Here is a 65506-nt window from a genome sequence, read left to right as displayed (position 1 = left end):
ACAAATTGTGCACATGTTTTAAATTTAGAGTAAGTTTTTTTGTACAATGTCTGTATACAATATTTATTTTACATTAGCAGGTTTAGATCATGACACATAATATAAATTCAAATTTAAAATTCAAATCATACATATGTGTCGTGCATCTATAGTTGCTAGTGTAAAAAAAAAATCACTATACTATCAGTGTATAAAAATTTAATCTATAAATTTATGGATAACTTTTTAATACACTATCAGTGTACAATTTTCTTTACACTAGCAAGTTTAGATCATGCCGCATAATGTAAATTCAAATTTGAAATTCAAATCATGCATGTGTGCCATACAACCATAGCTATTCGTGTAAAAAAAAATTACTGTACTATCAGTGTACAAAAAATTAATCCTAAATTTATAGTCAAAATCATAAAAGTGAACCTTATATACACTGACAGTGTATACACTATCACCGCTAGATCCATGATACGTATATAAAAATTAAATTTTAAATTTAAATTTTGCATAGTTGTCTTTCATCCAGGACTGATAATAAAAATTAATCTAAATAATAAACTGTGCACATTTTACTCTAACAATAACGCAAAGAATGTGCACTACATCTCTTTTCATCTCTTTTAGAGAATAGAGAACAAATTTGTTCCTGCTAACTGGTCTAACCGGTAAATTTGTTGTGTATTAATTGAAGAAGGCCCAAATTGTTCCTAGCCAAGATGAATCACGCATTTAGCGCGGTCCGCTTTGAATTTGAAGGCAGATATGAAAATTCTATTGAATTTATAATAAATTTGTTCATTTTATTTAAAATTTTATGATATCTAACAGTTAAAAGAAAATGAAAATTCTGCTGTAGACCAGTGCTCTAGGAAACCTTGATACATATAATTATGGATCCCATATATGGAAGAAGTGAAGGAGGAATTGAGATAAAAAAGTTTAATAGCTAGTTTGGAAGTTGTGATTTAATGAGAAAAGAAAAGAAGGTGATAGAAGAGACATTATTTCCAGCGTATGGGGATTTTTGAGGGGTAGAAAAGGAAAGCGTATAATTTTGACGGATGGGCTCCTACTGTTGTGGTTATCAAAGTTTTCCACCCAAATGTGGGCGAAAAGTATCGGAAAAGCTGAGAATACCTAATAAAATTTTTCTAAATGCCAATTTTGTCTTCAAATGTGTATTGAACAAATTTTTATTGACACACACACATACACACACACACACACACATATATATATATATATATATATCCAAAATCATCCATTTTCCTACATTAACTCCCAAACAACATTAAAATCTCTTCTCTTCCTTTCTTTTCTTTTCTTTTCTTTCATAACTTAACATTTCCCATCTTTTCTTTTCTAACCTAAACATCCAAACAAACTATAAATTTTAGAGCGCCAACCATTGCTTAAAAAACAAATATATGAGAATGTCAATCAATCATAGACCATATTCTTTGTTCACCAATTTTAGTTGAGGAACTCTTCACAATTTTGTGGCTTGCAAATATGTTTTGGAGTATAAATTGGATCTCCTGATCTCATCTCCTTTTTTATCCAAAATATAGAATTATATTGGATTAAGGAGGTAGGTTTAAGGTTTTCTAGAGCACAAGACTTAGGAAATCCTTTTTTACACATTCGATGGTTTTCGTAATTTATTAATTACCTTTAAAACATATATAGTTTGGACATTCTTTAACTGAAAAACTTAAAAGTATTAGGACTAAATAGGATACTTTCATGACTTCTAAAAGATTTTACACTTTGCGTAGTTGTTTACAACTTCAACAGGAGCAAAGAAGGGGGAAAAATGAAAGCAAAGTGTAGAATTTATCCCTTAAAAAAATATAATAGTTTTGTGTTTTCATTAGTTTTCTTCGTCGAATTTACTAATGAACATTTCTAATTTCTTATAAAAATAAATTAAAAAAAAATAAAGAGTGAAGTTTCACCATTTTATTTTTAATAGTATAAGTGGGAGGGCTCAAACTCGGATGCTCTCACTTACACTCTCTGTTCACATAGATTTAGCATTTTTAATAAGGGAGAATTACACTAATCGCCCTTACATATCGTTGATGTGAAAATTTAATCTCTCAGATTGAAAATAAGCAATTTTAGTCCCCAAGAAAAAAAATGATTACTTTTCGTCCATTTTCACTTTTCCGCGACAAATCTTGGCAGAATAAGTAGCAAGCAGATAGGTGACTATTTTTAAGGTGTAAAATTGACAAATTTTAATGTTAACAAAAAATGTAGGGGACCATAATCCTTAATCTTTTTAATTCTTCTAAACACCTAACAGTTCAACACAGGTAGAACACCACAGGGTGATTGAATTTGTTTGCATGTTCAGAGTAAGAGGACGCGCCTGCTAAGGTATCAAATTATAAACAGTTAAAAAGATTGGTGAATAAAGGAGGGTAGATAAGTTTCCAACCCATTGATGATGAGATTTGGAGAAGCAACGTTTGGCAGAAGCAAAAGGAGGTCCATTCAGGTCCTATGTTTATTATGCGACAAAATGAGTATTGCGCGGCGATTAATGATGCTCAACAAGAACCTTTTCGTAAAGCACTTGCTATGGCCCAAGTCGACCAGAGCACCAGATAAAGAATCTTCCCTTCTTGCTTGCAGCTAGCTTTTATCGTTCAAGTTGTTTTCCGTTTAACACTGCCAACATTCACACAGCCGGATCATTTTGCAGGCTTTTTGCAAGTTGGTACTGTTTTTCAGGTTTGGATATTGCAAGAAATTGATATTAGGGATGATTGTTTTTTCTTCTTCTTCTTCAATGGTTGTGGTGTCTACTAATTTAGAGGTCAAAATCATGTCAATTTTGCCAACAACAATAGTGGTACTGGTGACATTGAAGATAACGATGCAAATGGAGGAGAAGCCAAGGAATATTTTCTTTAATCTTCTACAACTTCTCCACCAAAAAAAGCATTATTGACTAGGTGCAGATCTGCTCCTTATAGATCTTCATTACCGGCCAACAGGTTTTGGGGCTCTCCTCTAGAGACATCTGATAATAGTAATACAGAAACAAATAAGAACCCAAGAATAAGCTTCTGCAAATGCCCAAGGCCCCTAATAACCATGGAGATGAGGTGGTGGAATCAAGTAGTAGTAGCTGTCACGGTGAGAGTGGGAGTGAGGATTGGATAGTTCCAACAATGGTGGGGGAAGCAATGAAGCTACTAACACCGAAGAAATGGGACAAGAAATTCGTCCTTTGCTACTGACTAGGTGCAAATTAAACCACAAGAACAGGGGAAAGGCATAATCAGTAGCTAAATTAGTGTAGCAAAGAAGGGTTTGGAAGAATTGAAAGCGATTGAGGGATGATGGTCCCTTACATTTTTGGTGAAGTGAGTTGTCATTTTTACCTTTTAAAAATTGGTTACCTGATATGCTTGCAACTTATTCCGACCAAGAATTGCACGGAAAAGTGAAAATGGACTAAAAGTGATCATTTTTTGTTTCCCAGGAACTAAAATTATTCATTTTTATTTTAAGAGACTAAATTTTCACATCAGAAATATGTGAGGGATGACTGGCACAATTCTCTCTTTCAATAACTTTTTGCTGGTGCTCATTCTTTATAGTTATTAACTAAACATGCCAATGGGTAGGGTTTGGGTTGGATCCCTTTAATCCAGATCTAGACCCATTAAATTTAGTTAAACCTAAACCTCGACCCAGGCTTTTATGGGTTGGAAAAAATAGTCCAAACCCAGACCCTTTTGGATTTGGGTATCCATTATATTTTTATAAACACACCAAAGTAAAATATATTAAAAAAATACATAGATTTCAAAAAAAAATAAACACCGTCCAATTTTTATTTTTAAATAATAAAATTAATATTCAAGAAGTTAAATGCAATATTATGAACAATAACTACTATTGATTGCTTCTATTTATTTTTAAACCTTCAACTGTATCTAAGTCAAATCTTTCATTTATTTACCTTTACTTTTTCTCCTTTTTCTGAAAAAGTTTGTACTAATTACAATGACAACTAGAATTAGATTGAAAAAAGAAAATAATCATGAAATCTTACTGTATTCAATCAAATAACTATAGAATATTAGCATATTTTATAAATTTATTTATATATAAATTTAATTATATATGCATGGATCTGGATAAGATCTGGTATGGCTTCAGATTTAAATATGGATTATAGATAATCAGATCCTATCCTGACTCATAACTCTTTTATAAGATCTGAGTCTGGGTAGAGTTTGGATTTGAAAAATTAAATCCAAACCTACCCAAGACATCGGGTCTGGGTTGGATATGGATAAATCCATTGACATGCCTATTATTAACCCAGACAGCTATAATTGCCCTATTTTTTTCTATATTTGACTACTTTTTTTCTTTAATGAGAATAGATTAGGATCCTTAGTTCACGACCAATAATCCTTTATTGGGGACACAGTGCAGATTTCCTCTTAACTGAGAAAATATCTCATTCAACTAAACCTTGATTATAGGATTATTCATTCGATTTGCTTAACGAGTGCCTACTATTTTCATTTCGCCTTTCCATTTGGGCATATAGATGGAGAGATTATGGAGTCATTGTATCTCTCCCTCTGTCTCTCTTTTTGAAAAACACTGGACTATACCAAATGAAAAATTAAAGAAAGCTTAAAGTCTAGAAATTAGGTTTAATTATCTTTTGTTGCATACAGTCCGGACACAATGTTTAGAACAATAAAAAAAAATTTTGATAGAATTTTAATGACAACACATATATTGCGAGATTGATGAACTCGGAATTGCCAGGAAACTAAATACTAGATATCAAAATCTGCAGAATGATTAACAATGCGAATTTGGATATTATTATTAACTTCCTACCAATGATGGAGCCGGAGCAACTATTTCTTATGCCAAGTAAATCTAATTTGAATTTCCACCTCTGCATCATAGGTATAACATTTATTATTTTCATCCAATTCTAAGGGCCCCGTTTGGGGTTGCGATAACTTATTGAAAAGTACTTTTCTAATAGAGTTTTTAATAAAAGTACTTATTGAAATGCTTAAGTGTTTTTAAGTATACTGTTTGGAAATATAGTTCAACAAATACTTATTGTATTGGATAATGTGTGATTTAAAAATTTTTAAATGAATTTATCTCTTTATTTAGTTTATAACATAGGATAAAATGATTAAATTCAATATTTTATTTTTTAAATCACAAAAGCTACTCTAAAAGCATCAAATTTGAACTTTTGTTAAAACTGCTTTTAACATAAAAAATTTTACTCCTAATTTTATGGGATGATGTTCACCAAACGCTTTAAAAGTACTTTTAACACCTAAAAGTAATTTTTTTTTATAAAAAACACTGCAACCCCAAACAGAGCCATGGTCATTCAATATTGACTGGATATCTATTAATATAGCAACCAATAAAGTGCCATTAATTTGTTTTATGCTCCTCACGTCTATAAATTGCTAGCTGACAAGTTAATGGGAACCATATCAGTAATTAAAAGTTCATCTTCAAAATGAATGACACATGAATTAAAAGTAGTTATCTTCTTGCTCTGTTTGCAACATTTTACTATCTCCAGAGCTTCCATGTTTCTGCACTTTTTCCGATACCATTTGAAGTTTTTATAGTTAGCCAGCTTCCAGCAAATAGTAGTTTACTGCATATCCATTGTGCATCCAAAGATAATGACCTTGGAGATCACGATTTACATCGAGATGGGCAATTTAGGTGGCAATTTCGGATGAATTTCTGGGGTACAACTGAATTTTGGTGTCACTTTTGGTGGAACTCCAAAGATACAAGGTTTACTGTTATGAGTTGGTCATTTGCCAAGAATCACTGTGGCCATGATCTATTAATAAGAAACACATGTTTTTGGATGGTAAGAGAAGATGGATTCTATTTTTCAAATAGGGGTATCTCCTATGAGATAACAGAAAAATTGCGAGATTGGCCGCAATAGTTGGTGTATCTTGATGTAATTCAAACATACATAATTCCATCCAATAAACAATTTTCTTTCTTGATTATAGTTTTCCTTCAAATCTATACCCAGTTCGTCGGTCTCTTTTAGCCATGAAACTGTTATTACGGATGGTGTGATTGTCTATTATTCATGAAACTCTTATTACGGATGGCGTGTAGGTGAAATATACGGATATGAAACTCTGGAGAATGATTAATAAAGCAAACTTTTATCTTTAATCTAATTTAGATGTCTACCTGAGCATCATAGCTTTAACTTTTATGATGTTTTGTCCAATTCTTGGTCATTCAATATCGACTCGATAGCTGTTAATGTAGCCACTAGTTAGAGTTGTGCATCTAACGTCTATAAATTGCTAGTTCAGAAGCTAATAGGAAGTATATTGTTCATTTGAGTTTCAAAATGAATGACAAAACAATGAGTTTAGGCAATAAATGGTTATAGTTGCAGATGATTCAAAGAAACTAGAAAGATCACTGGAGTCGGTCAAATGGCCAAGGAAAGGTCATGAGTGTCTACCCAACTATTAGGTTCAGGGTTTGTACGTGGCAATTGAGGATGAGAGGGCGAAGTAAAAAACATCCAAACAGATAATCCTTTGTCATCGAGAATTATATTTGCTTTAATGAAAGTTTGAAATATAATTGGCTAGATTTAACCTTTTTCCTAGAGCACAATATTTAGAATAAAAACTCTTTACGCATCTCGAGCCTACAATAATGCTGGAACAATACTTTTCCTGGCGGAGAAAATCTAGTTTTATCAATTAAAAGTTCGCCTCAACATCATAACTGAATCCTTTATGAGTTTTGCCCAATTTTTAGCCGTTCATAGATAAAGTCGATATTTAGCAATAAAACAAACAAAGACAGTGCCAATAATTTCGGTTCTACAACTAACCTCTATAAATTGCCAGTCCAGAAGTTATTGAGAACTATATCTTTTCTTCTTCTTTTTTTTTAAAAGGTTCTTGAGAACCATATCCTTTCTTACAATTCCAAAATGAATGACACAAGAATCAAAAGTAGTTTTCTACTTGCCTTATTTGTGTCATTTTGCATTCTCCAGAATGTCCAAGTTTTCGCAATTCATGAGCCATATGATGTTATCATAGCCAGCGGTCTGCCAAATACTTCCCCTTTATTGCGCATTCATTGTGCATCTAAAGATAATGATCTTGGATACCATGATCTCCGTCCAAATGAACAGTTTACCTGGCACTTCAGGATGAATTACTGGTGGACAACTAAATTTTTTTGCCACTTTTGGTGGGGTTCCAAAGATACAGCGTTTGATGTTATGAGTTTTTCATTTGCTAGGCATCACTGTGGTGTGGAAAAAAGTGGAAACAAATGTTATTGGTTAGTAAAAGAAGATGGATTTTATTTTGCAAAATCGGGCATGGCCATTCCAGGGTATCTAGAAAAATTGCGCGATTGGCCACAGTAGTTGGCGCCTTGCACCTCTATTAGAAGAAGAGCCAGTGTTTTGGTTTTCCTTCAAAATTGGTATACAGTTTGTACCTTTCTTTACACCTAAACATGTAATTTACGTATGATCTCCTCTCTCTTTCTTTTGAGTCTTTTTCCTTTTTTGTGCTAGAAAGAAGGCTTAAAGCCTATAATTATATATATAATAAAACGAGGATGAACAGATCCTATACAAAGAAAATGTGGACAAATATCGACCGACTTCGTCCCAACAATCAGAGAACGCAGTAATCCCATCTAGTTTGCCTAAGTTTAATATTGCCAAGACTACTATACAAGAGTTACCCTCTCTACAATAGTTGCTTAATTTGCACTCTGAATTTGAAGTAAGAAACTCCATAATTTCCATTGAGCTTTACAAGGAATGTGACCCAACTCTCTATAGGAACGTTCTAACCCAAGAAAATTTCGTGCTTGCTAGACCCTATATGCTTCGTTTTTCATAAAACGAACAGCATGCGAAGGTATCGATTTGACATTCCCTAAGGACTATAGGATTGGACATTCTTGTTGACAGAATTAAAGTACTTTTTGCACTTTTGTTTTGGTTTTTCAGAACATCAACAAGAGCAAAAAGTAGGAGTATAAAGCAAAGTGTAGAAATAGTTCTTTAGAAAATAGTATAATTGCTAAGTGTTTCCAATAATTTTGCTACTCAACCAGAATGACTAGGGTTTCTGGAACAAAAATAAAAACTTAAATTTAAAAAGAAAATATTAACGTGACATAACCGGTTTTTGTTTTGGTTAGATTGTTTGCGGTTGATTCAAACAAACATTGAAATTGATATCATGAGTTATTCATTTGCCAAAAATCACTATGGTTTGAATTCTAAAGGAAACACATGTTATTGGTTAGTTAGAGAAGATGGATTCCCATTTTCTAAATGGGACACCCCTCTCGAAGATGCTCTAATCAAATTGCAAGATTGGACACAATAGTCAGTTCATTTTCTTGGTGTAATTCCAAATGCTTCATATTATTATTATTATTATTATTATTTGGGATAATTTTAGAAACCTTTCTTGAGATTTCTAGTAATTTCTGACAGCTCCTCTCATATTTTGAAAATTATACTTATCCCTCCTGAACATAGATCTGGGTTTTACCTTGATGATGTAAGACCAAAATAGTATATGAATGCCCAAAATTGCCCTCATCTAAATTTCCTTAATATGAATAATCATTAAAATTTTTTAAAAGTCAATAATACACATGTATACTACCAAATTATGAGTTTTATTACTTAGCCATTGTTTTGATGTTTTCCATCCCCGTGGGTTTTCACATTTATCCAAATTTTCGAACTCTTATCACTTCTTGTTCTTCTGAACAAACTCTTTGTCTTATATGCCAAAATCCACCGTCGTAATTCTTATTTTCACAATCTTTACTTATCTATAGGTTTCTTTCATATATTGTCTACCAAACCATTAATTATAAAACTCACAATCCTTACCTTTTCCCCACTCAAATGGCCAAGCCTTCAGTTACCAAAATTCTTCTAACCTCTGCTCTCAATATTTGGGTTGGTCATCCTAAATCAGTCCACATTTTTTTTTCTCTGAATTGACACAATTTTATTGAGTACAAGTTTGATGTCTATTAAGAAGAACTAGTAAAAACATCAACAAAGTGCAAGTTTAGGATGGTAGTTTTAGTACAGTCTATTAAATTATACTTTCCTGTAATCCAGTAACTTTTTTGTACTCAATGATATAAACAATTGAGTTGCTGGCAGTGATGATTGCTTCCATCATCATCAACAGCAGTAGCATGAAAATAAGATAAGTGAGGTAAGGGCTTTTAATGGATTTTCTATGTGAAAGTTTTAGATTTCCACTTTTAATGGGTTTTTCATGTGAAACTTTTAGATTTCCATTCTATTTCAATTTACAGATAGAATTGCCAAGATTTTAATGAGTAGGGTGGCAAAATAAAAAAGAGTTACAAGTTTCGGATTAGCATTTAGGAGAATAGGAATTCAAAAGACACTTTGAGAAGGTGGCACGGATGGTGATGGCAGGATGACTATAAGGAAGGAGACATCTACTTTGATCAGTATATTTGAGTGATAGAAGTTTACAATTTAATAGTCATAGCTGAAACAGTTTGGCCACAATATATAGCCTAGTCCAGAAGAATTGTTTTCCTTTTTTCATTTTTCATTTTTCCATTATCTTTTCCCTTTTTATTAATGACTTGTCTTTTGAAAAATTATGAAAGTTATTATAGTCATTATCTATCATTAAGGGCAGTAAGTGTAATATTGAAAACCTCAGGGGAGCTCAGTGAAATCTTCAGAAACATCAGGGGAGGTCTTTTGAAATTATCCCTTATTATTTTTGGTCAGAGAGAGAGAGAGAGAAAGAGAGAGATAGGAGCCTTAAAGCCTAATTACGCAGAAATATTGTGATCAAGAGACGTTCGCATACAATTTGGGGACAAAAATTCATGGAGTTCATCATATATAGTGATGTATTATCTTGGCGTAATACAAAAGAAATCACACCGAATAAACAATTTTCCTTCTTGATTATTTATTTTTATTTTTTTAGATTTTTACCCACTTTATACCATACACTCTTTACTTATCTTTTGTCCTTTTGTGTGAGAAAGGATGGTTAATGCCTTATCACATAGAAATATAACGAGGATGAGTCACTTCCATTTAGCATTCTTAAAACTTCGACTCTGAGTTTGCTCCACAAAATAACTACACATTCAATATGAAATAAGAAGCCTGACTTAAATATTCAACCATTAGACAAATATTAATTGCACTGGATTATTTAAATGCGATCGATATAATTGTATAATACACTGAATAACCAACTTTTCTTGAACAAAAGCAGTGGATAAAAAAAAATGAAACGATGAATAGATAACCCAACTTTTAGGCCAGTTTAAACTTTGGAAGTGTATTTTACTGATTAATTTACTTATTTTTTAGAATTAGTTTACTCTCCATTGTAATTCACATGCAGGAGCAGAATACTTTCATTCCCGCCTACGTTTGCAAGTACGTATCCTTACAATAATAATAATGATAATAATAACAACAGTTACGCTCTCGTAGTTCACGAAATTGTTCATCCTCAGATGATTAATTTTGAAATTAAGAGTCCAAAAAGAAAACATCCCTGATTATTAATCCTTTGTTAAGGAATCTGTGCTGATTTTTTTAATGATTTGACAATATAATTTATGCACGCCACGAACACTTGTAAACACATACTCGGGGAAGGGGAGATTATAAAGTCCATCTTATTTCGTTTTTTCATCCAAAATACAGGATTACATAAAATGATCGATTAAATTAAGGTGGGTATGCTAACCTTTTTCTAGAGCTAGAGAATTGGAATGAAAAAATTGAAAAAAAAATATCAGCAACTACACATTTATTCAAGATTATAGAGTAATGGAGGTAAAGATTTGGAGTTTGAAAGTGTTACTCTTTTTTTTTTTTTTTCTGGTTAGTTTTTGGTTTAGAAGGAGATTTCTTCCATTTACTATTTCTGATACATGCAATTACGGCCATTAGTGCATATTTCTTCCTGTTTGTTCATTAAAGAAAAAAAGCCAACAAACTACAGATTTTAGCCAGTAAGATCTCAAACTCAAGATGATGAGCTGCGGGGATTTGTAAGTTGTCTAACTTTCTACGCATATTGAACCCAGGATTAAATGTCCACCTGAACATCATAACTGAAAACTTTGTTATTGGTGGACAAAAATACCCTAGATGTTTTGATTATTTTGTAGATTATGAGCTAGAATTCACGAAATGGCCACATTTGTACTGATTCGTTAGTTTAGTAGTCAATATGTGATGAAAATTATTTAATAATTAAAAGTTGATACGAGCAATAGTTTAATGGCCGCTGAAGATTTTTGCCCATGTTATTATGATTTTTATTTGTAGCAGGTGTAAAGATAAATATCTTGAAAGAAACTCATAGAAGATGGAGTTAATGGTACTTCACAAATTATTTTAAAAAATCAAGAGATTCAATTACTTACATTGGAGAAGTGTATTTAACAAAATTGATAATGAATCGATTTTGCAAGGTTTTAAGAAAATGAGTATTCATAGGGTACAATTATAATCTGTATGTAATATTAGTTTTTTTATTTTTATTTTTACAAAAAATAAGTTTTACTGTACTAAAATTTGACCCCTCTTATTGTGGAGTCTTGGCTCCACCCTTGATAAGCAGAAATATCTCCTTTTATAAAGAGCACAGTATTTGGAATAAAATAATTGACAAAAATTAGCGCAGGATTAAATTAGACTCCTTTAATTCAGAAAATTAATCATCAGTAGTCAACCTTTGGTGACTAATATTGGAATTAAGATTCCTAGAAAGTGAGCATCCCCGAATAATAATCCTTTCTTGAGGATTTTGTGTTTGTTTGTTGGTAATTGATAAGATAACTAATCCAACTTATCCAACGGGACAAGAGATTATGAAGTCATTTGATTTTTATCTAATCTCTTTGGTTTTTTTTTTCTTGGGTCCAAACATAGGACTATATAAGTAGGCTTGTCCTTTTATTAAAGCACAAGATTTAAAACAAAATAATAGAAGGAAATTAATGGCAGCACACATTTTCGTAACAAACTTTGGGGAGCCATTAATTACATCTTAAATTTTGGATAACGATGAGCAATGTGGCATTGTTTGTGTTCGAACTTCCTTCGTATATCAACCACACAATACAATATGCCAGAGCAATTATTTTCCTGGTCGAGTAAATCCGATTTTCAATGCCCACCTCAACGTCATAAACCTTAAAGATTTTAGTCCAGATTCAGCCATTCAACGTTAGGTCAATATCTTAGTCCAGAGCTAATTTGGGTTCTAGAGCTAACCTCTATATATTGCTGGTTGAGAAGTTATTGAGCACTATATCGTTCTCAAAATATCAAAATGAGTGACACAATAAGTAAAGGTAGCTTTCTCCTTGCTCTGTTCGTGTCATTTTACTATCTTCAGATTGTCCATGTTTCTGCAATTAATTTGCCTGCGTACGATGTTATTGTAGCTAGTCGGCTGCCACAAAATTCCAGTTATTTATTGCGTGTTCATTGTCAATCTAAAGATAATGATATTGGGTTTCATGACCTACGTCCAAATGAAAGAATTAGATGGCACTTTCGGATGAATTATTGGCACACAACCAAATTTTGGTGTCACTTTTGGTGGGGAAATAAAGACACAAGTTTTGATGTTATGAGTTGGTCATTTGCTAGGCACCACTGTGGCAGGAATCCACTGGGAAACACTTGCTTCTGGGCAGCACAAGAAGATGGGTTCTATTTTGGAACAGCAGAAGATCCTCTCCCTGGGTATTTAGAAAAATTACGTGAATGGCCGCAATAATTGGTGCATTATTATGATGTGATTCAGAAAATCGTTTCACTAAATAAACAAATTATTACTTGATTATTCATTTTCGCTCAGATTCTTAACCAATTTTTATGCTTCATCATTTTATTTTATTTTTGGTTCTCTTTGGTTTAATAAAGGAGACGTAAAGCCTAATCACATAGAAATAAACATGAGCATGAGTTGCTTCCATTGAGTATTCTTGTCACTTCCATTGACCTGTTTATAATGTGCATTGTTCAAAATTTCAATTGGGTTTGACTAATGAATTTTGATTAATGTGAGTCAAGGAAACTCTCTGCCTTTGAGGAGGCCTCGTGACTTGTATGAAAACTTCCCAAGATTATGATGAAATTCAAAATCATTAGACAATAAGATTGATTTTGGTTACATGTTTTAGAAGAGTGGTCCTTGCATTTAGCAAATATAAACTCAGTAGAGGTCCCATCTGCAAGATCTAAAATACTTAGATTTTGATCAAAATTCATTTTCTTCGCAAAAGTCCTATCGAATGAGAGTTTGCATTCACTAATTGTGAGATCACTGTTTTTTACCATTGCCGACGCTTCATTTTTATCAATCTAATATTCTCATTCCGCCTAGATTTGACAATATTTTGAAGGGAATAGAAGTGAACATCCGCTATCATTAATCCCTTCTTGAGGGTTGTGTATGTTTGTTGATGATGAAGATATAAAGAAACATAACTGAAGCCTTTGAGATTTGTCCTATTTTAGCCATTCAACTTAGGATATATATCTAGAATAAATCTTATATACATTGAGAGTGTATACACAATTACAATTGGATGTACGATACATTTGTAAAATTTAAATTTCAAATTCAAATTTCAGATTATATGTCATGTATTCAATGATAAAAGTGTATACACTGTTTCAGTGTATAGAAAATTAATCCATAGATATTTATTAAGGACTTTTCTAACAAGTGATGTCGAAACACTTGTTAAAATACCAAAATTATAGATAACTTATCATATGAATGCACACACTCGTCAGTCAAACTCATTTATTAACATAACAAACAAAGATGACACCATTAATTTGGGTTCTTGATAGGATGTGAAATTGTCATCCAATTTATGTTTATTTTTCCTTTTATTTTAGCCAAATATTGTATTAATTCATGGATTCTACTTATATTTGGTTAATGGTACTAATTGTAGGAAAATAATCAAAATATGATTAAAATGAGTAATTTCCAGCTAATTTGGTGGTGGCACATTCAAGTCCAGATTCTCGGGATTTAGTGCACATGAGAAGCTTCCAAAAATGCATCAAGTAGTTAGCTACAAATTAGGATACTAGCGGGCCACTCCCAAGAAAAAAGAAAGCTGAGGAAGTTGACTTGTAATAGGGCTTTATTCTAAGAAGTTGATTGGTAGTAGAATACCAACCAATTAGGAGTCAAAGTAGGAAAGAAATCGTCAGACAATTTGTTTCCATCTTTTGTGTGGCTAGAGACGTGAGGGCATTGGACTTGGTCTTTACTTTCTCCTTTGGCCGACTGGGAAAGGACACAGGAGGGCAATTAGGAGTGGCAATTTTTGACACAACACGAACCTAACACGAAATTAATGGATTTGGATTTAGATTTTGAAAATTCGGGTCAGAATCGGCTCAGACCCGATGAACCCGAAAAAAACAGGTCAAAATCAGGTCACAATCGGGTTGACCCGCTAACCCATTTCTGAACACTAAATAGTAAATAACTAAATACCACTAGGTCCACTACACAATTGACAGTACACATTCACTTGATTCTTGACTTAACCGGCTTTAATTGGAGGCCCCAAGCTCATTCCTTTATGTCTAGGATCTGATCTTGATGTTTATATCCACTTGCTAAAGTAGCTTATTGGGGAGCTTCACATATCACTCCCAAATATCAGTAAATATCCTCCCTTAACCCTAAATCTTTCTTCCCTTTTTCTTCTAAACGGCAAAACCAGAAATGCGGCCGCCTTGCTCTCTTCTGTTCTACTCCATATCTCTGTGTGTGTGCGGGTGTAGAAAGCCTAAATTCTGCAAAGCAAACGAATTGGTCGGAAACTGGTGGCGCAAACTTACGATGTAGATAACGAAAGCCATGTAGAGGAGTATCTTGTTTCAGCAACTCCCACGACTCCTTCACCAGAGCTTCTTGCTTCTCGCTTAACACCATTCTTGGTCCTTAATTTTCTGAGCTGATTGTTAAATAGCTAGCCCCATCCTCTCCAGCTTTATATTGGCCTTTTGGGCAATACGGTGGGTTTAAATGTAATCTTCAGAAAGCTTTGATTGGATTATCTCTCGCATCTCAATTGGGATAAATTGATTTTTTTTTTAATTTCTGCAAAACTAGGCCTGTAGGGAGCTTGAAAACTCAATGACTGAAACTCCTTTGGTTTGTTGCCCAACTTTGACTAATTTCTTCTAACTGAATTTGTTTGACTTGTGTATAAGTTGAAGTTATTAGATTTGGATGGTGATGTATTACATTATTTCTACTCTTATGGTGTCTTATTTTAGCTTGGAATTGATTGTGTTAAGAATCACAATCAGCAAATCAGGAAATTAAAATTGAATTTCGGGTCATTTCAGGTCGACCCGCCAACCCGCCAACCTGAAATTTTCGGGTTCGGGTCAAGTATACTAACTTGTTTCAGGTTGGCGGGTCAGGTTCGAGTCAGCAAGTTTTTTATTATACCCATGTCTCAACCCAATTTAGACTCGATTGCCACCCCTAAGGACAATAGCTTTCATTTTTATTTTTTTCGTCTTTTACTTTTCCTTTTTGGCAACTTTTGGGGAGACAACAATTGTAAACTTCGAATAGCTTTTCCGCATGGCTTGTTCTCCGTCAATGGAGAACTGACTTCTTATTTCTAGTCAAGGGGACAACTGAAGATGTGGTTCAACAATAACTGTGAGATCTAAATTATTTTAACTGTTTCCTTCATTTATTGGTATTTGTATATTTTTTACTTTTAATTGTTATAGCTATTGTGTATGATTGAATAGATGCGTAATATTTAATTATTCACGTAGTTTATTTGCTAATTGGGGGTAGTTAAATCCGTAATTGTTTGATTACTTTCGTCCCAATAGCAACTGGCATAATTGAGTTTATGTCAAGAAAACATACAATCTAGTTTAAACAAATCCTCGTAGCGTGTTTGTTAGTTAGAGTTGGGCTTTTCTAATTCTTAATGCAATCTATAAATTAAATCCTACGGTTGTACCTAGAGTTATTTTTTGATTAGAGAAATAGTTAACGGTCATACCTTGACTATCGAAAAAGTAAGAAAAAACTGGTTGTTTATCGCGTGTATGACAGTTATAACCAATCTATTAATAAATGTTGGAATTATATTTGAATCGATGATTAGTTGCATGAACCATTTCTGAAGTGTATCCTTTGCTAGAGTTTCTCCAATTATTTCTCTCAATTAATTATTTTTCGTAGTTAATTTAGTTAGTTAGCAATTCATTAGCATTGAACTCTAAAACCCCCTGTTTGTCTTGACTTGAAAAGAAACGAATTTCTCTCAGTCCCTGAGGAGACGACTCTGCTTGCCACTGTGTACTAGTTAGTAATTTTGTCAATTAGTCAATTTTGGTATATTGAATTAAGTACACTCTTCGGAACCAGGGTGAATCAAGTAACTCATTGCACATCTAGAGTCCCTGCTCCAATACCTGGAATCGATTATTGGCTGCTTTAGGTGGTAGTTAGGTTTTTTATTATTATTGTACAGGTTCGGCACCTGTCAATTTTTGACGCCGTTGCTAGGGACTGGTACCTGATTAATTTATTTCTTTTTTAGTTCAACTTGTTTTTATTTTTTATTTTTTTTAATGGCTGCTAACATTCTGTATTTTGGTGATAGACTGGATTTTAGTCCTATGAAAGGAAATGAGGCTTGTGTTTTTTCTGATGATCAATATTCAGATTCATTGAGTTTTCTTATAGAAAAAATGGCTACTGCGATCTATGAAATTTGTTATGCCATGGATCATTCAACCGGTATGTATTTTGAATATCAAGATTACCTGAATGCCTACATGAATAAGTTTGGAGGTTTTTCACCCCAATCTCAAATGTGGTATGACCCTTACTCAAATGGGTATGATCAAGGATGGTGGGACAACTCCAACTTTAATTATACGCCAGAGTTAATCGATTTTTAACATCAATATCAACAGCAACAGTCATCATCCATATCAGATATGTCTCTTAAAGAAATGATTGAATTAATAGCTACTAACACATATCAATTTCAACAGGAGACACAAAGGATGATTAAAGAGATGGAAGATAGAAGGCGTGAAGATAGAAAGGATGAATTGATTTCTCCAATTTATGAAGAATTGCCCTCATAGACCATCAACGACCTTAAATGAGAGTACAATTATCATGATAAATGACATGGAACTGCAAGAGTCTCAAGAAGAAGAATCAAATGATGCAGTTAAAAAGGGAATTGAAGTACAAGAAATGGAACCCCAATATCAAATTGTTCAAGTGAATGAATCCAGTGAACAATCTCCAAATGCGGTGACATCTCCTCCATTCATTAACCAATATTTTCCTAACTCTTATTCTTTAATTCTTGTTAGTGAAATTGACTTTATTATACCAGAAGATTTTGAATTTCATGACAGGAATAAGTTGAGAGTCACGATGGCAAAATATCTCGAACCAATAAGTGCTCGTGATAGAAGAGTAAGTGAAGAATTAAGGTCATTATTTGTTAGTTTGACACCATCTACAAATCCATGGAAGACCATACCTCATGTGCTCAATGATTACTCTATTTACCGAGGGTTATCAGGACTATACAAAGGATGAAGTATCAAAACGAGCCACAAGATTTTATCCTCCATAAATAAATAGGTTAATGTCTAGCCAAAGACGTTAAAGAGGAGCGCTGCTTGGGAAGCAACCCAAGGCTCTTTGTTTTAGTTTTCTTATGTTTCTGAAGTTTTTGTTAAGTATTAGTTACATTTAGTGAGTTGTTGTTTTTGTGGCAGGAAACTAGCAGTTAGACGTGTCCACGCCAAGTGGTCACGCCTTAGGAAGAAAATTTTAATTTGGCGGTCAGAAGACTTTCTGATAGTTAGGCGTGCCTGCGTCAGGTGGTCACGCTTAAAAATCTTAATTTCCGTGGGTTGGTCAGAAGACTCGAGGGTAGTTAAGCGTGCCCATGCCAGATGGTCACGCTTAAAGATCTTAATTTCCGTGGATTGGTCAGAAGACTCAAGACAGTTAGGCGTGCCCACGTCTAACGTAGTGGTAAAAAAAAAAATTCTCCTTTCTTTTCTCATCCTTTTCCTTTCTTTCATTCTCTCTTCTTTTTCTTTCTTCTTTCTTTCTTTCTTCCATCCTTCTCCATCCGAACTCCACCACCGCCAGCCATCAACATACGTCGAGGTTCACAATCAATTGTCCCTCACCCGTAACTGTCCACGGCCCCCCAATTATTAGAAAAGTTTCGTTATCCCCATTACTTTTCTTTTATTCTTTATTTTACATTAGGGACAATGTAAGATTTAGGTGTGGGGGGATAACATATGATAGTATATTGGTATTTTATTGAAAAAGTGCAAGTGTAGTCATTTTTTTATTGGAATTTTTTGTTTGACTTTGTCGAATTTTATCCAATGTTTGCCTATCTTTGTACATATTTGTGATTATTCCTGATAAACGATGGATAGATGTCTCAAATTTTTCTATTGCTAAGATTTTACACTCTAAGGTGTTAAGTATGACATGGTTAAATCTAAGAGTATTTTTTTTGTGAATATTTGATATTTTGTGACCTTTGCACTTTTTAGTTAACTTTTCTAAGTATTGTGAATATTTGTCTAGTATTATTTTTATGCAAATTGGTTCAACTATTAATTTTAGTTCTCCATATTTAAGAAATAAAGCGGGTTTGTGTGATTTTTTAATTTTATTTTGGTGCTTATTTATGAATAGTATTCGGCTATACTCCGCTAGTATCACTGCCTAGTAATAGGAGGTGTTCACTACAAGTGTCGATTTTCGCGTTAAAAAGCGACGATGGGTATGAATATGCGATTTTTAAGCAATGATAGTTGAGTAACCGAATTCCTTCATTTGGCCAATGTCGGAATTCGCGTCAAAACGCTTAAATAGCTAAAGACCAAGCATTCCCCCTGGAAAAAAAATCAATCAAATGTGGGGATATTTTAGAAAAAAAAAATGTGTTAATAGTGAAAAATGTGGAAGTATTTGAATGAATTGTTAACCGGCTGATTCATGAATTTTAATGTTGAGATTTTGCTTAATTGTCGAACCATTTGCTTATGAATGCTAGTTGAATATTTTGTATTCTTAGATTAGTTAGTCATAAATTGAAAAAGTCCTTGATCTTGAAAGTTAACTGGAGAGATATATCTTAAAAATTGCCACTAATAATTGACATATGTTTTAATTGTATCTTGGCAATAGAAGATTTGAATAATAGCCATTGTTTGAATTTGATTGCTTAATTTGTTGTTCTCATGCTTGAGGACAAGCATGATTTAGGTGTGGAAAAAATTGATAGGATGTGAAATTGTCATCCAATTTATGTTTATTTTTCCTTTTATTTTAGTGAAATATTATTTTAATTGATGGATTCTACTTATATTTGGTTAATGGTGCTAATTGTAGGAAAATAATCAAAATATGATTAAAAGGGGCAATTTTCAGCTAATTTGGTGGTGGCACATTCAAGTCCAGATTCTCTGGATTTAGTGCACGTGAGTGATAGGTCATAATTTGTTGTTGAATTTCTAATTATTCTTCCCTTAATTTTAGCCAAATATTGTTTTAAATGTCGGATTCTATTTATATTTGATTAATGGTGCTAATTGTAGGAAAAGGAACAAAACGTGACAAAAAGGAACAATTTTCCAATTAATTTGATGGTGGCACGTTCGGAACCTGTTTTCAAGTCCGAATCAAATTCAAGGCAGTATTGGAGGAAGATTTTGAAGATTTTAATTTTAATTATTAGTCTTAGTATTGGATTAGGAAACTTGAAATATTATTTTTAGTAGTTTCCTTTTTATATTTTGGGAAACATATCTTATTATTAGTAGTTGAGGTTGACTAGGAAACCAAGAATAAAAAAAGCCAGATTCCCGCGTGATTAAGAGTTCAACCAACAACAATTTCGGTAGGGATTCTTTGGGGAGCATAAGACAGCCGTCACTGGTTCATCCTTGGGAGTTTTTCAACTGGGGCTTGCTTTCATTAGTTTTAGAGGAAAACCAATTGCAACCAGATTCCATGGAGTCTAGTGGAATTTCTTCTAGGATGCGTAGCTAAATCTCCATTTTCTAGTCAAGGGGACAATTGAAGATTTGGTCCAACAATAACTGTGAGATCTAAATTATTTTAACTGTTTCCTTCATTTATTGGTATTTGTATGTTTTCTGCTTTTAGTTGTTATAACTATCGTGTATGATTGAATAGATGCGCAATATTTAATTATTCACGTAAGCTATTTTGCTAATTAGGGGTAGTTGAATCCATAATTATTCAATTATCTCTGTCCCGGTAGCAACTAGCATAATTGAATTTATGTCAGAAAAACATACGATCTAATTTAAACAAACCCTCGTAGCGTGTTTGTTAGTTAGGATTGGGTTTTTCTAAATCTTAATACAAATCAGAAATTAAATCATATGGTTGTACCTAGGATTGTTTTCGGGTTAGAAAAATAATTAATGGTCGTACCTTGACTATCGAAAAAGTAAGAAAAAGCTGGTTGTTTATTGCGTGTATGACAGTTATAACCAATCTATTAATAAATATTAGAATTATATATGAATCGATGATCAGTGCATGAACCATTTCTGAAGTGTACCCTTGGCTAGAGTTTCTCCTATTATTTCTTCCAATTAATTATTTTTCGCATTTAATTTATTTAGTTAGCATTTAATCCTGAAACCCCCATTTGTCTTGACTCGAAAGGAAACGAACTTCTCCCCAGTCCCTGAGGAGACTACCCTACTTGTCACTGTCTACTAGTTAGTAAATTTTGTCAGTAATTAATTCTGGTATATCGGATTAAGCAAACTCTTCAAGAACATAATGAATCAAGTAACCCATTGCGCATCTAGGGTCCCTGTTCCAGTACCTAGAATTGATAATTGACAGTTTTCGGTGGTAGTTAGGTTTTATCATTATTATTGTACAGTCTCGGCACCTGTCAATAATAAGCTTCCAAAAATGCATCAAGTAGTTGGTTACAAATTAGGAAGCTAGCAAGCCATTCCCAAGAAAAAAGAAAGCTGAGGAAGTTGACTTGTAATAGGGCTTTATTCTAAGAAGTTGATTGGTATTAGAATACCAACCAATTAGGAGTCAAAGTAGGAAAAAAATCGTCAGACAATTTGTTTCCATCTTTTGTGTGGCTAGAGACGTGAGGGCATTGGACTTGGTCTTTACTTTCTCCTTTGGCCGACTGGGAAAGGACACAGGAGGACAATTGCTTTCATTTTTTTTTTCTCTTTTACTTTTCCTTTTTGGCGACTTTTGGGGAGACAACAATTGTAAGTTTCGAATAGCTTTTCCGCATGGCTTGTTCTCCATCAATGGAGAGCTGACTTCTTATTTCTAGTCAAGGGGATAACTGAAGATTTGGTTCAACAATAACTGTGAGATCTAAATTATTTTAACTGATTCCTTTATTTATTGGTATTTGTATTTTTTCTGCTTTTAATTGTTATAGCTATTGTGTATGATTGAATAGATGCGCAATATTTAATTATTCACGTAGTCTATTTACTAATTGGGGGTAGTTAAATCCGTAATTGTTTGATTACTTCCGTCTCGATAGCAACTGGCATAATTGTATTTATGTCAGGAAAACATACGATCTAATTTAAACAAACCCTCGTAGCGTGTTTGTTAGTTAGGGTTGGACTTCTCTAATTCTTAATGCAATCTAGAAATTAAATCCTACGGTCGTACCTAGGTTTTTTTCTTGATTAGAGAAATAGTTAACAGTCGTACCTTGACTATCGAAAAAGTAAGGAAAAGTTGGTTGTTTATTACGTGTATGATAGTTATAACCAATCTATTAATGAATGTTGGAATTATATTTGAATCGATGATCAGTTGCATGAACCATTTTTGCAGTGTATCCTTGGCTAAAGTTTCTCCAATTATTTCTCTCAATTAATTATTTTTCGCAATTAATTTATTTAGCTAGCAATTTATTAGCATTGAACTCTCAAACCCCCCGTTTGTATTAGTTTGAAAAGAAATGAATTTTTCCCAATCCCTGAGAAAACGATCCTACTTGCCACTGTCTACTAGTTAGTAATTTTGTCAATTAGTCAATTCTGGTATATCAGATTAAGCACACTCTTCGGAACTAGGACGAATCAAGTAACACATTGCATGTCTAGAGTTCCTGCTTCAGTACCTGGAATCGATTATTGGTTGCTTTAGGTGGTAGTTAGGTTTTTTATTATTATTGCACAGGCTCGGCACCGGTCAGTTCTACAACCAACCTCTATAAACTGCCAGTTGAAAAGCTATTGAGAACTATATTGTTCCGGAAATTCCAAAATGAGTGACATACGAATTAAAAGTAGTTTCTTTCTTGCTCTATTCGTATCATTGTACCATCTCCAGATCATCCATGTATTTGCAATTAATCTATTGCCTGAATATGAAGTTACCAAAGCTGGCGGGCTTCCAAATAATTCCAGTTATTTATTGCGCATTCATTGTCAATCTAAAGATGATGTTGGAAATCATGATCTACATACAATTGAGCAATTTAGTTGGCATTTTAACAATGAATTTTTGGTTCACAAACAAACTTTAGCGTCACTTGTGATCATTTGCCAAGCATCAATGTGGTAGACATCCACACTAGGAAATGAATGTCATTAGTTAGTAAAAGAAGATGGATTCAATTTTACAAAATGGGATTCTTTCCCACACCATATTGCAAAATTGCGAGATTGGCCACAATAGATGGTCAATTATCTTGATGTGATTCAAAAGACAGTTCCACTATATAAATAAATTTCTTCTAGATTACTTACTATTCCTTTAAATATACACACATCTTCCTTTCTTTATATCTAAACCTAGGATTAAAAGATGAATCAAACTGTTTGATACTTGAATTGAGTTCAACTTGGTAAGAATTCATTCGAATTTTGTTTGCCAACTAGTCAAGTTAAGAATGAACAGCATTTTGCATTTTATATTAAATAATATTCAAGTTAAGGATGAACTTCCTTTCTTTCAAACTCGATTCAGCAAATAAGCAAATCAAACTTGAACAAAATTTCAAACTCATTCAAATAATCAAACAAGTCGAACACCTTAACCATGTATTTGAATGTTTGAATGAGTTTGAAATTTTGTTCGAATTTGATTTGTTCATTTGCCAAACAGAGTTTGAAATACACCCCTACCTAAACCATGTAATCTAGACATGCTTCATTTTTTTAAATATACACATATCTTGTCTACCTTTCTTTACACCTAATTCATGTAATCTAGATGTGCTTCAATTTTTATTTCTCTCTTTTTGTGAAACGAAGGATGCTTAAATTGCATAGAAATTAAATGAGATGAGTTTTGCTATCTTAATTTTGTCAAAACAACTGTTCAAAAATCTTGTCTCCTGCCCAATAGCGATATTTTGCGGCCGGATTGCCGCCAGCACACTCATCAACATTTTATTTGACCCAGCCCTTGTTAAGAAAGTTGGACCGAAGAATTTTGCATCCTTGCTACACCCGATACGCTTCGTTCTTAAAGATATTGTATTAATGATTTCCATATAAAATCAGCTCTGGATCAAAACTTGAATATTTTTTATTCTTACCGTCAATTGCAACCAAGATGTACCTAGAATTGTCTAATGCATTGAGTCATCAGCTTCCATTGAACATTCTTATCAGTCCCTCCTAGCAAGTTTGCTCCAGAAAATAACAACGTGTTCAACTTGAAATGATAAAAAAAAAAAAACAAAAAAAGGGTTTGTCTCAATCCATGAAATACAACTGAGCATTCATTAAGATGGGATTCAGACATTAGTTTTTCAGAAAAATAAAGTAAAATAAAAAAATTAAATAAATGTAAAGGAGGACAATATATATATATTCACATGATAAATTTCGTAAAAATTAAATGTATTAAGGAATGCCTATTGGCACTTCTTAAATAAAAAAAAGACCCAATTGAAAGAACTAAAAAGTTGAAACTCCAATAATCACAAACTGTCCCAACTCCAAACCAAAAGGTCCCCACCTAATTTATGGTAAATGAAGCTCCAACGGCAAGTTCATATCGCTTTTTCAAATTAAATGACAGATTTTCAAAGACTAGTCTTGTAAGTGAACTATTCTTTTGCATGAGTATTATTTTCCACTAGAACATCTAAGTTCTCAAAATCAAGTTCAATTAGAATTTAGAAATCAAGGATTAAATATCAAGTTTTGGAAAGATGTTAAGGTTATAATAGGAAATTATGAGAGAAAAAATACAATTAATTATTGACAAATTTTTCTTCGTTTTTTGAGGGAAAAGAAAAATAATGAATTTGGATAAAGTTAGACGAAATTGATATATTTAATTACTAATACGTATTTTTGTCATCACTAGACCAATGTCCAATTGGACTTTCAACTCCAAAAAGTACGATGTTAATTCCTTGAGAATCACACGTCCAAAGACTTTCTTCTTTGTTTCTATGAAATAGACAAAAGGTGAAAACATTTTCACGACCACTTTTTTGCTAAAATTCACATTTACTCAACAATTCAGAAATATATAGAAAGTCCTATCTTACCAAATCCTCAAAATTAGCCTTCTATCACCCTCTTGGAGCCGTAGTTCTTCACTTCCTTGAACATCCCTCTTGGCGTGTGAAAATATTATATAGTAACTGCCACAGACAGGAAATTTCTGCAACGGTTGAATGAGATAGAGTCAATCCCTTGTAGTTTTTTAAACTTATCTCTTGTGGTTTTTTTAACTTATCTCTGGATTAGGTTCCAAATATTACCACGCGTTAAGGAAATCTTCCACTTACTTTTGCAAGACTTAAACGGCGTCACCACCCACAGATGATTGTATTTTAGCTATTACTCTATAGAGTTTGACTTTATTTTAATACATCTTTATTTTATCAAAAGAAAAAAGGAAAGTTTCAAGAAATTGACATATTTCTCATAGACTCTTTCCCACAACAGGTGTATACAAATTCGTCACCTCTGCCTATATAATGGCCATTGGATCAAGCAATAAACATGCTCCAAAACCACTAGTAAACTCTTTCTTGATTACTAATGTTAATTGTCATCAAATCTCATTTGTGTACTGAAAAAATTGATTAACGGTTTTCACTATTGTTGATCAAAATATGTATTCTTCCAATCCCTATGAGTCTCAAAGGCCACCAGCGCCCTCGGCACCACCAACACCACCGCCGGTGAAGGGCGTTCCGGTCATGCCCCAAAACTACAGTTATGGTGATAATTATAGGCCTCAAGCTCCAGGCCAGTTCCATGCTAATACACCGGGATCATGGTCTACCGGCCTTTGTGGCTGCTTTTCGGACGTATCAAATTGTAAGTTTAACCCATTCTCCAGAAACAATAGCAACTTTGATCCTTTATGTGTTGGATAATTACTACTTTAGTCTCCTTAGTTTTCTGATGTCAAGACATTGGTACAAGTACTGATCACAATTTAGTACATTTTCTTTTTGTATGACTTAGTTACCCTCTTAGGTTTTTATTTATTTATTTATTATGATTTCCAGAGTTAGCATGCAATTCAATTAATTGCCTTCTTGAACTATATTGACTTTCAAGCTACACGGAATAAAAAAAAAAAGTTCGATTTGAAATCCATCTAGGGATAAAACTGAAAACAAGCTGTATTTTAGTGCCATACAAATAAATAATTCTTTTGAAATTAATCATGAAAAGCTTATCATAGAATGAAATCTACTTTGTACACTGTTCTATAGCTGACGCATATATCTGTTCTCCAATTTGTTGCAGGTTGCATAACATGTTGGTGTCCCTGCATAACCTTTGGACAAATGGCAGAAATTGTAGACAAAGGAACAACTTGTAAGTTTGAAAATAACGAAAAATAAATTAAATTAATTTTAAAAATATTAATTACCATATATATATATATATATATTTTTTTTTTTTTCCAATTCCTATATACTACATAGGCCATACATAAATATTTAACTTGTACTATTGTGTGGCTGCAGCCTGTGGAACAAGTGGGGCACTTTATGGGTTACTAGCCTATCTTACCGGTTGTGCATGCATGTATTCTTGCTTCTACCGCTCTAAAATGAGGAGACAATATATGCTACCTAAAACCCCTTGTGGGGATTGCCTAGTTCATTTTTGTTGTGAAACCTGTGCCTTATGTCAAGAATATCGTGAGCTCAAAATTCGTGGATTCGACATGCCAATTGGTAATAATCAAGATATGTGAGTTTATTTTATTGTGAAATTTTTATTGGTTAATATTTTAATTTTATTTCCTTTTCGTGAAATTTTTTAGGTTGGCAAGGAAATGTGGAGAAACAAAATGGTGGAGTGACAACTGCACCAAATTTCCAAGGAGGAATGAACCGATGAAGGCACCATGAAACAGTTGTGTCCTGTCTATCTATCATAAGTTCCCGAAAAGTTGGAAAGACAGTAGTACTTTTGACTTATGTAGAGATTATCAGCTGAATAAAAGTCTTACAATTTTTGTTGGATGGAAAACTTTGATGTTGAATATTGTTTGTAATGGATTAATTTTTCTACGCCATAGACAGTTTCTTATTCCTTCCACAACTCATATATTTGGAAATGACAACGTAAGAGAAAAATGGAAGTCAACTAATGATAGACAAAGCATACTCCAGAATAAGATCATTTTATTGCTAAATCTTCCCAATAGGTTATCTCCGTCAAGCCTTCTACTAAAAGCTAGTGACTAGAATATGTCTGTACATGAGTTTCTTTCTAACTCAAAGTGGCCAAACTAGAAAGCTTTCTTATACCCCAAAGTTATCTTTCTTTGTTTCCTTAGAAAGATGCATTCCTAGATTGGAGTTAGATTAGATTTCCAAGTGTTTTCTCATAGATCACAAGCAAATTTTGACTTCAGCTTGTCTCGACCGAAGTTTAGCAACAAGGCTAGTTGCATGTCCGATTTTTCACCGCAAATCCAAAGAACCCAACATCCTAATCACAATGATTTGATTTTCTCCACCTGCATATTCTGGATTACCCGCAGCACATCAACATTGAGCCTGACCCAATTGTTTCGTAAAAATCACCAATTCAACATTCGAGTTTTAAGATTTATCCGCGGGAACTGAACTAATTTTATTTTACCCAGCATGTCTCTGCAGTGCATTTGTATTTTTTTATTTTTTTGTAGTAAGAGAAAGGATAAAGAAATTAGAATCTAGAGCCTCTAATTGGTGAGACAATACATTTGTATTGTTATTAAGTCGTCAATTGTAAATTTTAATGTAAGAGTTTTTTTTTTTTTTTCCCTGGTCAGATAATGATTTGAGAGTTTGAATGCACTCTTTCGTGAGTTGTGCTTGTGGGTCGCACATGTTGAGTCTAGCAGAACTGGCCCGAAGTGGCATAGTGTTGAGTCTTGACCCAATTTAAAATTCAATGACTGGAACATGTAGCCCAACATGAACCTAGAAAGAAAACATTTTTGTATCACTAGTCCTATACTTTCTGGTAAAGGTACATAAAGTAAAGGGATAATATCAGAAACCTCCCCTGACATTTCTCTTAATATTACATGACACTCTTAAAATTTTACAAATATTACTTTCCTCTCTTACTTTTGTTATTTATGTAACAAAATTTTTAAAACCATTAAACTACCCTTTTACTTGCTAAATAAAAATATTCCTAAACCACTTTGTTTATTTCAAGAAAACCATTACCTATCAAACAATCTCTGCTAGTAGTACCACATCATAACGCTGTAGCGATATTTGAAAAATAAAAAAGATATTTGTAAAGAAATACACTTGCACCAATTTAACTCTATACGCTCAAAACTGATTTCTTATAAACTTTATATTTTTTTAACTTTTTCTCAACTAGTGTCCAAACCTTTTAAATTGTACTGATTATTATAAAAATTAACTCAAAATAAATAAATAAATCATATCCCACTCTATCACAATCACAAAAAGTAAAAGATAAATAAATTCATTTTATTATAATTTATAAATAAAATATTGCATAGTCATCAAAAAATTGAGTAAGAGAGAATATTGGAGAAAATAGAAAGAGAAGAAAGTGACTTTTGTTTCTTTTTTAAAAATTTTTGAGTTTCATTTATTGATATGCAAATTATATATCAAGTGAGAGTTAATATAATCTTTTTACAATTATTAGGGGAGGTATGTGATATTTTTATAACCTTATGTGCCGAGTGATATTAGGAGAAACCTCAATGGAGGTTTCTGATATTATCCCTAAAATAAAGGTTTTATATTACAGTATGAAACTATTTTTAGGTAGAATATTCAGGTTTATCTCGGGAGCAAACCTTAGAAAACTCATTTACTGTTTTGAGATTATGTTTGTATATATTTATGCTTAACTAAGTTTTATCTTGGGAGTTGCTAGTTAAGAAGTTGTTGAGAACCATATCGTTTCCTAAAATTTCGAAATGAGTTAAAAGTAGTTTTCCCTTACTCTATTTGTATCGTTTTGCCATATCCAGACTGTTTAATTTTTCTTGCAAATCCTGTGCCGACATATGAAGGTAACCTAGTTAGAGGGCTTCCAAATAATTCCGACTTGTTTCGCATTCAATGTCAAGTGTCAATCGGGCTAGGAAGAAGATTATGGATACCATGATTTACATCAAAATGATCCATTTAGGTGGAACTTTAAGGTGCATTACTTGTATATATCTAAATTTAACTGCCACTTTTGTTGTGGCTCCAATGATACAAGATTTGATGTCATAAATTATTTAATGGCCATGCACTATTGTGGTGGGAATTCATTAAGAAATACATGCTATTGGTTAGTAAAAGAAAATGGATTCTATATATTTTGTAAAGTGAGACGCTTCTCTTTCGCAGGATTTATTAAAGTTGTGAGATTGGCCTGCAATAGTTGATGAATTATCTTTGAAAATAATTACACCAAATAAACAATTCATTTTTTCTTGATTATTCACCATTCCTTTGGAGTTATACCTACTTTAGTCCTTTTTTTTACACTAAATCTTGTAATCTAGATATGCTTCATTTTTTATTATTTTTTGTTTCTTTTACAAAGAAGGCTTAAAGCCTAATTACATAAAAATAAGACGATGTACAATTCAGGGACAAATATTGACAGACTTCATCTTTATGATTGGATGACAAAGCAATCCCAAATTGCACGCTCTTATTTTTGCCAAACAACTAGAAAGGAGTTACCTTTGTCTAAACTAGTGGTTTAATTTGCACTCTCAATTATCAGTAAGCAAATCCCTAATCTTTGTAAAGTGTTTTGAAACTCAAACCGGGCTAGGCAATTCAACTGGCTGAACCGGAAACTAGTTTTTTTGTGTTCAAGTCTTCTGAACAAATCGAATAGCAGAGAATCAGGTCGATTAGTCTAACTCGAAAAAATTAGGGGAAAAAAATGAGAAAACAGATTTCTTTATTGTTTTTTTAATGCATTTGTTTTCTTTTTGAAGTTTTCTATAGATTTCCCTTAACTTGAGCTTGATACTCCAAAACTTTATGGCATTTTTTATTAATATTAGGATAATTTGGACAACTATAAGTACACCAATGAATACTTTTTTAATTTCAAGTACAACTTAATTACTATATTTTATCACTTACGTGTTGTGCGTTTAGTTATAAACTGACCAATTTTCATTTAAAACCTAAAAACATCATAAGAGATTATTTTTTTTTATGTTGTTTGTTGATATATGAAATTAAAAAATATTTGTAACATCATTATTTTGTCATCCAGTTCCCCATTTTTTGGCCCCAATGCAATCAATCAAACTCATTGATTCCTAACTCTTAAATCTGATCGAGTTATTACCTAGTACGAGTTTCAAAATACTGATGCCTCTAATTGTCACTCACAATTATATCATAAAAAAATATATGCACTAACTCAATAGACATAAACAATATATATAGACACTAAACAAACAACGTACACAACAAGTTTAATGTAGACGCTAACACAGTGTTTGCATGTTGATGTTTTAATATCTACATTTAGTTATTAATTTGTATATCTGTTGTGCTTGTTCATGCGTCAATGCCATGCAATAATACCTGACAAATGCAAATAAACCCAATCCCCCCAACAATGACCATGGCCTGCAAGAATAGTTGCCCATCCAGTTTCGTATCATTTCAAGAACCTGAATATCCACCAGCCCTCTTCATCTCGAACCATACCACCATCCCCTTCAGACCCAGGTTGCCAATAGCATACCTATTAACATTTAATTTGACCCAAACCTAACCAAGAAAGTTCCACCCCGAGGACGACCGACTAGACCCGATATGCTTCGCACTTAGTTTGAAACTCCATCAGTAGTTTCATTTTCGACCAATTCTGGATCTTAAAGTGAATCTTTTGTCTCGGTCAATCATAAGTTAGCTCATGAAGATGCACGAAAAGTTGTTTCGTACACGAACTGTTTTAAGCTTCCGTGAACAATCTAATCACTCCTTAATTCCTATATTGTGAGTTTGCTCCACAAAATAATGTCGTGGTCCATCCACTCCCTTATTGGTAATTCGTTTTTGGACTTTTTCAGATTCAATTTCACAAATTTATCCCAAGATTAACGATGAGTTAACAAATGATTTTTAATGAGTCAAACACTATAAAAAAGAAAAGCAAAGGAGAAGCTGCCTAAATCAAGGCCTATATGGATCCCACCGTAGGTTCTACTTTTATGTATACGAAATAGATGCCTAAGAAAAAAAACTTTAACATATAAAACAATTGACAAAAAAACAAAAAACAAAAAAGCAAAGCACATAACTAGTAGAATCATTAATTCTCAAATTGGAGGAGGAGAAGGATTAAAAGAACAATACATAATTGTAATCAATTTGGCTTTTTAAAATTAGATTAAAATGGCCGACTTATTTACCAATACATACTATTGTTACCACTAGACAAATATGTAATTCGAATTTAACTTTTTCCTATAAAAAAAAATATATGTTTCTTTCCTTGGACATTAAGGCTCTAATTGTACTAAAATGTGACGGATTTCAAATTTTATGGAATAAAGTAGCTATATTTAAAGATTGAGGGCTAAAGTAGAAATATGTCTATACTTGAGGATCAAAGTGAAATTTATCCCTATAAAATAATCTGGATTCCGAGTCAAATATTAAGAGATTAGGACGCGTGAAGGAACGTTTCAAGAAATTGACCCATTTCCTCAATTCTCATAGACTCTTTCCGACAATCCGTGTATACAAATACGTGCACCTCTACCTATATAATGGCCATTGCATCAAGCATCAAAACTACTCAAAAATCACTAACAATACATTGTCTTGCCATCTTCATTATCTTCAATATCTCCTTTTGTACTTATAATTAACATTCTTCATCAGTGTTGATCAAAATATGTTCTCTTCCAAACCCAATGAGTTTCAAAAGTCTCCAGTGCCCTCTGCACCAACACCGCCGCCGGAAACAGCTAGTCAGCCGCCAGTAACGGGCGTTCCGGTCATGCCCCCGAGCTACAGTTATACTGATAATTATAAGCCTCAAGCTGCAGCCCATTTCCATGCTAATACAACTGGTTCATGGTCTACTGGCCTTTGTGACTGCTTTTCCGACGTCCCAAATTGTAAGTTTCATATATTCACAAAAAAAGAACTGCAACTTTGATCCTTTATATGTTGGATTGTTGCTACTTTCTTCTCCTAAGTTTTCTTGTATCAAGACATTAGTCGAAGTACTGATCACATTATGGTTTTTTTTTTTTTTTTTTTTTTGGTGTAAGTTTGAAGTAGTTACTCCCCTAGATTTATTTAACTTTCAAGCTGTGTAGAATAAGAAAATTCGAATTGAAACGCATCTAGAGTTCAAACTGAAAACAAACGCTATGCGAGTACCAGACAAATGGATAATTAATTTGAAATTAGATCATGAAAAGCTAAATTGTAGGAGAATAAATTAATTACCATGTAGACATCAAACTGAAAAGAAACAATATGCGAGTATCATAAAAATAAATTGTTCTTTTGAGATTAGACCATGGAAAGCTAAATTTTGGGAGAATAAAATTGAATTACTTCCTACACTTTACGATATCTTACACATTTTTGTTCTCTAATTTGCTGCAGGTTGCATGACATGCTGGTGTCCGTGCATAACCTTTGGACAAATTGCAGAAATTGTAGATGAAGGGTCAACTTGTAAGTTTGAAAAACAAAGAATGAAATAAATTTTTCACAGAAATTATAATTTGCATATATGACATTGGCTATATGTAAATTTATAACTTGTGATTTTGGGTGGCTGCAGCCTGTGGAGCAAGTGGGGCACTTTATGGCTTATTAGCCTATTTTACTGGCTGTGCATGCATATATTCTTGCTTCTACCGTACCAAACTGAGGCAGCAATACATGTTACCTGAAAGCCCTTGTGGGGATTGCCTAGTCCATTTTTGTTGTGATTCTTGTGCCTTGTGTCAAGAGTATCGTGAGCTCAAAAATCGTGGATTCGACATGTCAATTGGTAAAGTTATATGTAATACTTTATCCTTATTATGAAGTTATATTTGGGGAATGTTTCTTATTTTATTTGCTTCTTGTGAAATTTTTAGGTTGGCAAGGAAATGTGGCGAAGCAAAATGGTGGAGTGACAAGTGCACCAAATTTTCAAGGAGGAATGAACCGATAGGGACATAAAACAGTTGCATGTCCCGTTTATCATATGTTGTGAAGACGTTGGATAAACAGTACTTGGCTTTTGTAGAGATTATTTGTTGAATAAGAAGTCTTACAAGTTTTGTAGGAAGAATCCCTTTGATGTTGGGTATTGTTTGTTATGAAGTGATATTCCATTTTTTTTTTCAAGCTCTCGAGTTCAGCTTGAAACTTCTCAAAGTTCTTTTTTCTTTTTTTGCTTTCGGTTCCTTTTAGAGAATCTTTGAATTATTATTTTTTAGAGTTTTTGTAAAAAAAATATACTATAGCGATTTGGTGTATGTGATTTGATGTATGTGAAATAAAAAAGTGATTGAAAAATATGTTCATAAAAAACGTAAAAATTTATTAAAAAAAAAAAGGCTAGCATTAGGTAGCGTTATCAAACAAGCCCGAACTCTTATGAAGCCCGAACTCTTATGATGCCCTCTAGCTCAAGAATAAACTATTCTTCAAACATTCTCTGTGAAATGACTAAAGCAGATATAGAATAAGCCAAATAACATAGGTAAGCGGATTTTACTAGTTTGTAATGTGCATTGTTCAAAATATTAATTGGGTTACTAATGAAATTTCACTCAATTTTAATTAATGAAACTTTTTGCCTCTTGAGATTGAACTTGAACTGCTTTTAGTTGAACTGACAGATCAAGCCACTTATATTTCACAAATATAACAATTTACTGAAGTAGGACTAAATTGGATATTTGCTAAAATTCTAAGGTATTCTACATTGTGTTTTAGTTGTTTAGACATATACAATAGCCAAAAAATTAAAAGAAAACTGTAGAATTTTACTCTTACTTTACTTTTCCAGTATTTCTCCTACTCGACCAGAATAATTAATGTTTCTCGATGATTTTGTGTTTGTTGTTGATAATCCTTTTTGAGTATTATGTGTTTGTTTTTGAATAGTTGATAAGATAAATAGTCTAACTTGTCCTTCATCATGGGATTAATCATTTCCAATGGACGTATAATCACGGGAAGGGAGCTTATGAAATCATCCTAATTATCTTTTTTTTTGGCCCAAAACATTGGATTATGTTAAATTAGTGAAAATCAAATTTTAAGTAGGTTTAACCTTATTTTTAGCGTACAAGATTTAGAATAAAAATGAAGAAATTTAGTGGCAACATATATAGTAACATAATTCAGATGGAGCAAATATACACTAGTACGGTTAGATGCATAACATAAAATTTGAATTTGAATTTTAAATTCAAATTATAATTATTTATCATGTACCCAATCTCGACAATATATACTCAGTCAATATATAAAAAATTAATGGCGTTTTTTATTTTATGCCAAGCGCATGAAATAAAAGGATGAAGCAACCGTAAAATTCAAATATTGTCATCTATCTTGAATTTAAAAAAGTTCTGCCTTTCATAAAATAAATATATTTGTAGATCTCAAGCTCTTAGATGAGGATGACCAATGTGGCCTTGTACGTTTAAAAACTTTCTATGCATCTCGTGCCAACAAAATGCTCGAGCAATTATTTTCCTAATCGACTAAATCCGACTCAATTGTCCACGCCAACCTCATAACCGGAAACTTCATGATTTTTCCACCATTGAGTAGAATATAGATAGTTCATTTAATAATGATAAACGAAGACAGTGCTATTAATTTGGGATCTCAAGTTGACCTCCATAAATCCCTAGTTAGATAAGAAATTAATGGAACTATACCGTTTCTTAAACTTCCAAAATGAGTGACACAAGAAATAGATATAGCTTTCACCTCCCTCTCCTTGTATCCTTGTTTTTATCTCCAGATTGTTCGTGTTTTTGCAGCTTTTGAGCCATATGAGGTTATTATAGTTAGCGGGCTTCCAAACAATTCCAATTTACTTCGCATTCGTTGTCAATCTAAGAATGATGATCTTGGATATCATGATCTCCATCTCAATGAACGATTTAGCTCGCACTTTTACATGAATTATTTTCAAACAACTAAACTTTGGTGTCACTTTTGGTGGGTTCTAAAAGGGTTCTAAAGATACTAGTTTTGATGTTATGAATCATTCATTTACCAGGCATCTCTGTAATAAGAATCATAAACAAAACACATGTTATTGGGTAGCGAAAAAAGATTGATTCTGTTTTGAAAAACGGGACAATGCTTGCCCTGTGGATTTACAAAAGCCGCGAGATTGGCACCAATAATCGGTGCACTATCCAGATGTAATTCCAATATATCAAATAGGCAATGTCATTCCTTGGTCATTCATTTTTTTTTGGTTCACAATAAATCTGCAACTGTTACTTGAGAATAAACTCTGAGTAAACTCCGTCTCGTGTAATAGTCTGTTAATTACACGGAGGGGTAAGACGCAATCGATAAGCCCTATGCTACCGACAGACGTTTCAAGAGAGATACGAATTCGAGTTGGCAGGAAAGCATCACACCAAAATCATCTTTTTTCTTTACACCAAAATCATGCAATCTACATATGTTTCATCCCCTCTTAATAATGGGGTTGAGGCCTTGCAATTTCCATTTCTCGCAGATTCTTGGCCAGGATTAAAACCAACGTATGAACGAACGAGATGAGGACACACAATCAACTTAAAGTGAGCCTCCAAAACTGTATTGTTTGGGCATTAAAAAAGGAAAACAGAATATATTGGAAAACAAGGAATGCCGTTTGTATTCCGTTTTGCTTTGAGCATAAAGTTCCTTTTTTTTGTGAATTTGATTAAAGATTATAAGAGCACCCAAATTTCTCAGAAATAATGGGGCAAAAAATTTGAGTTTCACTTCTGTGAGATATCTCTCTCTTTCTCCTTCCTTTTCTCCTCCTTCCCTTTCTCCATTGGAGTGATTAAGAATAGAAAAGAGAATCAAAGAAAAGGTTGGTCAGAATCATTTGGCGAAAGTGTTATAGTTATAATCAAACAATTATCCAACTTGGAATCTGACTCCAGCTTGCCTAAGTCTAAAGTCCCAAACAACCTGCATACCCAGAGCCTAAAGCTTTATTGCAATCCACCACCTCTTGCCAGCAATATTTAATTCGACCCAACCCTCTTTATGAGAATACGAGCCCAAGAAAGTTTCACGCCTACTGGATCCAATATGCTTTTTTCTTGTTGGTTGTCCATTGGCAGTTCGTATTGGATCACTTCTACATCGAAAAAACGCAGGACAAATTCTCTAGTTGGCCCTCAAACTATTAAGTCAATACTCTTATAGCCGTACGACTATTTTTTGTATATTTTTTGTTTTGCAACTACTAAAAGCATATACTTCTGACCTTTTTGTCTATTTGAGTCATTAAAACCAACAGAAATTACACCGTGCACAATACACAAGCGAAATTCTACTCATAACTAGTAAGATTCATAGAAATCTGAGTTCAAATTTGGAATCTACTTGAAAAATAGAGTCTAAAAGTATAATTTCATATGAATTTGATAACACTAAAATAGTGGTCAACTATTGATCACCAATGATCAATGGCCGTTGATTGGCGTGTACTAGTCGCAATGGTAATTAGATGTGACTGGAGGATTGAAAATGATCAAAATTACATCATTTTGAGGTAGATTTTGTTAGACTTAATGGTTGAAATTAACAAAAGGGCTAGAAATATACGTTTTTGGAAGTAATAGAACTAAAACTATACAAATAATAGTTGAAGGGCTGAAAGTGTGTAAGGCTAATAGTTAGAGAGCAGACCAGGTTTTTGCCCCAAAATATATCTTGTACTATGGTTAATTATAAAGATTTACCCAAGAATTGACTTGGTGAGGACTTTGACTCATTCCCCCGGGCCAAAGCAAGCCAAAAAAAAAATACCACTTGGCGTTTGTCGTGTCTTTTACTCTCTTTTTTGTTAACTTAATGCCCAAGTTTTCAAAAATTCATATTTCAAAATTCACATTTCACATGAATGTCAAAATTTTAGGCATAAGAGATGTTAGACTAGTGTTTTCCATTCTTTGAATTATTTTGTTGCCCTTTTTACTCAACAAAGACCATGACTCCGGCACTTTGTGAATTGCCATGTTAAGCAAAATTGTAAAAGCTACTAGTATACATCTCAAATTGCGTCTTAACTACTGCAACCCCCATGGTCAAATGGGGAGCTCAACGAACTAATGGTCTGATACCAAACCGGCATATTATTAATCCAAAAGAAAACAAGATTTTTCTCTAATAGTTTCCTTATTGTTAATTTTATGTGAAATCATTCAAAATATCCCTCATATTTTGTTAATGAATTTTTTCATCTTTCACTCTTAAATATTAACTTTATTTCCCTTATAAATTCAAATTAATAAAATTTGACCCAGGTTTCCAACTTTTTTTAGTTTGAAATCATCATGTGATTTCCATGCAATTATTTTTTATGTATAAAAAAAATTAGATTATACTTATTTACGAGCAAAAATGGATATGGATTAGATCATATTTAACTTTTTTTAAATAAATATAGTTCGGGTTAAATCTTGTTTTTAATGATAAAAATGAATACGAATTGGATCATTTATTTAATTACAAATAGGATCTAAAATTTTTGTCCTTAAAAAATTTTCATGTGTGCATTATGTGATGAATTCATGATAAATTAATGATTAAAAACTTATGTTAGAATTAAATTTCATCGATTTAATTTTATATGAAATATAAAATTATTATTTTAAAAGCAAAAGGTGAAAAATTTTATTTGAAGTACGGACGACGTATACGTTGGACGACGCGTTAAGGTAGTTTCCAAGACAGTAATGCATATGGCATGGGGACATCGTAATTTCCAAGACAGTAATGCATGGGGCCTGGGCCTTGGGGGCATCGACACTTCTAAATTGTCTGCTTCTATAAATTCAAGAAATTTACCATTCAAGAATATTGACACCAACAAAACCCATCTCTTCTTTCCTTGTCATAACGAATTATGACAAATCCGATCTCAATTTTTGGTAGAAAAAATATCACAAATCAGAACTTGCGTTGAACTATGTATCCATCTGTATCAAAAGAGTATCAAAAATCTCCACCGCCCTCAGCGCCACCAGCACCACCAGAACCACCAGCACCACCGTACAGTCAGCCTCCGGTGACGGGGATTCCGGTGATACCACCGGCAAACTACCACTATGTCGATCACTATCAGCCACGACCTCAGTTTCCTATTCCAACAGATCCTTCTTCAGGTTCAGGGAATTGGTCCACCGGCCTTTGCGGCTGTTGCTCCGATTGCTCAACTTGTAAGTTTTGACACTTTCAAACCGTACATAACTTTCCCACGTTAGTAGCTTTTTTTTTTTTTAATCAATCAATGCAATATATAATTTTAAAAAAAAAGAGAAAGCAGTTTACCTTGATCTTGATTATGTTTTAGATCCTATTTGTTATTTTCGATCTTTTAGCTTTAATTTTTATTTTGCAGGTTGCTTAACATGTTGGTTGCCATGTGTGACTTTTGGACAAGTTGCAGAAATTGTAGACAAAGGATCAACTCGTACGTAAATTCTATAACTAGAACTGTGATAGATATATTTATCGTTGATCACTTGATCTACTCCTTTTTCTACAATTTAAACATTCTCCTATATAACTTAGGTCAAACTAATTAATTATTTGGATACAAATTTAGCACTCCAAAATTTACAAAATCTTAAATCTTTCAAGAACATGAGTTGGGAATTATTAAATTGTAAAGGCAAATGATACAAGGAGCTTATTCTAGTAAATTTTATTAATAAGAGATCAAAAGGGTCTAAAAGGACAGTGATCAATATTTGTTTAAAAAAACTCATTGGATGGTGGGGGAGTGAGACTAAAATTCTGTGGTGCTGATTGGTTGTGGAATGCAGCTTGTGTGGTAAGTGCAGGGCTGTATGGGCTGCTATGCTATTTCAGTGGCTGTGGATGCATTTACTCTGGCTTCTACCGCAATAGAATGAGGAGGCAATATATGTTGCCTGAAAGCCCTTGTCCAGATTTTCTTGTTCATTGCTGCTGTGAATGTTGTGCCCTGTGTCAAGAACATCGTCACCTCAAAAGCCAGGGATTTGACATGTCACTTGGTAAGAAAAACAACTCAATCTCTCTCTGATATTTTGGACATTGGTTCCTGCTGTAGATGTTCAAATTCTTGAAAACTTGATGATGAACATAGTTACATCCTTATTTGGAAAATTGTTCTGCAAATTGTCAATCTGAAACTAACAACACCTTCTTCTTCTTTTTTGACATCCTTGCGAGTTATAATGAACTGAATATTAGGTGATTATTAATGACTTGATTTTTGTTGGTTGAAATTTTAAATATCTTTTGTCGGGCCAAGTTCATCAAATATTTCCACTTTACAGCTTTCAATTATACTCAATTTTTCACTTTGATTTCTAAACTTCAAAATAGAACAGTACATAATTTCTCACTTTAGCCCCTAAAATATAAAATTTATCCCAATTTACTGTTTATATAAAATATATCCCACTTCCATCAATAATTTTAATTAAGTGGAACAGATTCTATATTTTAAGAACTAAAGTGTCCCATGGCAAATATTAGGGACCACAATGAAAATTCAGATATAGTTTAAGGGTGCAAAGTGAAGTCAACCGATAACGTATTGCAAAATTTAAAACTTGTACAAACAGTTTAAGAATTTTTATGTTGGAATTTTTTGATTGACCTTCAACAAAAAAAAAAAAAATTTTAATTTGATTGTCCTTATCGTTGTAATTTTCTGTGGGCTTGTGTGGAATTGATAGGTTGGCGTGAAAATGTGGAGAGACAAAATGGTGGACGGACAATGTCTTCACCGGTTATTCCACAAGGAATGAATCGATAGCTGATTGGCAGATGACAAAGTTGTTGAACGAAATCACAAATCTTCGCATTCAGTTCAACCTTTTTGTCCATTCACTATATATATATATATATATATATATACACGATATGTAACATATATAAAAAGTTTGGTGAATGAATTATATGATAGCTGCGTTTGTTTTTTCATATTATACGTCTAATTTTCGATCATCTTTTTATTTCATATAAATTTTTTTATCAGAAAAAAGTTATACTAACAAAAAAAATTTTCATATTATACTTTATGTAAAATTCAAAATCATTGACGCCTAATTGAAGAGGCTTTGTGGCAAAGGAAGCTGAAGTATCAGAACATGTTGATGTGTTACCTCTATCTAGGAGTCTGCAAATACAAGTTCTTGTGCTCTAAATCCAAGCCAAATTTGGAGCTCATTTTTGACTATTTGTGCATTTGACATGCTGAAAATATAGCAATTAGGAGGTTATGTACTAAAAGACACATGAAAAAGCATGTCAATTATGTGCTTGTGTTTTTCATTTTCTGTTTTCATTTTTAAAGAAAAAAATAGCTTCAACTATTTGTGCATTCCCTTTTTACTTCCATTCCCAAAATTTCATGCTTGTACACACCTCTTAGATGCTCTAAATTAAACCAACTTCAAAGATCAAATGGCCTCTTGCTCAAAGAAATAAAAAAGGGTTCAAATGGCCTGGCAATTTACAAAATTACCGGCCAAAGTATTTACAAAACAGCCCTCTACCCATTGTTTCTTGGTAGGATGCTTGTGCAACGAAAGGAAGCTCGGGGAGTCATTATTATTGTTATTTTTGTTGGGTTTGTGGGCCAGCCCATTTGTGGACAAAACCACAAAACCAAACACTTAGGTTTAAGTCAAGATTGGACTTAAAAAGAAAAGGGTGCAGCCGCATGTGGGATTCTTTCTTCGGTCTGCGTCTCAGGAAAAAAAGTCAGCATCTCTTGCTGGTCGAGAGAAAAATGAAGAGAGAGAAAGACTTCAAGGTTTTGATTGAAGGGTGATTTGGAACCCGATTAAGACGAAATTTTACCCACACGATCCTTTCGTCAGGCTCTACTTATCTACTAGTTCAGATTTCGAATTTTCTCTTTATTTGGTAACACCTTTCCAAATTCATTACTTTAACAGTTGTAACTTTTGGGGGTGATTTTATAGCAGATTTGCTTGGTTGGTGGTGGTGATATTATTGTTATCCAAATATTTTCGGGTAGACCTGTGTATTCCCATTATTGTGATAGTGAAGATTTTGACTGGATTAGGTCCCGTGATTTTTTTCAATTTGGGTTTTTCACGTAAAAATCTTAGTGTCCTGTGTCTTCTATTTTTCTTACATTTTATTATCATTGCTGGTTCTATTACTTGGTGATTTGGTTTATTCCTATTTTAATTGGTACTTGGGGAAAGAGAAATTTGTCTTAGGCTAACTCTGATATTGTGTGCCTGTACCAGTACCACTTTCCCAACAAGTGGTATCAGAACAGTCAGGTTGGGCTGCTTATTTGTACTGGTTAAAAATGAATGATTCGGATAGTGGTTGCATGATAAAATTGAATGCTACTAATTATTCGATTTGAAAGTCTAGAATGGAAGATTACCTGTATTGTAGAGATTTGTTTGAATCTGTTCTAAGGGATAAAGGTAGACCAAGTGATATGAGTGATGAAAAATAGACTGTTATGCATAGAAAAACTGTTGGTAATATTAAAAAATGGATTGGTCAAAGTATTTTTCAAAATTTGCTAATGACACCAGAACTGATGTATTATGAAAAAAACCTGAAAGTATGTATGAACGAAAGACTGGTTGAACAAGGCTAGTTGTCTGAAACAAATTACTCGAATGACATTTAAAGATGGGGAAAATATGACTGAACACCTGAGTAATTTTCAGGGATTGATAAACCAGGCAACTACATTAAATTTGAATTTGGATGATGAAGTGCAGGCTTTATTATTATTCAGTTTACTATCGAATAGTTGGGAAACCATGGTGGTCTCTGTCAGTAATTCAGCTCCTAATGGTGTGTTGACCATGGCTATTGCAAAAGAGACCATGATGAATGAAGAGTTCAGGAGGAAGGAACAAGGAATTGTCTATGAGTCTTATGCCCTGGTGACAAAAAAGAAAAAAAAAAGAGGGAGAAATAAAAGTAGAGGACCCCACAACAGGAATGACAAATCCAGAGACAGGTCTGAGTCGCGGAAAAATATTGCATGCTATTATTGTAAGAAGAATGGGCATTATATGAAAGAATGCAGAATTCTAAAACGGGAACAAATTGAGAAAAAGGGTAAGGCGAAGGAAAAAGATGATGAAGAGACTACAGCAGTTGTGGCAGCTCATGATGACATGTTTGTGTACTGTGATGATGGTCAAGTGAATATTATTTATTATGAGAGTGATTGGGTAACTGATTCGGGTGCATCCTACCATGTTACTTCTCACAGGCATTTCTTCTCAACCTATACCGAAGGAGATTTTGGATATGTTAGGATGGGAAATGAGATCTCATGCAAAGTTGTTGGTATGGGAGACATATACTTGAACACAGATACCGGGTGCCAATTGATATTGAGAAATATTCGACTTGTCCCTGATATTCGCTTTAATCTTATTTCTATAGGAAAACTTGACGATGAGGGTTACCATAGCTTGCAAGGTGGAGGCAAATGGAAACTCAGCAAAGGAAATCTCATTGTTGCTAGAGGAAAGAAACAGAGTACCCTCTACGTGATGCAAGCCAAATTAAGGAAAGGAGAAGTCAATGCAGTTCGTGATTCATCAATTGACCTTTGGCATAAGCGACTTGGGCACATGGGTGAAAAAGGGATTTAGACACTTGTTCGCAAACAGCTCCTACCTGAAATTAGAGATAATGCACTTAAACCCTATGTTAACTGCATTTATGGGAAACAACACAAAGTTACACTTCAAAATTTTCCTCCGTCTAGAAAATTGAATCCGTTAGAATTGGTTCACACTGATGTTTGTTATATGAAAGATAAGTCTCTTGGTGGTGCTGTTTATTTTGTAACTTTTATTGATGGCTTTGTCAGAAAGGTTTAGTGTTTTGCTTTAAAATCCAAAGATCGGGTTTTGGATGTGTTTAAAGACTTTCATAGCAAAGTTGAAAGAGAAACTGGTAAGCAGTTAAAGTGTATACGTGCTGATAATGGTGGTGAGAATAGAGAACCATTTGAAATCTATTACAAGTCCCCGTGGGTTTAGATTGAAGAAAACTGTGCCAAAAACTCCTCAAGAGAATGGAGTAGCAGAGAGGATGAATAGATCCATCACTGAACGGGTCAGATGTATGCTTTCTAATGCTCAGTTGCCAAAATCCTTTTGGGGTGAGGCAATGAGGACTGCAGTTGATTTAATAAATCTTTCTCCATCAATTCCTCTAAATGGTGATATCCCAGATAGGGTATGGACGAGAAAAGATGTGTCCTTTAAGCACTTGAGAGTTTTTGGTTGTCGGACATTTGTTCAAAATAATGCATTTTCTTGGATTATGGACATGAAGATTTTGGTTACAGGTTATATGATCCTATTGAGAAGAAGGTGATCAGGAGCAGAGATGTTGTCTTCTTTAAAGATCAAATCATTGAAGACATTGATAAAAGTGATAACTCAAAATATTTAGATAACATTCCTGCTAGCTCAAATTCAGATCCAGATCCAATTCCAATACCTGTTGATTTTAATCAATGGGGAACTGAGACAGAGCAGCGAAAGGATGTTAATGATAGTGATAATCTTACTGCTGATGAATTTGAGCATGAGGCACCATCTACTCCACCACCACTACCACTACAGGATGAGTTTAGGCGATCTATCAGAGAGAGGAGACCTTCTAGCAGATATAATTCTCATGAATATTTGTTGTTAACAGATGGAGGAGAGCCAGAATCCTACTGTGAGACTTTAGAATATGAGAATAAAGAAGATTGGTTGCGAACCATGCAAGAGAAAATGGTGTCCCTACATGAGAATCACACTTATGAGCTTATGAGCTAGTAAAACTGTCTAAGGGCAAGAGAGTTCTAAACAATAAATGGATCACAAGTTGAAGACTCAAGAGCACAGTTCACAACCAAAGTACAAAGTGAGATTGGTTGTGAAGGGATTTAATCAAAAGAAGGGTATAGATTTTGAAGAAATCTTCTCTCCTGTGGTAAAAATGTCATCAATTCAAGTTGTTCTTAGTATTGCAGCCAGTTTGAATTTGGAGATCGAACAATTTGATGTGAGACAACCTTCATGCATGGCGACTTGGAAGAGAAGATCTACATGGAACAATCGGAGGAATTCAAAGAAAGTGGTAAGGAAAATCTTGTATGTCTTCTCAAGAAGAGTTTGTATGGGTTGAAACAAGCACCGAAACAGTGGTATAAGAAGTTTGACTCCTTCATGACAGACCATGGGTACCACAGGACTACATCTGATCACTGTGTTTATGTGAAAAATTTTTTAAATGGTGATTTTGTTATTCTCTTGCTATATGTTGATGACATGTTGATTGTTGGCCGTGATACTATAAAAATTGACAGGTTGAAAAAGGAGTTAAGTAAATTCTTTGCAAAGAAGGATTTAGATCCGGCTAGACAGATAGTAGGGATGAAAATCTCACGTGACAGGCAAAATGGAAAACTCTGGTTGTCTCAAGAAAAATACATTGAGAAAGTACTCAACATGTTTAACATGAGTAAGATTAAGGAAGTCTCAACTCCACTTGCAAGTTACTTTAAACTAAATATCAAGCAGTGTCCTACAAGTGAGAAAGATAAAGAAGATATGAAGAAGGTTCCTTATGCTTCGGCTGTTGGTAGATTGATGTATGCTATGATTTGCACCAAGTCAGCTATTGCTCATGCAGTTGGAGTAGTCAGTCGGTATCTCTCTAATCTTAGTAAGGAGCACTGGAATGCTGTCAAATGGATTCTCAAGTATCTCAAGAGAACTTCCAGATTGTGTCTATGTTTCGGCAATGATAAAACTATGCTAGATGGATACACTGATGCATATATGGAAGGTGATCTTGACAATAGGAAGTCCACATCTAGGTACTTGATGATTTTTACGGAGGAGCAGTGTCATGGCAAAGTAAGTTACAGAAGTGTATCGCTCTTTCTAGTACGGAGGCGGAGTACATCGCAACCACTGAAACATGCAAGGAGACTCTTTGGTTGTAGAAATTCCTTCAAGAGTTGGGTATGAAACAAGAGAAGTATAGTCTTTATTGTGACAACCAGAGTGCTATTCATTTGTGTAAAAACTCCACATTTCACTCTCGGTCCAAACACATTGATGTGAGATATCATTGGATTCGAGAAGTATTGGATTCCAAGTTATTGACACTTGAGAAAATGTATACAAATGATAATGGTGCTGATATGTTTACCAAGACATTACCTAAGGAGGAGCTCTTATTTTGCAGACAAGAAGCAGATTTGGTGGAACCCCCCAAATGAGTTCGAAGGAGAGATTGTTGGGGTTTATGGGCCAGCCCATTTATGGGCCAAACCACAAAACCAAACACTTAGGTTTAAGTCAAGATTGGACTTAAAAAGAAAAGGGTGCAGCCGCATGTGGGATTCTTTCTTCGGTCTACGTGTGAGGAAAAAAAGTCAGCTGCCATCTCTTGCTGGTTGAGAGAAAAACGAAGAGAGAGCTAGAGAGAGAAAAACTTCAAGATCTTGATTGGAGGGTGATTCAGAGCCCGATTGAAATGAAATTTTACCCACGTGATCCTCTCGTCAGGCTCTACTCATCTACCGGTTTAGATTTTAAATTTCCTCTTTGTTTGGTAACACCTTTTCAAACCCACTACTTTGACAGTTATAATTTTTGGGGGTGATTTTATAGCAGATTTGCTTGGTTGGTGGTGGTGATATTATTGTCATCCGAATATTTTCGGGTAGACCTGTGTATTCCCATTATTGTGATAGTGGAGATTTTGACTGGACTAGATCCTGTGATTTTTCCCAATTTGAATTTTTCGCATAAAAATCTTGGTGTTCTGTGCCTTTCATTTTTCTTACATTTTATTATCACTGCTGGTACTATTACTTGGTGATTTGGTTTATTCCTATTTTAATTGGTACTTAGGAAAAGAGAATTTGTCCTGGACTAACTCTAATATTGTGTGCCTGTACCAATACCCATTTCCCAATAATTTTAAGGGAGAGATCAAATTCATGTTCCTCCATTCTAAATCTACGAATTTGATGTTTTGAAAACGAATACAAGTATAGTTTTGATACTTATATAAGATATAAAATATGGAATTAGGATGTATATTTAGTTATCTGTCTATTTGTCACGGAAAATGAAAGTGTCCCAACATAGAAAATATGAGACATGTTTGTCTTGTACCCAAAACCATATAAAAGTTTGCAGATATTAAAAGAGTTCTTTAGAAGCATATACACGCGAACGCATTTAAGTGCATAGGTGTAACAGGGTGTGTGAGTGGACCATCAACTTGTCAAGTTACTTGTGCAACTATTATGTGTAAGCTAGTCACATTTTGGGTCATGGAGGTGAGGCAACAGCTTGCTCGAATGTAATGCAACTAAAGTACTATATGTAATTGCTAATCTATATGGATTGAAGATTTTTTGAAATTTTTTTTGATAATAATACTACAGCATTTTTTGAGATTGGATATATGTAAAATAAAAATATATATAAAAAAAAAGATTAAAATGCAACAAAAATTTTTTAGGAAAAAAATCTCAATCCAAACTGACTTGTTCTGTAACTAATTCTTAAACAAATGAAAAAACCAATAAAACTTTACTATGATCTAATAAACAAATGAATAATCAATTGATTTCAACATTTTTACCTACTATGCATTGTAGTATTTTTTTTAAAATTAGTTTTACCCTCCCTTCCCTCTCCACACACGTCCACTTTCAAATTATCAAGTTCAAGATTTGAATCCTGAATTTGACAGCGAGCAGAATTCTGATAGTCCTCCTCTAATTATTGAACCAAACAAAACAAAACAAAGGGTCACAAGGTAACATCTTATAGCTTTGAACAAGTAAAACATATTCAATGATTATGGCAACAACTTATCCCACGCCCAATCTTGTCCTTTTATTTTGTTCTTCTACTGAATGGAGCAACTAAGCTAGGTTTTTTCTTTTATTTCTTCCAAGTAATTATTCATTAATTTACTATTTATGACAATTGCTTTGTGAAGTAATAAAAATAATAATACTTGTTATCCAAAGGGATGACATAAAAGTAAAAATGGCCAAAATGACATCATTTATTCCATCCAGTAAAAAAGGAAGGAATCATACTATTTCTTCATTTCTAATCCTCGAAGAAATTGCAATATATCAAGCCAAAGACCCAAAGGATCGTCAATCTCAAAGGACAGTAGTCAAAACAATCAAGGGATAATTTCACAAATCTCCCCAAGTTTTTAACAATTACAAAGAGCTTCCTCAAATTTTAAAAATTACATATACCTCCCATATTTTATTATTTAGCAAAAATGTAGGTTCAACAAACTAGTTTTTCTCTCAAAAATCCTAAATTGCCATTTTGCACAAAACTAAGAAGGAAAAATATAGTATACCTAAATCATTTTCTTCCACACTTTGTACAAATTCACAAACTTAATTCCTAACAACCATTCAAGCATAAGTTCTAAATTCAAATAGCCATTCAAAAGATTTCAAATTGTATACACAGTATCAATATTTGTCATGCAAAAAAAAAAAAGAAAAAAATACACGCAAACTCCATTGATAACCAATTTTATACCCCAAAATTAAATATCAATGTTCAAATATATTTTTAATACAAGCTAATTTTATCTAGAACCATCATTACAATCCTTCTATGGTCTTAAAAATGTTGATATTTAAAAAAAAGAAAATAAATTCTACCACCGCAATAAAATCATAATAAAAAATTTCTAATTCAATGAAAGAAATCCTTATATAATTATTGACATTTTATAAAAAAAAATTTGATAACAAACAAAATATGACAAGTTTCACATCTTCAGTTTTTCTTCCTATTTCAATTATCAATTTCATTATTTATTTATCTATCACTGTGAGGCTCTTCATTTCCTTCTAATTTGACACATAATCTGCTCCCTCTGTTGATTTTATAATTTTAATTTGTTAATATCCATAAAATTGAAGATAATAAAAAGATGTTATGTTGACTAGAAAAGAGAGAAACGAAAATAAACAAGAGATAGAAATTTTTTTTTTTTTTGGGTTTTGTAAACTTATTGCTTTTAATTTAAAATTGTCTACCAAGTGAAGGATATTATAGGTATTTTACTATATTATGGGAGGTAAGTGTAATTTTTTAAACTTAAGGGGAGCCGAATGAAATTGTCAGAAACCTCAAGGGAGGTTTTTGAAATTATCCCAACAATCAAACCTTGGTGTTGACGGCGGCTCAGAAGGGCCCAATTCCCGAGTCCTCCAAACGCGTCCCGGAAGTTTCCTCGCTATATATTATCCCCCATTGAACTAAGTTGCGGTCTATTGCCGTTAAAAAAAAAAAAAAAAAACTAAGTTCCGGTCACAAATAAATTAACAAAACTTGTTCTCTCTCTATTCTTAGAAAGACAAGTTTGATTAGTAAAACCTTACATGGATAAGAAAGATAATACGAGGCAATAGACGATTGGATAGTAGTTTGTTAAATACACTTGAGAGGACCACATGATAAGATAAATTATATCGATTTCTTTTCATTTTTATAAGAGAGGATCAATGGTGGTTTACACTTCTTTTTTTTATGACGCGATCTCATAATTGGTCAATTACAGGTAAAATGTCTTATTAATTAGGCAGCATTTCATTGTCATATCACATTATATTAATTTTTGAATGCAACAACGATGAATTGTTCATTCACATCTACTTCTTTGAAAAAAAAAATACTATAAAACACTTTGCTAGTAATAAAATCATAGGAGTTGGAAAAATTTATAGGGCGAATAATGAGAGGGCCTTTTTCAACAAGAAAGTTTAAGAGTTCATTTGAATTGCATTTTTTGAGAGTTTTATAACAAAAGTAGCATTGTAGCACTTTTCTTGATATGTAATGCATTTGAGGTGAAAAGGAATTAAAAAAATATATGTTAAGAAAATATTCTCCATAAAAAATCCAAATGAAAAAATATTTGTGGAAAAGACACGATCCAAACCAGGCAAGAATTCACGATCTTTACACGTTTGAGCTGCTTAGACAGTGCAATGAAGCTTCTTGAAGTAGTCTATCCAACAAACCTAAAGATTCTTGATTCGAAACTCATTCGTAATTTCCCCAACTTTTCAAAGAAAAAAAAAAAGAGAAGAAAAGATAGAATGAAACTCATTCAACACGCGCACATGCTGTTGGTTTGGTTTCTCTGCAATTGAAAAAAAATTATATAAAAAATCAAATTAATATACATGCTGTTGAGTGTTGACCGACTTGAATCAGCAGTTTTGGTGGGCCTTAGAGACTCTGTCAACATTATATTATTTATAGGGAAAATGACATGTTTCATCCCTCACATTTCACAAAAATATTCTTTTCGTCCCTCACTTTTAAAATGAAGCAATTTCATCCCTGACATTTAAAAATTAAAGCTATTACATCCCTGAACCTAATTTTCAATCTGAATCAAACCATCCAATAATCCAATAATAAATTTCAAAGATAGAATTGATAGGTCACTCGGTCAATTTCATTATATTCACATGACATTTATCAAACCAAAAAAATAAATATTATAACATAAAGGCCATTATTTGTTTTGGAATAGTCGGGTTTTTCTTTTGAGTAAATCTTTTCATGCACCGTTAGTATATTCACTTGCGAGTCTAAATGTGTATCATAAATACAAAATTTGGTGTTTAAATTTAAATTGAAACGATATGGTAGGTACATAAAACTATTAGTGTATTATTGACAATGTAAGAATTCAAGTTGAGTTATATTCAAGTTGAGTTAACCAAGTGATCTACCAATTATACCTCCAAAATTTGTAATCAGGTTGATAGGTGGTTTGATTCAGATTGAAAATTGGGTTCAAGGATGTAATAGATTTAATTTTTAAATGTCAGGGACGAAATTGCTTCATTTTAAAAGTGAGGGACGAAAAGAATATTTTTGTGAAATGTAAGGGATGAAACATGTCATTTTCCCTTATTTATATCTTGCACCGATAGTATTTAATTATTTATAAGCACTTGAATCGTGTCTTTGTAAACTTCATCTTCTTCCTGTATATCTGCTTTTTTTCCAAATCATATCAAAGTCATCCCAGTTCACAATCCCAAATTTCATCATGTACAATTCGAATTTGAAGGAGGATCTAAAGTATTCAGCACCACCAGCTTCATACGGAAGCGAATTCACAACTGGAATTCCAGTCAGCACTGGCTCAACCCAAAGTTACTATTCAGATCAGCAAAGCTACGCTGTCAAGCCTAAACCTCAGGTCCCCTGGTCAACTGGTTTGTGTGACTGCACTTCCGATGTCCGGAACTGTAAGTTTCTTGTCTAGAAATGGCCCCTTTCGCGGTGGGGCGTGTGTGACACGCGCTGCCTATTTAGCTTTGTTTCTTGACAATTGAAATTACTTGCTTATTTCGATTGCCCTTTTGTTAATCAACCAGGTTGCATCACATGCTGGTGCCCATGCATTACTTTCGGACAAGTTGCTGAGATTGTAGATAAAGGATCAAGCTGTAAGTCTATTTCTTTTTATTTATTTGACTAATCATGTGCCATTCTTTTTCTCAAGAAAATTAAAAAGATGGCAATATAGATAAATAATTGGACCGCAACTTTTGCTAAAAGAAGTTGTACTATAAATTTTGCCATAATTGTTCCTATATGATGTTTGATTTCGCTAAATCTTGATGCAGCGTGTGGATCAAATGGAGCCCTTTATACACTTATTGCCTGTGTGACTGGCTGTGCCTGTTTCTACTCTTGTTTCTACCGGTCAAAGATGAGGCAGCAACACTCCTTGCATGAAACTCCCTGTGGGGATTGCTTAGTCCACTGCTTTTGTGAGCCGTGTGCCTTGTGCCAGGAGCATCGTGAGCTGAAAAATCGAGGATTTGAGATGGAAATTGGTAATTTCAATTAGCTCTTATTTCCTTTAATTCATTAAAGTAAGATGACCTTGGTTGATAATTTGGCTAAATCTTTTTGCATCCAGGATGGCATGGAAACATGGAGAGGCAGAATAAAGGAGGAGTTTCAATGACCGCAGTGGCTCCTACAGTTGAAGGAGGGATGAGCAGATAAATGATGAGGAAGATGGCAATAAAACCATTTGGCCAAAGTCATGGTTTATCTTCTTTTCATGTTTATGTTGTTTAATCGGTGTATTGGTGAATGTAATTTTAGAGCTTCAAACTTGGAATTGTTCGTGCCTGTGGTATCATATAATATGAAGCTGTCTTTTGACCACATCATTGAGATGTGTGAGAATCTGAGTGCTGTAAAAATTTGTACCAGTTCAAGAAGTTATTCATTGTTTGTAATTTGCAAGAAGTGATCTTATCAATAGTACGTGTTCTTTTAGCTCGTTCTTAGATTGTTGTCTAATTCATGAAAACCATGACGGCGTTAGCAACAATTGATGTTGACTATTTTTGTTTTGTTTTGTTGAGTGCCTGCATTTTTCTACATATATTTATTGTAGACAGCAACATACCACCGTCAACTGCGAGCATTAGTGGAAGAATAGAGCAATATGTTATCTGGTCAAGACTCAAGAGGTCCCATTATGCTTTCCATGTCATAGCCATTCACTTTGGTCAGATTGACTGTTCGAACGTTCATTATTTGGATTGAAGATTATTCAGAATTATTTGTTATATTATTTATTAAAGCATTCTTTTATTACGTAATATATGTGCAGTAAAAAAATATTAAAAATTTTAAAAAGTCATTGAAAAACATTTTCAAAATGTAACAAAAAATTCAGATAATGAGTTATCAAAACATATGCAGTATTATCATTTTTGTTTTTTACAATTCAGAGCCAGTGTTATCGTGTACTTTGCGTATTAGTGCACTTTGCTTATTAGAAACTAGAAAGTATTCCGTATATACCGATCACGTTCAAATCAATCAATAGATAATTTAGGCCCTGTTTGGGAACAGAGTTTTTGGCCAAGTTTTTTTTTTTTACAAGTTTTTAAACAATTTTAATTATAATAATCTCAAAAAAAATTTCAAAACTTTTAAAATACACACTTCAAAAATACCAAAAAAAATTCCAAAAAATATCCCTTCTTTCCTTTCTTCTTCTTCCTTCCCCACATCAACCTTCCACCGCCTTCGACGCTAGCAGCTGCAAATTTTTTTCCTTTTCTCTCCTCCTCCCCTCTCCCTCGCCATCTCTCCTCCCCTCTCCCTCCCCTGCCACCCTCCCCCTCCCTCCCTGCAACTATCGGCGCCCGCGGGCAGCCAGTGGTAAGGTGAGGGAGAAGACGTGGAGAGCAAAGAAAAGGAAAAAGAAAGAAAGAAGAAGAAAAGAAAAAAACTTTTATATTTTAAAAAAATTTTCTACAACATCTATAATAAGTTACAGTAAAATTTTAAACCAAAACCCAAAAAACTTATTTACCATACGGGACCTTATTTCTCGTCTAGAATAGCTATATGAATATTGTGAATAGCCACATGAATATTGTGAATAGCCACTTGAATCTCTTTAGAATTCTCTTTTGACCTTTGTCAAATAATTGGTGTTGGACAAATTCCAACAATCTAATTATTACATCATTTTGTTCTCCTCAAAAAAAAAATATTGTGAGTCCATAATAGGATATAATCCAAATATACATTTCCCACTCCAAGAGAAAAAAATTGTTTTGATTGTCTAAGCTTACCACATCAGCAGCCATGGAATGGAGAGGAGGGACAGTTGTAAATATGATAATCACTCCCATGATTTATAGTTTTGATTCATATCATTTCTCAAAATTTTAGATAGACATATCTAAACTACTTAAAGCCGCGAAGCCTGATGAATAGTTGATTGTGCCGGTTTTGCTGTGGTTTCGCGGCTCATTTTGTCCTTTTTGGTCCTTTCGCAGCTCCCCTACAGCCGTTTTGCCTGCTGCTGCCTTTTTGCTCATTTCTGCTTTTATTTTCTTCTTCCAATTCTGCCCTTCTCTTGGTTTCTTTGTAATTTTGTGTTCAATTTTGTCCTTTTGTTTGCTGCCCATCCTTTGTTGGTTCAATTGTTATCCGAGGCTTTTGTTTGCTGTTCATCTTTCGTTCCTGCAATTGTTATCTGGCACTATTGACAAAAATTTGCCGCTCCAACTGTTATCTGATCGTTTTGTTTCCTGTGCATCGTTCGTTGCTCCAATCTTTGTCGGGCTCTATTCACAAAAATTACAGATACTAATTTATGAATTTTATTAATTAACTTCCTTCAACATATATAATTTCTTTCTTTAACTTTGTATTAATCTTTCCTTTTTCAAAATATAATTTCTTTTGCTCTTTTATATACTAAGAAAGATATTAATTTTCAAAAAATTATGCAAATCAATAAAAATTCTATATCCACCTAATATATACACAACAGTATAACTTTTATGTATTACATTATTTATTTGTTGGCTTTTACTAAGATATTGATTAATCGATAAATAAATTACTTCATCATCAAATAAGTATTTATTCATATATGCTATTCAATGAAACATTATTAATTCTTGATATCAATGACAAAACCGGCTCTCCAAAATTGTGTTATCTTTAAATTTTATAATCTTATTAATTGCCAAAAGATTAATGCAAGTATTATCTTTTCCAAGAACATTTACTTACAAATCAATCGATCTAATACTCATTGAATATATATCCATATATATAAATCGATTATGGTGTTTTGTATTAATGCAGATCAATGAAAATCATATATGTTTAGCATGCATCTAATATATATAAATTAATAATACTACTTTGTATTAACATATAATAAGTGTTATTTATGTGAAATAATTATAATTTCGACACTATTTCTATGTTTATAATTTTCCATCCTTCTTTATATTTATCCGCTTATTTATTAACTTACTTATTTATTAACTTTGTCAAAAGTGTGTGTATTGAAAAAAAATATTAAATATCAAAAAATTATGCAGGTTACTAAAAATCCTATGTATATCTAATACATACTAACGAATAAAAATTCTATATGTATCTAATTAATATATATAAATCGATTATGTTGTTTTGTATTAATGCAGATCAATGAAAATTATATGTGCTTAACCTATATCTAATATATATATTAATAATACTACCTTGTATTAACATATAATAAGTGTTATTTATATCAAATAATTATAATTTTGAGACTATTTGTATATTTATAATTTTCTCTCCTTCTTTATATTTATCCGCTTATTTATTAATTTTGTCGAAAGTGTGTGTATTGACAAAAATATTAACTATTAAAAAAATACGTAAATCACTAAAAATGCTATGCACGTCTAATACATAAAATAGCCTTCTTTTTATGCTTATTCGCTTATTTATTAATTTTCCCCAAAATATATATATTAGCAAAAATATTAAATATGAAAAAAAATGTAAATTCCTAAAAATCCTACGTACATCTAATATATGCAAATGAATAAAAATTCTAGGTATATCCAATCAGTATATATAAATCAATTATACTGTTTCGTATTAATACAAACCAATGAAAATCGTATGTACTTAATATGTATCTAATGTATATAAATTTAATTAATTTTCTCCAAAATGTATATATTAGCAAAAATATTAAATATGAAAAAAATATGCAAATCGCTAAAAATCCTACGTGCATCTCTAAAATGTCTATATTAACAAACATATTAAATATCAAAAAACATGCACGTTGCTATATACACAAACATATTAATCAATATATATCAATATATATAAATCGATTATGGTGTTTTGTATTAATGCAGATCAATGAAAATCATATATGTTTAGCATGCGTCTAATATATATAAATTAATAATACTACTTTGTATTAACATAAAATAAGTGTTATTTATGTGAAATAATTATAATTTCGACACTATTTCTATATTTATAATATTCTCTCCTTCTTTATATTTATCCGCTTATTTATTAATTTTGTCGAAAGTGTGTATATTGACAAAAATATTAACTATTAAAAAAATATGCAAATCACTAAAAATGGTATACATGTCTAATACATAAAATAGCCTTCATTTTATGTTTATTCGCTTATTTATTAATTTTCCCCAAAATATATATATTAGCAAAATATTAAATATGAAAAAAATGCAAATTCCTAAAATTCCTACGTACACCTAATATATGCAAATGAATAAAAATTCTAGGTGTATCCAATCAGTATATATAAATCAATTATACTATTTCGTATTAATACAAATCAATGAAAATTGTATGTACTTAATATGTATCTAATGTATATAAATTTTATTAATTTTCTCCAAAATGTATATATTAGCAAAAATATTAAATATGAAAAAAATATGCAAATTGCTAAAAATCCTATGTGCATCTCTAAAATGTGTATATTAACAAACATATTAAATATCAAAAAAACATGCAGGTTGCTATATACACAAACATATTAATCAATATATATCAATATATATAAATCGATTATGGTGTTTTGTATTAATGCAGATCAATGAAAATCATATATGTTTAGCATGCATCTAATATATATAAATTAATAATAGTACTTTGTATTAACATATAATAAGTGTTATTTATGTGAAATAATTATAATTTTGACACTATTTCTATGTTTATAATTTTCCATCCTTCTTTATATTTACCCGCTTATTTATTAACTTACTTATTTATTAACTTTGTCAAAAGTGTGTGTATTGAAAAAAATATTAACTATCAAAAAATTACACAGGTCACTAAAAATCCTATGTATATCTAATACATACTAACGAATAAAAATTCTATATGTATCTAATCAATATATATAAATCGATTATGCTGTTTTGTATTAATGCATATCAATGAAAATTATATGTGTTTAACGCATATCTAATATATATAAATTAATAATAGTACCTTGTATTAATGTATAATAAGTGTTATTTATATCAAATAATTATAATTTTGAGACTATTTGTATATTTATAATTTTCCTTCCTTCTTTGTATTTATCCGCTTATTTATTAACACGCTTATTTATTAATTTTGTTGAAAGTGTGTATATTGACAAAAATATTAACAGTTAAAAAAATACGCAAATCACTAAAAATGCTATGCACATCTAATACATAAAATAGCCTTCTTTTTATATTTATTCACTTATTTATTAATTTTCTCCAAAATATATATATTAGAAAAACTATTAAATATGAAAAAAATATGCAAATTCCTAAAAATCCTACGTACATCTAATATATGCAGATGAATAAAAATTCTATGTGTATCCAATCAGTATATATAAATTAATTATACTGTTTCGTATTAATACAAATCAATGAAAATCATATGTACTTAACATGTATCTAATATATATAAATTTAATTAATTTTCTCCAAAATGTATATATTAGCAAAAATATTAAATATGAAAAAATATGCAAATCACTAAAAATCCTACGTGCATCTAATATATGCAAATGAATACAAATTCTATGTGTATGCAGTCAATATATATAAATTGATTATACTATTTCATATTAATACAAATGAATGAAAATCATATGTACTTGACATGTATCTAATATATATAAACTTAAAATTAAATCAATCCAATATTTATTGATTCAAAAAACAATTATTCGATCAATAAATACAAATATATGATTCTAAATTTATAATTTCAAATTGTTAAAAATCATTAATTTGTATATATTTTATTTATGAATTTATATTCTTCACTATATTTCTTTTCTTTTAACTTTTCAATACTAAACTCTTCCACTATCTAACACACGATCTTGAATCTTTGGTGAGTTTCATACAAATTACATTCCAATCAATATAATTCATGCACTACATTGCTACTCTCATTTCATAATACAACTACGTTTTTTCCCTATTTTCTATCTCAGGTACTCATTGGTGATATACCCTCGCATATACAAACAAACAACATAGGAGTTATCAATTGCTATCATGCTAAAACTCGATGGATCTTTCAGCTAGAAGGAATAGAAATAACAGAAGGTTGGCCAATATTCGCACAAAAACACTTCTTACATGAAGGAAGTGTCATCCTGTTCACTCTACTCAATGAAAACAATTATCATCTGCAGCTCTTCAGCAGAGACTTTATCCAACAATCATAATTAAACATGTCCACTATAACTTCTTGCACATAACAATTATCTATTCCCTAAATTTTCTTTATTCTACTTCCACTTATATTTAACAATATAAAAATAAACATATCGAAATTATTTCGAATTATTAATTTATCTCAACTATTAAAAAATGATTTACATTCCATTAATTTAAATAATATTTACATCCTGTTACTCTTAAAAAATTAAATACAAATCACAACAATATTACTATATCTATTTATAAATATATTAATCCAATATATTGTTCCTCTATTTATTATTCCAACTCTACTATCATATAAAACACTCTAAACATTAATTATTAAATAAATCTTACATTATCCTTAAACAATCAATAATGGGCACCCCGTGAAACTCGCGGGGCACAATGCCTAGTAAACTAAAAACCGTCGACCATCCAAGGAATAGTGTCTATGACCCAAATCAATCACAAACATAAGCCCACAGAAAAAATTCACAAGAGATCGGTCAAAAAGGCAAAGGGAATTTTCTTCTTCCACTATTCACACGGCTGCAGCTACACAGTAAAAACGAGAACTCACGAACAGAGAGGCTGCTGACTCTCTTAAAGCCTCTCTACTAGAAGTGCCAATTTGGATTTCACATCCATTTATCCATCCAAATAAACCATACTCAAAATAGATTTGGATGACAAAAATTTTTTTTTGATGGACTTAAATGGACGACCAATTAAATTCACATAAGTTGGTGGATTTAAATGGATAATCCATGTCAAGCATGTAAATCCAATTATCATTAAAAAAATAAAAAGAAGAAAAAATCTCACAACATACCTAGACTCAGATACAAACATGCACTAATCAACGATAAAACTTTCGACCTGCTCGAAAACCCAAAGAGTTTGCATCAAAATGGAATTTTAGTTCTGATAGGGTATAATTTGTTAGTAAATTTATTATTGATTTCCCCTTCTATCCCTGACAAATATTGTGTTAATTGCTGATATTTACTCATATTTGGTATTTGGAATCAATTTCAGGAGTGAAGCAGAAAATTACCAAAAAGGAGGGACTTGTATGGAAAAATGTAGACTTCTAAGGGTTTCAACCTTTGGGTCCTTGAATTGGTGGGGACCACAAGCTAGTGCAAGGCATTTGGTCATTTGGGCTTTTCAAAGAAAGCAACGTAGAGAGATTTGGAACAACAAGTACTTTGGAGGCTTTGGCCACATGTGCGGGGACCACGGATAAGAAGCATGAGTCATTTGGACTCTAGGAAAAGAAACGTACAAGACTTTGAATTTGGTGTGGGGACCACTAGAGATAGCATTAGACTTCCTTTTGGCTTTAAAAAGGGGGAAACGTACAGAGAACGGGATCATTCAATAGTTTTAGCTTAGCTCTTAGCATAGTTTAGTTTTATTCTTTCGCATGGTTGTTCTCCATTAATGGAGGACTAACCTCTCAATTCTAGTCAAAGGGACAACTGAAGATTTGGTTCAACAATTACTGTGAGATCTAATTTATTTTAATTGTTTCCTTAATTTATTGATATTTATATGTTTCCTGCTTTTAATTGCTATAGCTCATGTGAGTGATTGAATAGATACGCAATATTTAATTATTCATATAGGCTATTTTGCTAAATAGGGGTGATCGAATCCGTAATTGTTCGTTATCTCTATCTCAGTAGCAACTGGCGTAATTGGGTTTATGTCAGGGGAATATACGATCTAACTTAAACAAACCCTCGTAGCGTGTTTGTTAGTTAGGATTGGGCCTTTCTAATTATTAATGCAATCTAGAAATTAAATCCTACGGTCGTACCTAGGGTTATTTTTGGGTTAGAGAAATAGCTAATGGTCGTACCTTAGCTATCGAGAAATTAAGGAAGGGTTGGTTGTTTATCGCGTGCATGACAACTATAACTAATCTATTACTAAATGTTGGAATTATTTCTGCATCAATGATCAGTTGCATGAACCATTTCTGAAGTGTATCCTTGGCTAGAGTTTCTCTTAGTTATTTTCTTTTAATTAATTATTTTCTGCAGTTAATTTATTTAGTTAGCATTTAATCCAAAACCCCCCATACTTTGGACTCTAGAAGAAACGAATTATCCCCAGTCCCTGTGGATTCGACCCTACTCACCGCTATATACAAAATCTGTATTTTTCTCGAGTAGGTATTTATTATTGCACAGGTTCGGCACCTGTCAAGTTCCTCTCTTGGGGAAAGGCTCTGGTAGCTGCTACCACAGGAAAGTCTTTTTTTTTTTTTTTTGTCTCAACGGCAATATTTTATTGATAAAGGTAAACTTTTACATAAGAGATGGGCAACGGCCCGCAACATCTGCTTGCCCCAGCTCAAGTAGCCAGACTGGGAAGACATCCTTCCATTCAGTTTGTTCTCTCAAGTTTAATGCCATTTTGGCAAGTTTGTCACTAACATAGTTGTTTATTCTTCGGGTAAAAGTAAAACAACATTCGTCAAATTTTGTTCTAAGTTTCATGATATCAGATAACACTACTGATCCTATCACATTAGTTTGCTCCCTATTGATCTCTTCCACCACCATAAGACAATCTGATTCAAACATCACCCTTCTCCATCCTTGCTGCTTCGCCTTCACCATGGCTTCTCTTAATGCCATTGATTCTTCCAGCTTTGGATTAGAACAACTAGAGTTTGGTATTGCCCAAGCTCCTAGCACCTTCCCTTTCCAATCCCTGGCAACCATTCCCCAACCTGCCAAACCTTCCTTCTGTTGTAATGCAGCATCTGAATTTATCTTAATCCAACCCTTCTGAGGCAAACTCCAGCTATTGGGAACCTCACCTTCACCCTTGTTGCTGCCTTGAAAGTCCATCTCCTCTTTTTGAGCATCCTGGAACTCTTTCCATTCCCCCACTGCCTTGGTAACTGCAGCTAAAGGATTCCTTCCCTGGCCATTGAACTGTCTCTCATTCCTTGACTTCCAAATTTGCCAAAGGAGGTTGATAGTCAGTACTATATGCTCACTTCCCAACTCCTGATCCGCAGCTCCTTTCAATTCTTCCTACCACAACCAAAATTTACTTCTGTAATCCTCCAGACCCTCCAGCTCACAGAGGCAGCTTTCCAAATAGCCAAAGCATGACTGCAGAAGAACAACATGTGCTCAATGGGGTCTGCACTCTCACCACACCCCCTACACATGTGATCACCTTTCAAGCACCTATCCTTAATCACTGCATTCACTGGTAAAATGCCTTCCAGGCATTTCCAGATAAAATGCTTCAGCTTATGCTTCACATTCAATCCCCATAAGAAGTTCCAACTCTAAGTTGCACTTCCCTTCCTACTACTGGATTCTGCTCCATGCCTCCCTTGACTCTCCCTCCTTTTCTTGCTTTTGGCCAATCTATACCCAGACTTCACTGTATACACCCCAGTACTTGAGAACTCCCAATATAACCTGTCCTTTCTAGGCTCCATGCTAAGTGGAATGCTCATAATTTTCCTGCCTTCATTCTTATCAAAAATCTGATCAATCAACTCTCTATCCCATACTCCATCCTTGATTAGCTCACACACTCTCTGCACCTCTACCCCCTCCTCCTTCCTAGTCGTTACGCTTCCATCCTCAGTTTCTGGAAGCCATCTGTCCTTCCAAATGTTGATAGATTTACCGTCCCCTACCTGCTTCCGTACCCTCTCTTCTAAAAGGCACCTGGCCTGCAGCAAGCTTTTCCAGCACCATGAGTCAGTCCCAGCACTCTTTGTCCTCCTTATGGATATCCCTTTAAAGTATCTGGCCTTCATAATCTTGCTCATCAGTAAGTTTGGTTTTGTCAGAATTCTCCACAACTACTTTGCCAACAGAGCCAAGTTAAATTCATACAACTCCCTAAACCCCAGCCTCCCTTCTGCCTTAATCTCTGTTAGCTTCCCCCAACTCAACCAAAGGATCCTATTCTCCTCAACCTTCTGTCCCCACCAGTACCTTGCCATCTCTGAACATATTTCCTTACACACAGCCTTTGGCACCAAATAGGTAGACATCACATATGTTGGCAGTGCCATAATAACAGCTTTTAGTAATACTTCTTTTCCAGCTTGACTCAGCAGCTTCTCCTTCCATCCCTACAGCCTAATTATTATTTTTTGCTTTATGAAATCAAAGACCTGTCTCTTGGACCTCCCAATAACCAAAGGTAGTCCTAAGTACTTACTTTGCACCACCTTCCTCATTTCCTGCAATTCCCTCATCACCTCTCCTGTTTGCCTAAGGTTCACATTTCTACTGAAAAACAATGATGACTTCTCCATATTAATCAGCTGACCAGAAGCCTCCTTGTATACCTCCAAAATACTCCTCAGTTTCCTTGCCTCCTCACCACTTGCCTTACAAAAAATCAAAGAATCATCTGCAAAAAATAAATGGGATAATCTAGGAGCCCCCCTAGCTACTCTCATACCTGTCAACAAACCTTGTGAATTAGCTTGATTAATCAAAGAAGACAGTCCCTCAGCACAAATCAGGAACAAATAAGGGAATAAAGGATCCTCTTGTCTCAGTCCCCTAGTAGGCTTAATAAAACCAATTTTTTCCCCATTAATGTTAACAGAATATGTGACACTAGTAACACACTCCATAATCCACAGAATTTACATAGGACAAAATCCCATTTTCTGCATCATTTTAGCCAAGAACACCCATTCCACTCTGTCATAAGTTTTGGACATGTCTAATTTGATAGCCATATAGCCCTCCCTCCCAATTCTCTTGTTTTTTAGGAAATGGACACATTCATGGGCAATCAGGACATTGTTTAAGATCTGTCTGCCAGGAACAAAAGCAGAGTGGGACTCACTAATACAAACGTTCAGAACACTCTTAAACCTGCTAGTCAGCACTTTAGAAATGATTTTATAAATGATATTACATAAACTAATGGGCCTAAACTCAGTAATAGATATTGGATTCTCAGTCTTAGGGATAAGGCTGATTAAGGTCTCATTAATAGACTTCAGAAGGTGACCAGAATGGAAAAAGCTTTGGACAACATCAACTATATCAGATTTAACTATTTGCCAAAATTTTTGGAAAAAGTAAGGAGGCATATCATCTGGTCCTGGAGACTTGTTTGGTTGCATTGAGAAGACAGCTTGTCTGATTTCCTATTCTGTGACAGGCCTGGTCAACTTCCTGTTCATCTCCGGAGTGACTGTCTGTGGGACACCTTGAAAAATCTCAGCAAAATCCATTGGATTTTCTGAAGTGTAAATATCCTGGAAATAGTCAATAATTTCCTTCCTTGATTCCTCCTCATTCTCACACCATTCCCCACTCCTTTTCTGTAACCAACTAATTCTATTCCGCTTCCTCCTCCCAACAACAGATGCATGAAAGAAGCTAGTATTCCTATCACCTTCTTTAAGCCATTTTACCCTTGCCTTCTGACTCCAGAAAAGCTCTTCCCTCTTATAAGCATCAGCTAACTTTCTTTTTAGGCCTGCTAGCTTGATCATATAGCCACAAGGCTTGTGCTCCTTCATCTCCTCAATCTCCCTCTTTACTTGCTCAATCTATTTTTTTGAGTTCCAACGACTCTCTTTACTCCAACTCAGCAAATCCATTCTAACCTTTTTTATCTTACATTTTACTTTATACAATCTGGATCCCTGTTGCTCCTCACCCCAGGCTTTCCCAATAACCTCCCTTATATCCTTCTGCATCATCCATCTTCTATCAAACATGAACCTTCTCTTCCATTTCCTTCCCACTGGCTTTGTGTCCAAAACTAGCATACAATGGTTAGAAGCCTCAGTTTCAACATGTAGACATTTAGCCTTATCAAACATCCCTATCCAGCCTCTAGAACCCAAAATTCTATTTAACCTTTCCTTCATTTCTCCCTCATTCCCCCAGTTATTATACCAGGTTCAAGGAATCCCTTCAAACCCAATATCAACTAACTCATTAGTATTTATAAAAGAGTTGAAGTCTTGGAATCTTACCTCAGCTCTCTGAATACCCCCCACTTCTCTTCATTAGAAGTAATGTCATTTAAATTCCCCATGACTGCCCAATACTCATCCCACAAGACACTTCTTCTGGTTACAACCTTCCACTGTTCTCTTCTAACACCAGCATCAGAGCTCGCATAAACACAGATACATCACCAGTTTACTCTAGTTTCAACATCTTCTATTAATAACTCTATAGTGAAGCTTGTAAACAGCACCTTTTTCACCGTTAGTTCCTGTTTCCATAATACAGCTAAACCTCCTGCCTTACCCACAGGATCAACCACAAAAACATTATCAAATTTTGTCCATTGCTTTACTTTATGCATATAGCTTTTTTTCTTCTTTGTTCTGACAAGAACACTAGAGAAGGAGAGTGGAGTCTGATGACCTCCCTCAGTTAGGGAACTGTCAAGGGGCTCTCCACACCAGTTTCACATCACAACCTTCATTTCTACATTTGAGTCCTATTTAGGGAGGACTCCAACTCCTTAGTTAGATCCATCCAGTCACTCAATTCATTCTCAAGCCTGATCCTCTTCCCATTTTCCTTGCCTGTCTGATTCACTGCCTCTTCCCAGTCCCTCCCTTCCATCTTTCTCTTTCCCTTCTCAATTCCAGCAACCTCTCTATTGACCTCTCCCAATGGTTTTCTCTTGCTTACCTCCAGTACCAATCTCTTCCAGCTCTTACCACCCGTATAGTTCCCTTTACTCCCGCTCTTCTCCTTAACCAGCCTACCTCTTCTTTCCCCCACCTCAGATACTACCTCCACCTCTCTCCCTTCCTCTTCTTCCTTGGCATTCTTATCCTCATTTCCCTCCCTTCCAACACCATCCAGCCACATCAGATCATCAGATTCTTCCCTTACTCCCTCTGACCCTATCCCCCCTGCAAATCCATGTGTCTCCACTCCTCTATCAGCCTGTTCCCCCTCCAGAATCTCTATTCCTGGCCTCCTCTATTCCCTTTCCCTGACTCCCCTCCCTCTTTTCCTTTGCAATCTCTTCAGTCCCCCTTTCTACCAGTACCATCTTCTCCTCTTCCCTTATCTCTGCAGTGTCCCTATACCATTCCCCCTGAGTAGCCTGTTTTGGATCCTCTTTCTTGTGAAATTCTTCAGTGTATGTTAAAGCTTATGTTCCCCCCTACTTCCCCCCTGTTGTCCTGTGTTTGATTCATCTCCTCATCCCTATGCCCACTCCTATCTCCACTCCTAGTCCTCCTATTAGGACTACGAGGATAGCTTGCTCTTAGCCAATTCCTAAACTGTGGTTCCCTCCCCATGTTCATTCCTTTTTTGCTACTGTTCTTTTCACTATGACCAATTAGACCACATCCAAAACAAAAATCTGGACATTTTTCGTATTTGAACTCAAGCCATCTCTTTCCACCATTGCTATTAAGTGGAATAAACAGGTCAATTTCCACCAAAAATTTCAAGTGTTTACCTTCTTTCCCTCCACTCTGGGGCAGAATCACCTCTTCCACTTTTGAAAATATACTGCCTATCTTCCTTCCAGCTTTCTTCGTCACCCAGTGTAATGGTATATTCCAGATCTGTACCCAGATAAGAGTTCTACTTAGCGTTTTCTCACCCTCCTCCAAACTAGCCTCCCACCTCTTCAGTATTAAAGGTTGGCCATCATAGATCCATGGCTTCCTACTCAACACCATCTCGATATCCCTTTCCTTATCAAAAATGAACCGAAATAGGTTATGGCCAATCTTAACAACCTTTAAATATTTCACCTAAGACCACATATTAGTTGTAAAGCTCTTGATCCCCCCTATATTGCCAACTTGTCCCCCCACACCTCACCAATCAAGCTTTGTTTACATTCCAGAATTCCTTTTGCCACCTCCTCCTCATCCAAACGAATTTCCTCCTTTTCCTCCTCAGACAACTTAAACCTTCTCAACATTTCTTCAATATTTTCCATGGTCCCTCCCACAGATATCACTCCGTCTATTCCAGGAAGCTCTCTGGCCAGTACAAATAGGAATAGACAGAGTCTTGTTCAATGCCTCTTACAAATTTCAGAACTCACAGAACCTAACAAAAATAGAAAGGAAAAAAATCTATCTCAACTATCAAAACGAAGCAGAACTCAAAACAGAAGAAAACAAACTAGAAAGAAAATACTATCCCATCTTGATCAAGAGGAAAGAAAAAATGCGAAGAAAACTACGGCTGCTATCGCTTAGACACTCCAAAACTTAAACCAGAGCTGATGGAAAAATCTGGTAAGTTTCCTTCCATAGAAGAATCTAGTAAGTTTCCTTCCATTAATGAATCTGGTAAGTTTCCATTAATGGAAGGTTGTTACTTGACGCCTACGCAAATGGATCCAAATTTGAATTTTGCGGAGGAGGGTATGAAGAACGTGAACACCTACAGAAGAGAAACGGCCTCTCATAGAGAGAGACCTTTTTTACGCAATGAATACACGCTACAACATCAG

The 65506-nt window shown here is 33.6% G+C and overlaps 4 protein-coding genes across 4 annotated transcripts; all 4 read left to right on the top strand.

Moving 5' to 3' along the window:
• The first annotated feature begins 25220 nt into the window (after positions 1–25220).
• On the top strand, positions 25221–26700 carry LOC113753958 (protein PLANT CADMIUM RESISTANCE 2-like). Its single transcript, XM_027298238.1, has 4 exons — positions 25221–25516; positions 25955–26026; positions 26179–26391; positions 26481–26700. The coding sequence occupies exons 1-4, from the start codon at positions 25309–25311 to the stop codon at positions 26555–26557; spliced, it is 570 nt and encodes a 189-aa protein (XP_027154039.1). The 5' UTR covers positions 25221–25308; the 3' UTR covers positions 26558–26700.
• Positions 26701–31670: 4970 nt separating this feature from the next.
• On the top strand, positions 31671–32862 carry LOC113754353 (protein PLANT CADMIUM RESISTANCE 2-like). Its single transcript, XM_027298743.1, has 4 exons — positions 31671–31799; positions 32299–32370; positions 32480–32692; positions 32781–32862. Exons 1-4 carry the CDS (start codon positions 31679–31681, stop codon positions 32855–32857), a joined length of 483 nt encoding a protein of 160 aa, XP_027154544.1. The 5' UTR covers positions 31671–31678; the 3' UTR covers positions 32858–32862.
• Positions 32863–37751: 4889 nt separating this feature from the next.
• Positions 37752–39867, top strand: LOC113752984 (protein PLANT CADMIUM RESISTANCE 2-like). The gene is made up of 4 exons (XM_027297059.1): positions 37752–38108; positions 38291–38362; positions 38718–38930; positions 39621–39867. The coding sequence occupies exons 1-4, from the start codon at positions 37859–37861 to the stop codon at positions 39698–39700; spliced, it is 615 nt and encodes a 204-aa protein (XP_027152860.1). The 5' UTR covers positions 37752–37858; the 3' UTR covers positions 39701–39867.
• Positions 39868–49943: 10076 nt separating this feature from the next.
• On the top strand, positions 49944–51307 carry LOC113752985 (protein PLANT CADMIUM RESISTANCE 2-like). Its single transcript, XM_027297060.1, has 4 exons — positions 49944–50248; positions 50378–50449; positions 50630–50842; positions 50929–51307. The coding sequence occupies exons 1-4, from the start codon at positions 50047–50049 to the stop codon at positions 51015–51017; spliced, it is 576 nt and encodes a 191-aa protein (XP_027152861.1). The 5' UTR covers positions 49944–50046; the 3' UTR covers positions 51018–51307.
• The last annotated feature ends 14199 nt before the right edge of the window (positions 51308–65506 follow it).

This window comes from Coffea eugenioides, chromosome 11 (assembly GCF_003713205.1).
Source record: "Coffea eugenioides isolate CCC68of chromosome 11, Ceug_1.0, whole genome shotgun sequence".
Lineage (NCBI taxonomy): Eukaryota > Viridiplantae > Streptophyta > Magnoliopsida > Gentianales > Rubiaceae > Coffea > Coffea eugenioides.
Note: the sequence above shows the minus strand (reverse complement) of the source record. Positions and strands in the feature narration are given on the sequence as shown.

Excerpts from the sequence above, each read along its gene's own strand:
- LOC113753958 (XM_027298238.1), top strand. The coding sequence starts at position 25,309 with ATGTATTCTTCCAATCCCTATGAGTCTCAAAGGCCACCAGCGCCCTCG. Across the intron at positions 26,027-26,178 it reads TGTAGACAAAGGAACAACTT|CCTGTGGAACAAGTGGGGCA; the intron begins GTAAGTTTGAAA and ends GTGTGGCTGCAG. Across the intron at positions 26,392-26,480 it reads TGGATTCGACATGCCAATTG|GTTGGCAAGGAAATGTGGAG; the intron begins GTAATAATCAAG and ends GAAATTTTTTAG.
- LOC113754353 (XM_027298743.1), top strand. The coding sequence starts at position 31,679 with ATGCCCCCGAGCTACAGTTATACTGATAATTATAAGCCTCAAGCTGCA. Across the intron at positions 31,800-32,298 it reads CTTTTCCGACGTCCCAAATT|GTTGCATGACATGCTGGTGT; the intron begins GTAAGTTTCATA and ends AATTTGCTGCAG. Across the intron at positions 32,371-32,479 it reads TGTAGATGAAGGGTCAACTT|CCTGTGGAGCAAGTGGGGCA; the intron begins GTAAGTTTGAAA and ends GGGTGGCTGCAG.
- LOC113752984 (XM_027297059.1), top strand. The coding sequence starts at position 37,859 with ATGTATCCATCTGTATCAAAAGAGTATCAAAAATCTCCACCGCCCTCA. Across the intron at positions 38,363-38,717 it reads TGTAGACAAAGGATCAACTC|CTTGTGTGGTAAGTGCAGGG; the intron begins GTACGTAAATTC and ends TGTGGAATGCAG. Across the intron at positions 38,931-39,620 it reads GGGATTTGACATGTCACTTG|GTTGGCGTGAAAATGTGGAG; the intron begins GTAAGAAAAACA and ends TGGAATTGATAG.
- LOC113752985 (XM_027297060.1), top strand. The coding sequence starts at position 50,047 with ATGTACAATTCGAATTTGAAGGAGGATCTAAAGTATTCAGCACCACCA. Across the intron at positions 50,450-50,629 it reads TGTAGATAAAGGATCAAGCT|CGTGTGGATCAAATGGAGCC; the intron begins GTAAGTCTATTT and ends ATCTTGATGCAG. Across the intron at positions 50,843-50,928 it reads AGGATTTGAGATGGAAATTG|GATGGCATGGAAACATGGAG; the intron begins GTAATTTCAATT and ends TTTTGCATCCAG.